This window comes from Pyxicephalus adspersus, chromosome 4, assembly GCF_032062135.1.
Source record: "Pyxicephalus adspersus chromosome 4, UCB_Pads_2.0, whole genome shotgun sequence".
In the NCBI taxonomy this organism is placed as follows: Eukaryota; Metazoa; Chordata; class Amphibia; order Anura; family Pyxicephalidae; genus Pyxicephalus; species Pyxicephalus adspersus.
This window is the reverse complement of record NC_092861.1, coordinates 44,845,167-44,917,255: the sequence shown is the minus strand read 5'-3', so window position 1 is coordinate 44,917,255 and position 72,089 is coordinate 44,845,167. Positions and strand designations below refer to the sequence as shown.

Below are 72,089 nucleotides of genomic sequence, written 5' to 3'. Positions count from 1 at the left end.
AGCATCTCATGATACCCCGGCAAGGTTGGTATCAATGTTAAGTTCAGTAACTTTGCAATTACCTTTCAAAGTTGGCAATGTAAATTCATGAAATGGCAAAAACTAGAAATGTTTGGTATATATTCTCAAAAATGGTAATTTTACAGTGAAATGTACTGCCTATCCCTAGAGGCGGTCAAAGATGAGATAGAGAAGTCTTAAATGATCCTTTAAACACATCCTTCCACTGCTCATAAAAAAATTACAGAAGCTTTAAATCCACCCTACATTGTGCAAATCCATCAAAACAAGCATTTTACAAAAATCCATCTAGGATGTTGTATATGAGCATTTTTATTTTTAACTTTCTTAGCCTGTGGAATAAGATATTACATATATTCCATGCTTTCTCATATAAGTATTAGTGTGAATAACTCTGAACAAGATATATCAGAGGCAATAAGCATAGTGTATGAATGCTGGGGATGCACACAATGGAAATGTGGCCACTGAAGCAGAATAATCTGTTTATTATTTCTCATCAATATAAAGATTTGTCATTGTAATGTCTCCATGTTCTTCAATATAAACATACTGGGAGCAATTATTTACCTGCAGGGGGGAGGCAAAATAGAGGTTTCTATTGAGTTCAGAGTGCAGTGCTCAGAAAAGGTAACTAATGTAACTAATATATTTTCCTGTACTGGGCATCACCTTTGTAGTATTATATCATTTTACTGTCACGTTAATCATACAAATGTCCAAATATTGCAAATAAGCTAACTGATACAAATATTTTTTTCCAGCTAGAGATGGCTTCTGTGATCTTTTATCTGGATTTCTTGAAGCAAAAAAACAGGTGGATATTTTAAAAAAATACAATTATTGGGTCAATCAGCACTTTATTGCCTTTGATAGTCAATGTTTTAAAGATGCATATGGGAGGACAGTAGAGTAATAGCTTAAAATATTAACCTAAACCCAAAGTGTAAGCTTTATATACAATTAGGAAATATAAGGTCACTAATCCTAGGTTGGGGTGTCTTCCTGTTTGTCAACCTGTATATAATGGGGTGTCTAGAATAAAAACATATCAGCAGAAAAACTACATTTTTAAAAACAATTCTAAAACAATTTTTTAGAAGTCACTGTATTTGAGGAAGTGATTCTCAGTCAAGTTCTTCGAAAAATTCTAAACCTAAACCCTGTCAAAGCTTCATATAGAACCTACCTGTTCCTTGTATTACCCTATTTGATCTAGCAAACCCAATATTTGTTTAAAAAATGTACAATTATTAACATTTAGAAAGTGAGGTATGGGATTTTGGGAGAAGCTTGGTACTTATTCTCCCACAGTATTACAGCAAAATAGGACCTCTTCTGTGATTGCAGAAAACCCCTCACCAATCATGGTAGGGCATCAGTTGATAAGTGGTAATGATCATCCTGTCGAAGCAGTCATACACCTCTAAGACAAGTGACTCCTTACTTTGAGTGCTGGAGATTAGTGTTGATGTTCGAATTCGGGTTGTCCCTATATTCGACCCGAATATGGCTGTTCGAATTTAGGTAGACCCGAACCGAATTTTGCTGCTTTCGACAGCAAAAATTCGGAAAAAAAAAAAATAAAAATCCGCTGATTGCTCTGCTCCCTGAGTTGCTCAAGAAAGGGAAATCCTGATCAGGCTTTCCCTTTCCTCAGGGAGCAGAGCAATCAGCGGAGCTTTATGCTGACAGCTCTGCTCCCCTGATCCTGGAGCCAATACGAGGGCAATAGAGGTTGAATGGAATTACTATGTCCATTCATACCTCTACTGCTCTGTGATTGGTCTATTTCTCAGCCAATCACAGAGCAGTAGAGGTATGAATAGACAAAGTATCTCCATTCATTGCCCTCCTATTGCCTGCGGTTACAGCTAAATGAAGGCACCTGCTTTCAATTAACTGTGACCGCACAGTTCCCACGGTCCAGAAATCCCACAATGACATTATGATTCATAATGTCATTGTGGGATAACCTGTAAAAAATAAAAAAAAAAACAAGTTTAAAATAAAAAACACATACGAAATAAATAATTTAAGAAAGAAGAAAAAAAAAAAAAGTTAAATTACACAAACACACATTAATAAAATAATTTTAAATTAAAGCCTTGTCCTATTTTTTACTTATATTTTAACCCTTTCAGGGAATGAGTAAGGGGATTTTTGTACCCCTGTACTCATTCCCCAGGGTGGGGCGGTGGAGATCTGGGAGTCTTCTTATTAAAGGGGGCTTCCAGATTCCAAAGTCCTGCTAAAAATGTTTATAAAAGCCCCCATTGTTTTCAATGAAAGCTTTCATAAAAGCTTAAAAACGCTTGAAAAAGCCTCCATTGAGTTCAATGGAAGCGTTTTCCCACGTTTTTCCAGCGTTTTAATTTTTTAAATGTTGCAAGCAACCTTTAGGATAACGCTCAAAAACGTGCCTGAAGGAAACGTCCTGGTGTAGATTAGCCCATGGGAATGCAGTCCGTGTAGACTAAAGCTGCATACACACGTCCAATAATTATCGTTAGAAACGACTGATGAACAACCGATTGGCCAAAAAATGGACACCGTCGAACGAGGATTGTCGTTGGAAATGAACGACCGCCACAGTGGATCTGATTGGCCGACGATCTTTCACTATCTATCGTGTACGGTCGTTCAGTGATCGTGCATGTTTCTGCGGTACACTTTCTCCTTTACATGTCCCTCCCTGCATCGTTCAAACGATTGTATCTAGTGTGTGGACACTGTTGGTGGATTATATATGAACAATCATATTGTTACAGCATGTACAGAGTTGTGCACAATATGATTGTTCAAGTATAATCGTGCATAATCCTTGATCGGTCGTAATCGTTCATTTTCTAACAATAATTATTGGAAGTGTGTACCTAGCTTTAGCCTAAAATTGATTTGACCGGTGCACTTTAATATTCATGTGAAGCACAGGGGTATGTAATAGTGTTATGTATCTTTTTATAATGTATCTTTTTATGTATCATTTTACAATGTATCTCTTTACAATGTATCTTTTCATGTATCCTTTTATAATGTATCTTTTTACATCTGTTTGGAGGCTGTAGAAGCTCCACACAGTGCTGAAACAAACCCGAATTTTTCTCCCATTGACTTTAATGGGATTCGAATTCGATGTTCGACCACCCGAATTTTTTTGCTATATTCGGCCGAATAGCTGTTGAATCGAATAGTGAGCTATTCGACCAACACTACTGTAGATGTCTATGCGTGCCATGTAAATGTCTGGCAGGATTCCCCTGTCCTGGAAGAACAAAAAATAGGGATTATGTTTCCTCAGGGAATGGAGGAAATTTTTCTCTGCTTTATATTCCCCCCAGGTCTCTTTTAGATTCTTATTGCTATGTCCCTAATGGAGCTACCTTACCCATCTACAGTGGGAAGGTCAACCAAAGACTCCATGAAAGTAAGCTTACCCTTGACACAAAAAGTACTTTTTAATCACCACTCATTTAGTGTATATGACGCCACATCCCGAAAAGGTGCAAAGTTGCTCTTAATCAGGCCGAATATCTTGATAAAGGTTGGACCCATTGGAAGTACCCCTTGCAACCAAACTAATGTGCAGGATCTAATTTCCTCAAACTTGGTACAGTTTGGTACAATCAAGATGCATACAATTTAGAAGTCCTTTTCTTACTTCAAATGCTTTTACGAAGCCAGAAATTAAATAGACAACAAAGCCTGATTGAAGAGACAAATGATGAGTGGAACAAATCAAACAACAATATATATGTGCTCTACATATCAAGGAAACCAAGTTTGTTTTTATAAGTTAGGCACGGCAGAGTGAAAAGTCACAAATGTGTTTTCCTTGTGAAAATGTACTTGCCAGTGGCTGGATAAACTATATAAATATAAATGACCCAATTCTAAATACTTGTTTCCCTGGCAGTGAGAATGCGGCAGACACTACCGCAGTAAATTCCCAGAGGTGAACATGATATATAATATAAATATATAATGGCTGCTTCGCTTGGGATGAATAAAGAGACATGTGGGGCGTTTGTTGCAGAGAACAAGACTAACACGTCCATTAAAGAAATATGGGAAGTCCAGATCTCTCATCAGGGGCTCATTAGATTGCAATTTTTCTAAGCCAGCTTCAGGAAAGATTCTGCACCACAGAGTTGAATGATATAACACAAATTCATGTCCTTGTATTTAAATAGTCAGCAAAAGAAGCTGAGCACAGACTGCAGTAACTAATATTTATTTTTGGTGGGACATATTTTACACTGCCGTGTCAAACAACTGTCATACAAGTAAATACGAATGGATTCATATTTTGTAGTTGAATAATATCAGCAGAGAATGTGTTCTATGCATACAAAATACATTTTGACACTACAGTCTGTGTTCATGCCTAGATCATCATGAACAATGTGCCTTTTCTAATGTGTAAAGTTTTAATTTTTTATCTAGTACATTATTTTAAAGGTGTCAGAAATAAATATCCAGTTAGATAGACATCTCCGTTTCATATGCTTACCTCTTCTTTCCTGTTGTATAGTTAAGTAGGTTATCTAAGTATGACTGTGCAGTCTTTGCAATAGGCAATAGACTTAGATCAAATGTTTTATTTTAATTAGTACTCAGTGACAAAACTATTCTTTCCTCTGCCTGGAAAGGCATACTGGTTAGGATACTTGTGATATGTGGTATGGCTATTTTATTGCTCTGCCAACACAGAGCACTGGAGTGCAAAACTTCTTCAATCAAAACCCCGCCACCTGATAATATACAAATGAGAAGGGCTAAACAGAAATAATATGGCATGAGACTTCAAATGGGCTATAAAACTTTACCAAACATTCCTCTGTTGTGTCTGCGCTTGTTAATCAGATAAACTGAACTGGTCAGGAGATACATATATACTTGTATAACCATCCTACTCACTGTTTGCTTGGGATATCTTATGTTTCTTGCCAGGTCCTGTCCCTCAGAAACTCAAAGAACTGAACAGACATCTACATCAAAGTATTTAGTTATTAATAACCAGTCATTTTCTTTTCTTTAACAAGTATAGTATATATAGAGGATGATCTAAAGCTCTTTGGATTCTGATCCAAAACAAAAAAAGCAATTAGTGCAGAATTAACGCAAAAGAAAAAGAATTTACATGCAAAGTAACGGCATACAACAGATTGAAAAAAAATGTAACAGAAAGTATGCTGCAAGCTGAGGTGAATCTTATTATTAAACACTAATCGTGAACATTGCACAAAGCTTTCAGCTTTTTCAACATAAAAAGAAGTATATACAGTATACAGGTAGTCCCTGGGTTAAGGACATCCTGAAAGGATCTGCTTCTACTTCTGGTTCCACAAATGAATGCACTCTGACTTCTCCTGCACCAGAGAGACAGACGTCTGGAGAGATATCCCAATAACACACACACACAGTATGGTTTTAGGAATATACTCTAATGTTTACTTAACGAAGTGGTCTTTTTATACAGATAATTATACAAAAGAAGGTTGGTCTTTAGTTACATATATAATGTTATTTGACACATTGTAAGTATTATATATAGCCAGTCCAGGCACTCCCAATATAGAGACCCCCAAACTTGTATATTCTGCACGGCTGAGAAGGGGTAGAGTAGAGTCACAGTTTTCTGATAAGGTCCTGGTAACTGATCTGTAACTTCTCCTGACAGGGGGTTGTCTAGGAAGGCCAAAGTCAGCCTGGATAATGCACAGGGACCTCCAATAACATTGGCAGGAATATAACTGTAAGTGATGTTACCACATGACAAAAACCATCCCTTAGGGAGCATTATATTATAAATAAAACTGGGAGTCACAATGGTCTCATTACAACTCATGGAATTATCTAGGGAGCTAACAATCCTACCATTCTTTTTACAGGTGTCTTTAATATAATCATATACACTATTCTTAGGTAATCCTCTTTTTATGTTTCTATCATTACAATATAAAGTCATATCCTGAGAAAAATTAAAACAGGTCTCTGCTGCAGTCACATTAATAGTAGTTTTTCTAATATTATCCCTGCTATATCCTAATTTCTGACATTTCCCACAGAAGTCATACAAGGGAATAAAAGATTGTGTATTTTTAGTCGTAGACCAGACTTCAAGGAGAGATTCATCGGGTGTAGGCACAGCAACAACACATGTTTTTATGTAAGTCCTCAAGGCACAATGAGCTGACATTTAAGGCATTTGCCATTCTGATTATACTATTCTGTTCAGAATATAAGAGATCGGGAGCAAAGGGATCTTGCTCCTGACTCCTGAGCTCTTTTAGATATTGACTGATTATTCAGTGTATCACATAAGGAACTCATCTCCTCTGGATGATAGATACAAGTACTAATCAGCCAGACTGGCAAGAAAATGCAAAGATTAATAATTATCAACAGACAAACAAATCTCCCAGAATATTGTGGGGTCATCATCTTCAGCCTGTGGCAAGGTACTTTTCAGGGATTTCACACCTGCTTCATCCTCTTTGTCTCTGTTCGGTGCTGGAGAAGAAACCTCAGGGACCTTTTTCACTCTACTAGCATGAATCCAGATTGGAGCCTCTTCTGTGAGGATAGTGGTCTTTTTATACAGATAATTATACAAAAGAAGGTTGGTCTTTAGTTACATATATAATGTTATTTGACACATTGTAAGGAAAACAGGACATACATCGTATCTCAAAGAAAGTACAATTCCTGACATTTGTTTACATTTAAACTGTGTAGACAGGAAAAGAAAATACACCTCCCTTAAGATATATGGCTCAAGCTAGATCCGCAATTTTTCCCTTCAATGACCCCAGCTAGATCAGCTATTTTAACCCTTCACATCCGACATATGGACGACAGTTTTGAATGGGGCTTCCCTGCTCCCTCGTGTGCAGGACAGAGGCTTGAAGGAGAGGCAGTTTGTATGACTTGCAGAAGAAATCTTTTGCTAAAGGTTGTGGGTGATCTTAAGAGCTGAGCTGATCTGTAGCATTTTGTAACTCTCTTATGACCAAGACCAGGATTGTAGTTGTAAAAAAACAGAAGAGGAGGCATGGTACTATCTTTGGCGAACGTGCATGCACATCATTGTTATGTAAACGACTCATTCCCAAAAAAAGCCCACACGTGCCCGCCCCACTACACCACTGACCAAGCTGGCTCCAGGAGTTAATGAATGTCTAGGCTCCATACATTTTTTTGAGTTGTTTGTGATTAACTCACAGTGAGGATATTATACAGTAACTGACACCACACTGTCTAATAATTAAGGAACAAACCTACAGGCCCCATCTGGTATGTAACCCGGGGACTACCTGTATTCACAAACAAAAGTAAAGATGGAGGTTCAACATGTTCAATAGCAGTCAGATGGACTCTCAGTCAAGACATTAATGCCACTAAAATTTTGGCTCTGCTCTCTAGCAAGGCCACAGGAACACATTTTGGGGAATACATTTGAGTGCCTACAGGCCAGGTCACACTCTGTAACGGGATGCATAGAGTTTGTTGTCATTTACTGTCATGGTATAGAAGATGATAAAGGCATAAAATCAAGACTGAAATAGACATCAATAATTAGCATCCCTAAAAAGTAAATATTACATTGTCTTTATAAACGTGTTTTATACATAAAGTTCCATGAGCAAAAATAAACATTGGTACCAAATGTAAAATAGAGAATTAGTAACAAAGTAAAAATAGTAAATTAATGTGTTTAACTCCTCTAAAAAATGACTGCTTAAAAATATATTTAAAAATTGTAAGCACACAGCCATAAACTTTATAATTACCAGATGAGACACTACATACTAAAATAATTCTGGTAGCATCTACTAATAGATATTAATGTTAACACTTCACACAATTTTGAGAGCCAACATTTATTACAAAAACTCTAATTTACCTTTATTAGATGTCAATATTAATGAAAAATTTAGCACCTGTCTCAACACATTTTAATTAAAGAAATCTTGAAATAAAAATGGAACCGGGTATAGCAAAACATTCCCTAGCTAATACTACAGACATTTATACATAATAACTTCTGTGTCCTTGTGGATCTCTGTTGGAAAATTAGGTGCAGGCTTTGTATAAGGCTTTAGTTTAAGTCACAATGCCTGTCCCTTCTAGCACTAAGTCTGTTCATTCAACTTTATCGTTTGACATTTAAATGATGGGACAGAGATTACCCTCATGACATGGTAAGTCTAAAGCTACGTACACACGGCAGATTTTTATCGCCCGATAATCGGCATCGGCCAATTATCGGGCGAAAATCTTCCGTGTGTACAGTCGGTGTCGTCCATCGTCCGGACGACCGACCTGCCGGATCCACGGACGATGGACGACAGCCGATCCTAATGAAAGGGAAGGGGAGAGCGCGCAGCAGGGTGCCGCTCCGTCGCTCTCCCCCTCCCCTCTCCATAGAGCATGAACGGTGCTGTATGTACAGCATCGTTCATGCATCTTGCAGCCCCTTGTCGTTGGAAAGGATCGTGAAAGATCCTTTCCAACGACAAAAATTGCAAGTGTGTACGCAGCTTAAGTGTCATCTAGTCTGGAGGTCAAGGCCTGAATCTGGGATTTATAGGGGCTTAACAAGGGTTTCAGAAGCTGATGTGAGTAGGTACTTTCAGACATAAAGAAAGTGCCCCAACTACAGCAATGTTGTTAGCTAGTTATTTTAGGCGATTCCAGTTTTTTTTTTTTTTTTTTTTTTTATAAGGTACTTGAAAAACATATCTAAAATAGTCTAAAAACTAAATATAGGGTTTTTCTGATTGAGATTGCCAACTGGTAATCCAATCATTTAATAACCTCTGTTTCCTCTTGTAAAAATAGTCGCTTATCAGTAGTATCAGGACCTGATCTAGCCATCCAGCAGGAACAATACAATTACCCTACAATTGTTATGGTCTTTACCAAATTTCAAAGCTCATACCAAGACTTAAGCTACGTACACACTTCCAATTATTATCGTTGGAAAACCAACGACGAACGATCCTGCACGATATATACGAACGATCGTATAGCACCGATCCTGCACATAGAGATAACGACACGATCGTTCGTAGATATTGTACACACAATAGATACGATCGTTTGAGCGATAGAGAAACTATGTGCACGACAGGAAAGTGAACGAACGTACGTTCATTACGCATGCTCAGCCCATGGACGATCAACGAACGACCGTACACACGAACGATGTTCAACGATCGTCGTCCAATCCGATCCGCCGGTCGTTCGTTTCCAGCTACTTTCCTCGTTCGTCGGCGTCGTTGGTTACTTTTTTACGAACGATTTTTTGCCCAATCGATCGTTCGTCGATCGTTTTGAACGATAAAAATTGGAAGTGTGTACGCACCTTAATGCTCTGTAAATTTATAGGAACTGCTGAAATAATCAGAGATAATCCTGTGTCCTTGTATTACCCCTCTAAAGCACGATTTGTACAGTGATAGCTCTGCCGATTTTCTCATTGTTATCAAAAATGTTTTTGTTTTAATTGTTTTTATTGAAGTTTACATTTTGGGAACATACAAATAACAAACATAGGAAAATATACATATATAAATAGTATAGCATTTCACATCATCAAAAATGTTTTTGACATTGTCCACATGTATTTAAGCTATGGCTTCCAAAATAATAGATATAAAATAGATGGTAAACCAATCAAATCACCAAACAATATGATTTGATTGTGTACCCAAATGAAGATACATGGCTATAAAGGATTGCATTATTCCAGCATATAAAATAGCACAAAGATAATGCAGAGGAATACAATAATAGAACTCTCTAAGTAACTCCTTTTTTGCAGTAATGTACTGGATGCTGCAAAGCAATGTTTCTTTCCGTACACAATGCAATGTTAGAGAACATAAAAAGGATTTTCCAAGGGCACAGACAGACTAGGTTGCCACCTGTCCATTTTTACTGCTGTCTGGTTATTTTTTTTACAGCATTGTTCTGGAGAAATATATCTGGGTTTTACCTATGTTTTACCTACTGTGTACTTGTCATGAAAAACTGGGGTATCATTTGAGTCAGGTAGGAGCTTATCTTTTGTGTACATTAAGGCTTTACGGAAATGTGTGCTGTAACATAGCCGGTGTACTAATAAAAACCATGATAAAACATCAATATTGATGGTGCCTGGTGTTTAAGCAGGCCCTCACCTAATTCATCTTTCCAGCTTTGCAGATAATGTTAAATGATTGGAGTAAAGAAAAGTAAGCATCATTGCAAAATCTGCTTCTTGACTTCCGAAAGTCTTCTGTATTTGCAAATCATCTTGGAATACAGCACTTATCTGCAATGCCAGCAAGTAAGCAAACCTTGAAGGCTAGTGCTGACTGTCTGTAGTGGAGTAGTGACATAAATATATCAGCTGACTATCAAAGCCCTCTAAAAGAAGAAATATACCTATAAATTTTGTTGTAACTTGTGTTATTTCCAAACTATTAGTCACCAGGAATCACAGTCACCACATAGGCTGCCTACTGCTGTCTTACACAAAAAAATAGATCACAGGTAATGCTGAGGCAGTGGTATCAAAATTAGCATATGTATATGATATTCATAAAAGCAACATCTATACTTTCCTTTACCTGCATTTGTTATAGATAGAGATCAACTCACTTCAGAATACATGAGAGTTAAAGTCATTGCAGATAAATTCTCAACAAGCTACAAAATATGATTTGAAATACCACTTCAACTTATCTTGGATCTACAGAGAACAGAGCTGTATACTACTCACATCTCTTTTCTGATAAATAGATTAAAATCAACAACATAAATGTATTAGAAATATATATATATATATATATATATATATATATATATATATATATATATACATACGAGGGGGTGCTGAGAAGTTCCTGGCTTTGCCCAGAAAGAAAAGAGCCAGAATTATGAAATAACACATTTATTCAACATATTCCCCCCTGAGACTGATGCACTGGGTACAGCATAGTTGCAGCTTTTCTAGACCGTTCAAAAAAAAGTCCTTTGGTTGGGCTTCAAACCAGCTCTCAGCAGCATCTTTGACGTCAGAAATGTCCTCAGAATGTTGCCCCTTCAGGTATTTCTTCAAATTCGGGAACAGATAATAATCCGAAAGTCAGGTGAGTAGGGGGGATGGTGAACCAATTGGAAACCCAAGGGTGTTCAATTTGGCAGGCACAACGTTGGACCTGTGTGTGCAGGTGTATTGTTTTGCAAAAAAAGGATCCCATTGGTAAACTTTCCACAGCATTTTGTCCTAATTTCCTCCTTCAGCTGGTCCAGGAGGTTAATCATAGTAAGTAAGTAGTCCACCAACAGAATACCTTCTTTGTCCCAGAAAACGGGCGCCATGACTTTTTTGGTAGATTTCTGGGTTCGGAACTTCTTCGGCCGCTGAGACCCGCTGTGGCGCCATTCCTTTGATTGTTCCTTGGTTTTAGGGTCATAGATGTGGAGCCAGATTTTATCCTCAGTCACTAACCTAGCCAAAAAGTCCTGTGCAGCTTCAAAATGGGCCAACACGGCTTTGGATGCTTTAATTCGTTCCTTCTTCTGATCACTGTTCAAACATTTCAGCACCCACTTCGCTGAAAGCTTGCGAATGTCTGGGATAGTGGTGATAACAAACCCAACACGCTCCTGTGAGATGTCAAGTATCTGGACTATCTTTTTTGCAGAGATTCACCGGTCCTCAATAATCAGCTCATGGACAGCATCTCAGGTTGCCAGATCATTGAGGTTGGAGGGCACCCACTGCGGGGCTCATATTCAATGGTGAAATGCGCGGTCTTGAAAAGAGATATCCAGGTTTTGACGGTACTGTAGGAAGGACACTTCTTCCCCAGTGTTTGTGACATCTTAGTGTGAATGTCCTTTGCTGACTTTCCCTGGAGGAACAAAAACTTCATGACGGCCCGTAACTCCAACGACAGGAAACTTGCTTGTGCCTCTGCCATCACAGCTTCTCACTAAAAGAAAAACCAGTTTTAGGAAACACAAAGACCTGATATTTGCAGTTACATACTAAGATATTAGGCTGTCATATTCCTCCACACTTATTTTTCTATTTCATCTGGAAGGGGGCAAAGCCAGGAACTTTCTCAGCACCCCCTCGTATATATAAAATGTGCTCTTATTTTTTGCGCTCATACTATAGTGTCTAAAAGTGAACCTATTTTATTATAGGGATAAGAAAAAGCCTAAAACATTAAGCTAAATGTATTCTTTGATGGTAAATACAGGATCCTAACATGACCTCCTAGATTGTAAGCTCTTCTGGCAGGGTCCTCTCCTCCTCCTGTTTCACTGTCTGTATCTGTCTGTCATTTGCCATTTCAAAAGGCACCTAGGCTACATATCCAATATAATTGAATAAAACCCGAACCAAAAATGAAAGGGTTCCCAGATTGTTAGTGTAATACTTTTGTCAGTGGGAAATGTTCTCTTCACCCTTAAATACTAACAGGGACATTTTTTCAACTAGGCACACAGAGGTATATACGTAGTAAAAATCAGACTTTTGCAAGTGACTAAAACTGTTTTATTTACCTGTAAAAATATTGAAAAATACTCCTCTTTCTTTGAGAAACAACCAATCATGTAGAGATTCTGCAGGTATATGTACATAGGTATTACTGCAAATTAAACATTTAAAATTTACCCAGAATATGTGAACAGCGTGGAGGGGATGGAGAGAATAAGAAGATATTACTGTTTTTTTTTGGATTGAATTTCCACTTTATGCTGAAGGTCTCAGTGTGAATATTAATCACAGAAGAGACATCCAATACCTTATGGCCTTCACCTGTTGCACCATTGGATTGTAGATAAGTGGACAACAATAAACAGACTGTTGCAGGCTTACACTTTATCAAAGTCCATTGTGGAAAGAATATGGGAAAATTACAGAGGGACTGAAAACAACTTTCTGAAAACCTCAGCAGAATCCAGCTGACCGAAACTTTACAGAAAATGGTTAAACCGTTGAGAAATGTTTTTGGAAATGCATTTGTTATTTATAAGGTTCAAGTTTTATTATGACCTGGTAGAGCAAAGGACCCAGGCAGAGATACTGCATTCAACTCAGGCAAGCTGTATTTTTTTATTATGTGGCATAATGGAGAAGCTATAATCAGTGTTTGGTGTTTGGCTTACAGAAATACCAATATAAAACTCTTTATGTTAATCATATTTTGACAACATCAGCCAAGGTAAAACATTTTTGTTGAACTTGGCATAGCACAGGCATATCACCAGCTGTCTGTAGCTGATATTGCACTAGATGCACAAACAATCATTTAATCAACTACCTGCTTAAACTTTGGTATCTGAATTGCTCCAGGATTGTTAGAAAAAATGATAGATTACAGTCTTTCAGTACTTCGAGGTGGAATTCCATTTTTCTGCTGAGGCTTTGATCACAGTTGACTCTATTGAAGCTGCAGGCTGTTGGCTATCCGAGGATTTTTATTTTTTCCTGTCCTTTACATTGGGACAGTACCACAGTCAGTGAGCTGCTGTACAGATATTTGTATAAAAATATAACATGGAAGTTCTTCAGTGTTTTTGGTTAATATGGCAGTAAGAAGTTCTCTGTTATCATTATATGAGAGTCCAGTAATTGGATTTACACATATTTTCTGCCTAACTGCCAATTGTGCCAAACACAGTTCAAAGGGGACAAGGATTAAGTAAAGGTGGATATCCATTTTAGAACTGAACACTGTATTATCAGGTAATTGTTCAGAAATACCCTTTAATTTTACAAGTGAAGTATATGTATAACCACAAGATGATGAGATCTATCTGAAGTCCTCTTTCGTGTGGTTATGCAGTTCACTGCTCCACAAGGGATTATGGGCCACTTCTAGGACACTAGAACAAACATACCCTCAAAGCAAATGGGTTCAACTGCAGTTCACTTCCCATACAAGTTAGCAAGCAGCTCTTCAAAGGTGGCTAGAGGCTACATGTCATGTCCAGGAACCACATCACAAACCACTGTAACCTCAATGTGAATGCAACCATGTGCACAAAAAGTTCCTAACCATTCCCATGTGGTTGAATGGGAGCAGTTGGGAGCATGGTTGAGTGTGCAATAAACCTTTACAGTTTACTGCAGGTCTGAAAGAGGCTTTATGTCCTTTATCTTTACATATTGGAGACACAACATATCTATTAGGATATTAGGAAACTGCTACAAAGCAGAGCCTTCGACTGAACATATGGCTCCATTGGAAGATTTTCCCTTACCTTTTGCACTCATGACAACTCTAAAATGTAGGATGTCCTCTTTCTGTCTCAATGACAACCCTCACCTGGGCAAACAAAGGGGTAAATATCCACAGTGTGAGATGAAGACATTTATCAGATGGCCCTACTCATTCCTTTCAAAAAATCTTTACCTTTACCGTCACTTTAAATAGGCAGTGTACTCCTAATATCCTTATATGATAGTGAAAATAATACCATATACTTTATAACAACAAAAATTGTTCACAGAAATAAATGTATTGTCATTTATATTTATACTCCCTGTCCTGTTACCTACACAATGTGAGAACATGTCTTTGTGGGGAAAAACAATGAAGCTCAAATGCCCTTTGCCTCATAGCTGTAACAGTGTGTGTGAATAGATTGACTTTCAGTTCTCATTTTAATCAAGTTCCTTTCAGTCTGAATGTTTACGCTGCAGGAAGATGTCACTTTGCTGAAGTCAGTTTTCTTGGAAACTGTTCATCTATAACAAAGAAAAAATAGATTTTTATATCTCCAAAAAACCCCAACACATTAATGTACCAGTGACAAAAGCAGAGCTTGGAGGGATAGCCTGAGAATTACAATCTAATAGCTTCATACTTGTCAGACTACATAGTAGTGAAAAACTGCTATTAATTAAAGGAGATTGTGCCCTTCAGTCTAGTATAAAGTATTGTTTATTTGTATAACACTAGATTTATACTACACGACTCCTCTCAGATTCTATAGGGTATTGGTAATCTAATTACTTTTTCCTTACACAAGATTACAAATTGTTTCAAAGTGCATTTTCTCCGCATTCACAAATCAAATATTACATAAATTGGTTTTAAATGTCATAAAATGCAGCATCTACTATAATGATGGCTGAAGATTTTGTTTGGTCTTTTAGGGTATTTAAAGTGTTGGTTTGCACTGCCCACACTCTTGAGTAGTTTTACTGGCTATTGCAACCTGGACAGATTGTGAGAAAAAGCCTTAAAATACCTACACTTGTTTGGGTCACTTGTGGCTAAGGAAGGATTTCCCATGATCGTCTCTTAATTATTATTTTTTTCTGGGACAAAAGGTAAAGGCAAGGCCCATTCCAAATTGAATGAGGGCAGAAGTAAAAACCTAAATAGGGTTGTAAGCATTCTCAATTCATCCAAAAATAAAATGAAATGTTTTGGCTATAGATACATTTTAATGTTCAAAAATATGCAAAGAAACAAAAAAAAGACAATTTCATACAGATACTTCTGGAGCCCATATTAAAATTGACATGGTATATTTATTCTCATAACCTAAATGAATGAACATTCAGATTTGTACACCCCTACATTTAGCACAACTTCAAATCTATAATATTAGAATTAGTACCAGGGTGCCCATAATAGGAACCTCCAACCTGTTGCCCAACAAGAAAGAAATAACATTTTTCTGTAGGAATGTTTTTTCTTTGCATAAATGTCTATGGAATATACTAAAATTAATAGGTGGAAACTCGTCAGCTAACGGCAGCCAGTTAAAACAAATGCATTTACATAGAAACTGGCCCAGTTCATAGTCCATTTCATTTTAATCTTCGGAGGATAGGGGTTCTGAAGCACAAGCAGGACACTGTATTTATACATTACACTTTTCAACCCCCCACTATGACCTTTTGGAACCCTAAATCTGACACATCCCTATTTAATGTACAGCGCTGCGTAATATGTTGGCGCTATATATATCCTGTTTATTAATAATAATAATAATAATCTGCTCATTTGTGTAATACATTAGCCAAATTCCCCTGAGCTACAAAAACTATATCCAAGTGACAGCTAGAAATGTCCCAAAGCACACAAGCACTAGAAATGCTACCATTTAAGATTTTTAAGCAAAAAATGATTAAAAGTAAATACTGTGAATGGCATTGATGAGGTGTAAGAGGGATCATTAATATGGTGGAAGGCTTCCTTATTACTCTTGGCTTTGACAAGAACTAGAATAATAAGGTATGACACAGACTGAAAATAAAGTATTGAATATAGTGATATAGTTCCCTAGCGGCACTGCTAATACATGCCCTACCAACCCCACCTACTTCAGTACCTACAGTGCAGACCCTTTCCCTGTGTTTTTACTCATTTTACTCATACTAAGTTGAGGACCTGTTAATGCAATATGTGTTTGTGCTTTGTAGAGTTCTAAATGAATGGGCAGCAGTGCACCTCAATGCATGAAAATAAGTGCAGGCTGCATTTTGTTGCAGTGTAGTGCTCCCCAATTTACACCATGCATGGTGCATAGGAACAAGGTGGAGTCACACTGAAGGTGCACAAGGTGGAAGTTGCCATTATTGCACATTAACACAACTTACATTTGTAAACTCTTTTGTAAAAATATCCTGACTGAGTAATTTGTACCTACTGGAGAGGATTTTTTTGAGCAGTTTATAATGCTCAAGTCTGGGGTTTAAAAATACGAATACGAATATGAAGAGGTCCTGATTTAATAAGGGTCTCCAAGACTGGAGATTATCTTGGGTGAATCAGGATGATTCAGCAAACCAGGAATAGATTTCCTAAAATAATTTTACTTAAATAATACTTTTATTTGGCAAATGTTTTCAATCCTTGAAAAAAACAATTTCAAGTTTCTTGGATCACTCAGGTTGAAAAAGCTGTTTTCACAGGGGGAACCTCGAAGTGCTGTACACATGTGCTCCCATAATGTATTTTTACATGATATGGACATTAAAACACAACATCTTCTACATGCTTGTGATACAGGAAAGGAAAGGCACAGAGAAACTTGGGAGGGCTGCAACGTCATATGATGGAACATAAAATGTGTCATGGATATTGTAGAGAAAAATACTACAGAAAGCAGCGGAAGTTCGTGAATATATCGCACGTTATTTGGGACCTGTTTGGTCAAACCTACAACTTGTATCAAATTTTTTTTTATTTGTGATTTATTACAGATGGAATAATAGAAAGGTAATCATTTACAAAGTAGACGTTTCTTTGCAAATGTATGGCTTGAAAACAATGGATAATGGACATAATCTAGTTTACTAATATATTATATTTTATATCTTTTAATATATATAAAATATATATATTGAATTTCCAGATGATGGACCTGATTCAGTCAAGCTCTCTGACTGTAGATGATAGACTAAATTGGGAGTCTGGGTGATCTAACAAACCTAGAATTGATTTCCTAAAACCGTTTGCAAAATGTCACCAGTGATTGGTCATTATATGTCCGAATCTTTGCCATATTACGGAGGTTGTGCAATACTTGTTATTATGTTTTTATTATGATGATTGTGTTTTTTTTGTGGTTTTTGATATTATGACTGTACATGTTTGACTGATTACTGAATAAAAAGTAAAGTCCAAAAAAAAAAAAAAGTTTGCTGTTGGTTGGGAAATGTTTTTAATTCTGGACCAGGTTTACTGGATCACCCAGGTTCTTCCATGATAATCTATCTTCTTCGAGGTTGGAGAACCTAGGTCCAATATGTCCATCTTTGTATATGCTGACAATTTTCTGGATAATAAATTTTAATTGATTTGAACATAGCCAGGCTTGGATGTATCAATTACTCCTTAGATTTTGCTCATAAAAACAAGTAATAAATCATCACTAAAGAGGCAGATAATTACTTTTTCAACACTAACATCTACAATTTGGTAGGAAATCAATGATTTTTTAATGATCAATTTCTTTTGAAATGTGCTAAAGAAATTAGGGAAACTGAAACATTGAGACAAATATTAACTGGAAAGTTTAAAAATAGGATAAAAGAGAAATGTGCACACACAATTATGATTTGGTTTATTTACAAGGAGACAATGAATATGCAAAAAGTGCATTAATGGAAGGTACAATATAAAAACAGGGCACAACAAATGCCAGGTAGCTTTGTTTAAATATTTTTATTGGTTGATAAGACTACTGCACTTTGCACTTTAAATAAAATTAGCCTAGAGTGAGTAAACCTTTAGTAAATCAATCATATTTGTGAAAAATATCATTGATTTATTAAAGGAAATATACAATATACAATGTCACTTTTTCAGATGTATTTAGGTGCAGTGTTTTAAATGATATTTATTGTATTATTTTCCATCTATCTCTGTTTTACCCCCAAGGAAAATTTTAATCATGACTGTTTGATCATTTGAGTGCTTGGGATTGATTAATTAAAGTTCTCCTATACTGGATCACCCGGATTCGCTGATGAAAGTGTATCTTCTCCAGTCTTGGAGAGCTTTAATAATTCAGGTCCTTTGTCTTTATCGGGTTTCTCATATATATTAAAAATTCAGGTGGGGAGTGAGATGCATGGAGAGCAATATAATTTAGTTAGTAATGACTAGCCTGGGATTAAAACCTTGTGTTAAAGGCAATATTCAATTAAACAATGAGTCAAAGCAAACTTTTGCTGGTTAAAAGGTCAGAGACCAGACCAGTATAGGCCTATGAATAAAAATACCCAAACTAGACAACAGATGGACCACTGAAGCCAAACACTCATAAAGTTTAACATTGACTAAACCTCTGCACAACATGATACAATTATTTAACTGTGCAAAACAAAGTGATATTTCTTATATTTTAAGTCTTTTTCACATATATCTCTGATGTTCTTTTCAAAAGCTTTCTATTCAGTCTCTTTTGAAATTCCTGAAATAAATGGTTAACAGCAAGCAACAGCTTCAAATAAATTAGTATTATTACCAACATATTACACAGCACTGTACTATTCAACATTTCTCAGAACTCATAGTCATGTCATTTGTCCTTCAGAGATGCCCACAATGTCCTCAACATAGTCATAGTCAAATGTTCCTTGCATAGTGCCGGCACAATATGTGAGGACGCCAACCAGCCTATAGACCCTGGTGCTGATGGGCAAGTATTACACTACTAATACTGATATACTAACTGCCTTCATTCCATAGACATATATATTAGCAGAAGTAAGCAAGTTTATGCAAAATGTATAAGCCAGATAGGATGTATGTACTTTTACTTATTTTATTGGGAAAATCTTTAAAAGGAAGACATCATTCCGGCAATAAAATAAAGCAGCCTCCTAGATTGTAAACTCGTCAGAGCAGGGTCCTCTCCTCCTCCTGTGTCACTGTATCTGTCTGTCATTTGTAACCCCTATTTAATGTACAGCGCTACATAATATGTTGCAAACACAATCCGCCCAATCTTCCATTGCATACTCAGACCTGTGATGGGAGAGTGGGCGCGTTCTGGGATCATGACGACACTCTGGGGGAAGTTTCTTTCCCTTTGAGTGACGCATGGCTCCCCATGCATGAGCAGTCCTGGGCCAGTAAAATTAGTGGTCCGTGACGTCCAAAAAATTGGAGGCCACATCTGATGTTGAGCCTCTATGATTGAACAAAAACAAAATCTAAAGGGTGGGCCTGGGACAGCTACAGCTTCTAATGCATACTATGAGAAGTTTATATTGTACAGTGAAATCAGAGAAAGCAATTGTAATACAGGAGAGGAGTCAGTACAACTGTGCAAGACTGAAGGTAAGGCTGAAATTCAGCTTTAATAATGAGCAATAAAAAGGTTAACATGGGTGTAAAATTAAAAGTAACAATCCTTTTTTTCTCTGTCACAACATTACACACCAGCTAAAAACCTCCCAGGCAAATGAAATCTTTCCACAATCTTGTTTTCTCCTCCTCAGTATATAAACTTATCTTCTCTTGTCATTCACACAATTTGTTTGGTTTTGTCCTGCACAGGCTATGTACAGCACAAAACAAATTAAAGCCATCACTTTTCCGGCTCCCGAGTCTTCTGTTGACATGATAGGTGATACATAATTGAAAACTAATCTCCTTCAGCATCCTTTCCCTTTAACACTTGTCACTTGTATTGGGGTATCTGATAAGGTTTAATATCTCTCCAGCAGTTTGATCTACAACCCTTTTTAAATTGATTTTCTTACAGACAACATGTCTTACATCCGGTTACATTCCTTATAGTCAACAATAATAATGAGATTATCACCTGTAAACCAGTCCTATTACCATGCTTCACAGGAGACGATGACTCAATTTTTCTCTAATATCTGTGTTTCAGTTCTGTGTACTGAACCACAGCAGTATTGAGCCAATTTTTATAGCACCCAGTTCAGAAAGTTTGCTTTTACATCAGAGTGTCTTTTTCAATAAAATGTTAATAAAGAATACAAGAGGGACAAGTACAATCACGAGAGGCTGACTCCTCTATAGTATAAACAGAATATAAACATACAATAGTTGTTACATTTAATACAGTGTACAGTAATGTATCAAATACCAATACAGATGTAAATAAAGCAGACTTCCACGCACAGTGTTCTATGTTAATAACTACAACCATTTCATTATGTTTGGGTCTGGAGGAGCCTATGGCCACATATTAATTCACTAATCAGTGGTTATAAAAGAAAGAACAAGAGAAAAGAGAGAAATATAGAAAGAGAGTTAAATAAAGGGAAGTAAAGGGAATAGGTTGGGGGTTGACACAGTTCAGCATCTCGACAAACCGCAAAGTGCACTCCATATAATACACAATTTAATACCTCACCAATGTTTAGAACTTTGTATATTTATTCGCTTGCTTATTTTATTTTTCATAGCATGAAAGCTGTAAAAATATCCCTAGAAGAAGCTGATAAGCGAAACATGTCGGGTTTAGAGACATTGTGTTTTCGTTTGCAGGGAATCCTGTGTATAGCAATACGATCTTTCATCCTAGACTTCGAAATGAGATGGGACCCATCTTTACAAACTATTATTTTGATTGTACTTGTTATTGTTGATGTATACCTATCTTATTGTGTATAACTTGCAACATTCAATATAAGCTAACTTGCCAAATGTAACATGCTTTTTTCTTTTGCTCTTTCCTTTATTTATTTCGACTTACACCAGTGTGAGTGGGGTTGGCATTATAATTTTTTTGAAATAGGGAGAAATTTGTCACCTTCCCCCGTCTTACACAAATGTGCAACCCTGGACGACTTGATGTAACTTGTTAAATGGTCGGCAATTAGTGATCAAAAATTTCTGGAAATGTAATATTCCAACCAGGGTTTGCATATCCTTTGGAATCCCCCAACAATTTGCAGGTAGATGCTTTAAAGGTTGTCCAGCCAAAGGGACGCTTCTCCATATCTGGTGGGAATGCCCCAAGTTTAGGAGATAATGGATAAGAGTAAATCAACTGTCATACACAGTAATGGGTTGCTCATTTCTCAACAAGCCCTACTTAATGTACACCTCTGCAGTTTAAACTTTTGATATACCTTTAACAGCCACCAAAATGGTGTTGGCGGTCCTCTACTCCTAGAGTAACACAAGTCAAACATTAAATGGCATGGTTCTTTTGCAACGAAAAAGGGGGCAATACTGATTGACACTATAGCTAAATTAAGTTTAGTTCAAAATTCATTTACTCCTATAGCTAAGCTAATCTTGACAAAAAGGTGAACTCTGGGCACAGACACTTTCATTGATTATATTCCTCAACGGCCACAAGGGTCATAAATACTTTTTGGAAAGTACTTACATCCCAAACTACATTTTTCGCCTCTGGATTTCATCATATTTTTGTTCGGTATATTTTTTTTTCCTTGCCAGGTTCTCTTTTCTCCGTTGCTTCGGTTTCCTTTGCTTATATAATTACCTTCACATTGCCCATCCAAAATCTCATATTGTATTCTATTGGTAATCAAGTCTATTCTGTTTAAAACACCTCTAGAGCGAATCCTAGTTATTTTATTGTCACATGACATTTTATCCTGTAGTCAATAGGAAAGTCAGAATTTCGTTGTTTTTAAGATAAACTGTCATTATAATTGCAAGGGATATCTGGGGGATCCGTGGAACAATGTCCCAAAACAAAACATTAAAAAGCATGCAATTTTATACAAAATTACACTAAAAAACGGCATTGCTGATTTTTAAAGGTAGGGTATTGCTGGCCATCCACATTTTATGTTCATTGCAATGCCACTGAACATGGTATTGTCACCAAAATTGTGGGGGAAGTCAGGGGGCATTTTTTAAACAAAAAAGATAAAATTTTAACTGTTCTAAATGTTCTTTATTAGTATCCTAATAGGTTTTTGTCTCATTTTGACACTTTCACACATTCTGCTGCTTGTTAACCTATCGTATTATATTGGGCTGGGTCACAGTTGTAGTATAAAATATTACAATGGTATGTAATGGTGACATTTATAACATGGTTGTAGGACTGGCCAGGTTTTGATGACCATTGTGTCTTTTGTTCCCCCCTCTTGTGTGTTTGACAGGAAGTCATAAAATTAATCTTTCAACTCACCACCATCCATCTCCAAAATGAACCCCTCTGACATTGGGCCTGGTTTATTAAAGCTTTTAAAGACTACAGAAGATAGACTATCATGGGAGAACCTGGGTTATCCAGCAAACCTGCAATGGATTTCATAAACATTTTTGCTATTACCGTGTTTCCCCGATTTTAAGACATCCCCAATAAATAAGCCACCCCCCATTTTTGAAAAAATAATTAAAATAAGACACTCACCCGTGAATAAGACATGCTCTGAGATCCGATCCTGTGTGTGTCCCCTTGATGCTGGCTGCAGCACATATTTTGGCATTTCAAAAAATATAAGACAGTGCCTTATAATCGGGGAAACAGGGTAGCAAAGATTTTCAGTCTTGCACCAGATCTATGCTGGTTTTCTGGATCACCTAGGGTCTCCTGTTGTATCTTTTCCAGTCTTGGAGCTTTAGTAAATCAGGCCCATTACATGTCTGCGCTTCCCTCCTCCACTGGCACTTCCATCTTCTTCTGCATTCTAAATCTTCAGCCATTTTGACTGGCCAGGTAAGGATGGTATAACTCCCAAAGACCTAACAGGCAGACAGAAACAATGTTGACAGCAGAGACATACACATTCTCTTCTGTTATAAAAAAAGCCTGACTGTCAGCACTTTATTAAACAGACTTTAGCTCCCTGGTAAATCTAGAATGAAGGATTAATGTTGGGAGTTGGGAGTTTTTTTGTTTTACCATGTGTCTTTGCCTGAAAACATAATTAAAGTGACAAATGATGCAAAGAGAACACAACCATCCCTACTAGTGTTGTCACCAATAAGGGCAGAAAACAAAGCTCTGCTCTGTACATCACTAAAATAAAATACATTGTAAAAAATTATACAAGTGTGTCACACATCGGAATAAAGTCCAAGCGTATTATTTATTTCATTTTTGGATAACATGGGAATGGGTTAGAGTCTATGGTTTGGTTGATGTCTGTGTTCCTTTTTGGTAGATCTTCACTCATTTCTTGTTCTGCTTATTACTAGGTTAGGAAATAAAGGAAAATTTCTCCAAAAACGAGGTCATAATAAAAACCATACAAAGGCTTTAAACTTTCCAATCATTACGTACTGCAGACTGAAATTACAGTGTGATTTTTAACATTATTCTACAAAATATCATGGGTTACATCAAGGTTTTCCTTTTAGCCAATGAAAGCTAGAAAAACACATTATGCATTATGTTTTATGCTTCTGAAAAATATATATTAGGGAAACTGATTTATATTGCATTTCGATAACACCAGAAGAAAAATAATGAAAAAGTTTATATACCACATCAAATAAAAGGACTAAAAATAAAATATGAACTAAAGTAGAGAAGATGTTTTAATCTATTAACTGTTAAATTGGATTTTTTTTCTATTCTAAAAGCACATCTGATCTTGTAAAGACAGCTTTTGTTGTTTGTTATTTTTACATGGATACAAATAAAGAATATATATACATATAAAAAATATGAAGTATAAAATAAACCCAATAGGTTTGGAATAATGTATGGTGCACAGGAAGTAGCAATCCTGAAATCCTCAGTGATCTTCGTGTTTTAGCTTATACAGCATGGCCCCATATAAAGCTCAACAATAAACATCCAAAGTAGGCCAGTTAAACCTGATTTTTATAGAACACATAAACCAGCTTTCACATTAGCATGACTTCATTTTATTAGCCACTGGCTGCTTTAAGGTCTTTAGAGTAATATCAAATAAACCAAAAGGCTGCACTTCATGGCTAATGTATGCTAGAAAAATATTTATAGGCTGAACCATGTTTATGCATCATCATATGCAGTGGTGGAAAATAAAAATTATTTAAGCAAAGGAAAATTTTACTGCTGCACCGAGGAAACCTTAAGTTACAATGGCAGACATCTCAGCATTATTCAAACGACAAAGCAAAGGAATGAATCACATATATGAGATATAGGAATAACAGTGATGTTGCATACAGTGAAATTATTATTATTGTTATCAATATCATTACATGTCCTCTAATCAAAGTTATATAATTGCACTTTGGTAATCAGTTTGCCCGGGTTGCCTGTCTGTCTTTATGTTCATGTCAGCTTTTTTTTTTGTTCTTCCTGTAGTTTTCACATAACCCTCTCCTTATTTTCTAACAGGCTTCTTTATAGGCACATGTATGTTGAATGAATAAAGGGACAATGATAGTACTATGGGTGAAATGACTATGTCAGATGTTACCACTATTAGGACTTGCCTGGACATGGAAGAAGGAGGACATGAGAAATCTTGTCTTGTCTTGTGTCTATACTCGTTCCCTCTACAACTATTGCTGGGGAACCACATCAGGGTTTATATTGGGGCATTCTGACTTTTGTAACAACAGCTTTCAGGGGCACATGTTAGTGTTTGCCTGGTTTCATGGTGTCTGCTTGTATTCATATGATAAAATACAGAAAAGATTTTTTTCTCCCATTTGTACACACAGTGCATATGATTCAAAATATATAACACCTTACTTTGTATATATATGGCCATCATTTATGGGTATTTCCTAAGACTAAACTTCTCTCATTTCCTGTGGTGACCACAAAACCTTGGAATCTCACATTATGTCATATTTAAGAGCCCTTAAACATATTGAAAGTGCCCTGGCACAGACGGCTTTTCCCTTTCCTACTATAAAACTATCCAATATATTCTTCTCCACTGTAGAAATAAGTCAGTTTATTCATTAGTATGTGGTCAGAATCTCTTATGGAACATATGAATCTCCAATAAAAGTGAAAGAACATTTGGCCTGTTTCAGTTACAGACCAATCTTAATATTAAACATTGACACAACATTTTGGCTAACAGGGTGCAGTCTCTTCTCTCTAACTCTCATTAAATGATCAGGTAGGAGTTAGAAGGGAGGCCAGAGAAAATGATTATATGATTTATGCATGTTTCTTAACTTCATGCTTCACGGACTTTACTTATGCCTACAGATCCTGAAAAGGCCTTGGACAGAACAGACTTTGCTGACTGCATTACAACATTTGGCACTTGCCATGAAATGCTCTTATGGACTTGTTGACCATACTTCAAGCAAATAAAACCCAACCTATGATGTGATGTCCCAATCCTGAATTAATCTAACTCCCTTTTCTTCCCTCTCTATACCAGGTATTTAAGCGGGGTCTGACACCCATACATCTTTCTGGAGCCTCTGTACCTTTGTATCAGTTGCTTTATTTGTTGGTTACCGTTGTTAAAAAAGAAAGCTGTTAAATTTCCAACCTTCACCTTCTATATTCATCATCTGTCAATAATATTATTTGCCTTCCTTGTGAGTCTTTTTTATTTATTGAGTTTTGTTATCTTATCATCTTGTTAATGTTTGAAAAATTCAAGTACCGTATTACCGAGTAAGATTTGGCTTACGAAGAGTCCCAGAAGGGATAGGATCTTATATGAGCGTTGGGTTCAGGAGCTATCATAGCAAAAAATGAGAAACTTGTAATGAACATCTGGTCTTCCCCAGGGCCCATAAAGCTATGGAATAAATTTGCTGCAAAGTGATTTCCTGTACAGTCCATGAGTTTGTTCTACTAATACAAACACTGTGTTGTGGTTGCACATGTCATGAGTAAGCCAGGGTCCAATGGTTAATAGCAGTAAAGCAATCAATGAAACTTGATAGCAGCCTATTGAAAAATGCAAGAGAAGGGATCAGAATCTCAAGCCAGACAAGCTCAAGAGAAATATGGACATAGTAAGACCATCAACATGATCCATGGCCTGCAAAACAATAAATTTATAATAATAAATGAAAAGGGGGGTTAAATGAAAATGAGTTTGGGCCACATCTAAAGATCATGGCGTTCTACAACTTTTTAGTGTTTTTGGTCTCAAGTACAATAAACTGTTGAATTGCAGTAATTAGAGGTGAACATTCCAGGAAATTATCATTGCTCTGCTGGGTTACCCTTCATAACTGACCTGTCATGTTCATTGTGGCATTTGAAACATTAAAGAAATCAGTGCTAAATGCTTGTACATCTACATGAACACTTGCAGCATTACTGTTTTCTCTAATAGAAACAAGATGAGCAGAATGATGAACTGCAAATATATAAGGTTTTAGAGAAAGTAATGGGGAAGCACTCTACAAATCCATAATTGTCCACTGAAAATACATCATAGTGCTTGCTGAATATGGATGAGCAATTAATCATAATGGAGGATTACTGCCCATCGTCTGCAGCGGCATTTCTACCAGATTAGGTATGATTCATTTACCATCCCCTACACAATCCCGTCAATCTGTTCCCATGATCCTTCTTGTCTCTTCTGGAACATATTAATGTCAGTCTGTGTTTCCAGTCTATAGCTAAAAACTAATTATTAAGGGCACATTATATGATTTAAGTAATAATGTATTTACCTATGCTTAAATAATATGTTTTTTTTCTGTCATTGCGGTTTTTTAAGTGTTTTAGTCTCTGGTGCTTAATATTAGCAGACAGAAACCTTTACAAATAGCTTTATTATATTTAGATACTTTATAAAGAGGCAATAAACATAGAATATAATTTAGCTTGAATAATAGTGGTAACATTTATAAATACACTGCAAGTAGTGGAGAAATTCAGGAAGGATTAAGGAACCAGCAAGAATGTTAGAGTGGAACTATAAGGCAAAAATAACAAATATGTTGCCATCTGTTAGCAGAATTAAGAGTTTTTCTCCTCCCTGTCTCAGTTTTATGAGCTGTTGATCCTGTCAGTAGACCTGTTATGATTTTATTTCTTCGATAAAATGACAATGCTGGCAGTAATAGCATTGCAGAATTTTTGGACTTAGATTGACATGTAGTTCCAGATAGAATTAAAAAACAAATGAAATTCTGACTAATGAACTTTAAGTAGTTACATCAGTTGGAATAAAAGTTTAAGCCAAATGAATCAAAGTTGACCCCCTATATAATCATTTGGCTTGTTCCAATCACTGCAATCATCATCAGCTTGGCCTAACAGAAGAAACAAAGTGGTAAAATACCAAACCACTGACAGATAAAAAAGTAATTGTACTGGGGAGACAAAACATAAACATATATTATTACTACTAATGTAAGACTGCATCATATATACACGTTTTTTCATAGGTTTACTTTAAGCATTTATTTTCACTAAAAACAGTAGAAACTACTCCATAAAATTGATTTTTGTTGTATGTTTGCAGGTGAGTTCTCCTGTTAAGTATTCCCATAAATAAAATTTAGAATGGGTCTATTATTTTTGAAATGATAACATAAAGGGCTCTATTTAAAAACAGGGAATCAGACATTCCCTCATGGGAATCTTACAGGTCCATGTGCTTCAATAGCAGGTATTGATTCCCACCAGGGAATATTTGAGGGAATGTCAGTCCCTGTTTTATAAATAGAGCCCAATGCATGTTGCACCTATTTAGGGCTGGTCCTGCTGTATCCCTTACCAAAAAATATCACAACAGAGCTGCTTGCTTTGGGACATAATCCCTCTGATAGAAAACTTGGGCTGAAACTTTTTATGAAAACCACAGTATAATCATTCTTGTTTATTGTAAATAATGCTGCTAGATGTTATTTGGAACTGAACCCATGTCCATTACATTGAATTTATGTTTGCTGGTATTATGTTTTGAAGGAAGGAGTAATCAGGGTCCTAATTTCTGTGCTGAGCCTATGGTTTGGGTAGTGTATAGGATAACAGATACAGCATTCCAAGTAGCTCAAAATATTTTGTTTTGTTTGTAAGTGGACTGGTACAAAAAAGTGAATGTTTTATTAAAATGTGATAAATGCACATACTGTAGATATATTTATATATGTAGAAATACACTCCATCTACAGCTATAAAAAAACAGATAATCCTATTTATATACAATCAGCATAGAACAGAAGCAGTGTTATCTGTACTACAAAGCACACCTTGTGGTCACCTCTTCTGGACAGCTCTCCTGGAACACATATATCACAGCGGCTTTATGGCAGCTTTATTGCTGGCTCAGCACAATTCCTTCTTCTGCACAAGGTATGAACACACAGGTTAACAGTAATGTCACAAATCTGTCCTATTAAGCCAACATTTATTTTATGTCAGGTAGAATAAAGCAATAAATCTAAGTAAGGGAAAACAGAAAATATATCTACTTGGATGAATTGTTTATTTTATTGACGTATTTTTCCCAACTCAATCTTACTGCAGCAGACAAATGAAAAGTTGGAAGAGATTCATTTAAAGAAAAATTGCCATAAAATATTTAGACGCTGGTTAGCACTGCTGTTTTTAAATATTTTGTTTGTAGTTGCATTTGATTAAGCCTGCCAAATAATATATTCATCAAAATATAAGATAACTATACAACCATAATAATATATTAAATCCCATGTCATAGCACCAGGACAAAAATTCAACGTATTTGATTTATTCTTCTTTTCTGCTTTAAACTTGCCGCTAATAAGTAGAATGTGGTGGAAAAGCTGAGCAAAGTCACAGAATTACAGAATGTATTATTGCATATTAGCAGAATTGCAAGCAACAGTTAATATTTCTGCAAAACTCAATATATACTCATTATTATATATTCTCATTTTTTGTTGGTGTTATTTAAACCTGAACTCCAGACACAGGTAAACAGAAATAGGTAATGAAAGAAGGTTGTATAAATGTGTGCATTATAGTCTTTATTTGGGTACCTGTGCCTTATGGTATTCAAATATAATTGTCTTAATGTCTTTATCAAAATCCTAGGTCTATTTAAAATCACTGGTTGCCATCCTATGAGGAGGTGCCTTGTTGAGTTACTGGTCCCTGTAGTTCTTTCCAGCACTGCTGGCATAATTGCTTGTAGAAGGAAAACCTACCAATGAGCTAATTGCTTCTTATTCCCCAGCACTGTGCACCTAGCCACACATAAATCCAATGACCCCTACCATTACATTCCCTGCTAATAAGCCAATTATGTCACTATTGCTGCCCATCTAGATACACTTAAAGTAGAACTAAAGCTTAAAATTAAAAAAAATGCAACCAGGCAAGTCTTTGTTGCAGAAAGGACAAGTGATTTCCATTTTGCAAAAACCTTACTTGCCGGATCACATTTTCCAAATATATTTACCAGTCACTAGTGCATTGGGGGAGCTGCCATTTTCCTCCTCTTCTCTTCCATGTGTCCCAAAGAGTTCTTCTGGGTTACCCTGACACATCCCTGGCAGCATATGCTGAGCTGTGCATATACAGCTCATTGTTTTTGCAGTTAAGTATGTTTTATTGAAGAGCAGCCATAACCTTAAGAGCTATAGTTCTGCCTTAAAGGGTAGAGCAGCATCCGCCCCTAAAAATGACAAGCAAGGAGTAATTTTTTTTGCAGCCACCTATCATTCATTGTGCTGTATTTCCCACTCCCCAAACTATTTATTGTATTGTGCCGATTGGTGCCCTGCCATAGCAACAGCATTGTACCATGCAATTGCAAGTTGTATGCAAAGTGAATGCGCTACAACTGACTTAGCTTAGTAAATGTGGTAACATTGCTAGCAGATAAAAAATAGACTATCTGGGTGTTTCTGCTTAATCTATTTATTGAAGGTCCTTCCACCAATCTAAAGCCGCGTACACACTTGCAATTTTTGTCGTTAGAAAAGATCTTTCACAATCCTTGTGAAAAAGACCAGCACTCCACGATGCATGAAAGATGCTATACATACAGCACCGTTCTGCTCTATTCAGAGGGGAGGGGGGAGAGTGATGGAGCGGCACCCTGCTGCGTGCTCTCCTCCTTCCCTTGCATTATGATCGTTCGTAGTTCATCGTCCGCGGATCCGCCAGGACAGTGGTTCAGGCGATGAACGACGCGCGCTGTACACTTCAATAATACTTCGGATTCTTGTCCGATATCAATCCTGACCTGATTATCGGGCGAGAACCATTGGAAGTGTGTACGTAGCTTTAGAAAAGCACCAACTTTAGCAACATAATTGGTGCTTGCTAGAAAGGTTGCTTGGAAACCATATTTTCGTAGCTTATAAACCATTGAGTAACACTCTGCAATGAAGTGGGTTGACTGCACCCCTAGGACATCTACATTATATATAGCGGCACTCTATAAAATATGAGCAAACATTTATTGTCTTATAAACACTGTGTACAGAAGAGGTTTACAGAGTAAAACAGTGATATTTATGGTGATAATAGAAAAGTATCACTCATTCAAAAAATTCACATTCACAATTCAGTGTGAAATGAAGACACACAAAAAATACTTTTCCAACTGTATTCAGAAATAAATAAAAACCAGAATCACTGACATGGATAGAGGATTGCTCATCTCCTAAAAAATACTTGTAAACTCAATCAGGCGTAATTAATCAACTTCTCCATTGATCACCAAGCCACGCAGTGCCTAGTGGTGCGACTGACAGCAATTATTCAACTAGGGGTGGTAAAGCATGATCACGATTAGTGAGATTCAATTAAAAAAAGGGTGGTTAAACATGTTTAAAAGATCTAAGGATATTATGGATAGGAGCAAGTCAGGGGATGAAGACCACAGCATTTTAAAAAGTCTATATCAATCCCTAGGAGCAAAAATAAAAAAGTGGAAAGTGATCATGCTGTCTTCCAAACTGGATAGAAAAATGAGGAGAAAACCGGTGAGAAAGCCACCAGGAAGCCCACTGCAGCTTTGAAGTCGTTTTGGCAATTTACATCAAACAGTGATAAGTGCATGGATGAGATAACAATATTGCCAAGTTTACCAGATCATATGGGATAAGAATAAAACAACATAGCCTACAGGCTAGGAGCTGAAATTCAACCTCACAATGTAAATACATAACTATGCGGTTATTTAAACAAACAATATGTGCTAAATCTCAGTGTAGTAACCATCCTATTGTGTATCTTTGTAAATTAATGTTAAATCATATTTTACAAGGTAATGAAACTACCTTTTTCTAAAATTATACAATCGGGAGCCAATTACTATTCATTTGATTAATTTACATAAAAGGCAATGTTAATTACTTAGCAAATTAGCACATATTACTACAGCAGAGATGCAGATCTTACATTCTAAGCTCTGGTTTTATGTTGTCTAAATTAATTTAATAGTGATTACTACACAGAGGGTGAGATCTGTCAATTTATAAGAAATCTTCCATTGCTGAACCTGTACATGCCCAATGCAACACCTCTCTGCCAGGACCACCTTTGTAATGCAGAACCTTTTCTTGTTGTATTGGTCCAAACCTAACTTAGAATAATGTGACCATGGGGGATGACTTACTAAAGGGTTTTAGGTTGTTCACTTAACAAAATAAATTATCACTTTGCAAAGGAATTTTTCCTGAGAATATAGAATGTAGAGAAAATTTAGTTTGCAAATAATACATAAACATGTGCATTAAACCATAAAATAGATAATTGCTTGTACATAACTAATTGAAGAATGCAAAGTGTCATCTTACTCAGTAAATTCGTTTTGTAAAGATTCAGACTATTAGTAACAAAAAAAAAAACAGCAGCATTTACCACTCACAGGTGCCCCACAGTTGTAATAGATGACACACACTAGGAATTTGAAAATGTATGTGAAGGTGTCAAACACTTGTTAGCATACCAGAAGGTTTGAATTGTGTTCCATTTGTCAACAGATCATTGTTTTAGTGCAAACAGAAGTGTTCAGATGGTCATTAATAAATGTAAGTTAAGTTTTCCTAAATCAGGGGTGTCAAACTCAAATACACAGAGGGCCTAAAAACTTTGACATTTATTGAAGTTTTTCCCTCTTATTAGATATAAACCCTTTTCATATGGAAACAAAAAGGTTTTGCTTCACCTTCAATCTGGAACAAGCCTATAATAGGTAAAGAGGCATAATATTTTTTTTTTTTATTTTACTTAAGAAAAAATCTTATACCTCTTTCTCTATCTGTAGCCTTCTGAGTTAAATTTCATTGGTAACCTTTTTGCACAGACTAACAATAATAATAACAATATTCTTCTATGAAAATCCAACCATTCAAGTCCATGCCTTGGAGTAGCAAGAAAAAGTTCAGCTGAGGGGGGAGTGCTGGAAATGCTAGAATTAGTGCCGCTACTAAAATTCTCGGCATCACTTGCGGGGTTAAAACAGTTCCATGCGGGGCCACGCATAGGCAGCGAACTCGTTGGTCTATAGAGGCAAGTGATGCTGGTAAATGTAGTAGCAGCAATATTTCAATGCAGTGGCGGGCCAGCTGCAGTTTATATCTAGGATTCCTTTGGGGGCCAAAAAAAAAGGATGACGAGGGCCAAATTTGGCCGCTGGGCCAGAGTTTGACACGCCTGTCCTAAATCAAACACAGAACACTTTGCAGTACAAAAAGTGGCTGGAAAACCATTGTTGACTTCTCAACTTTCTATCATGTTTGCAGATTATAGGTCATTTCTTTGTGTAGACCAGGGGTCAGCAACCTGCAGCTCTTCAGCCTCCCTGTTCTTGCTCCCTTCGGCAGCCAACAGGAGATCCCTGATGTGGGATCCCCTTCCTTCTGTAAACCCTACGAAGGAGGAGGAATCTTCTTCTGGTGTTTTAATGAAAAAATGTACCAGGGGGCGTTTCAAATGGGCGCGTGCAATGACGTCAGTCAGGATTGACTGGTGTGTTCGTGTATGAATGCAGCATGTCATGTAATGCAGCCTTACATCTCTCCCAGTACAAACCCCCATATCTATGGACCTGTCACAAAACTCAAAATGTCATACTACACTACCCTGTCCCCTACTCTACTTTGAACCCCAGTTTCTCCGGAACGGGAAGATGTACGAAACCAAAAATGAAGGTGCAATTGGGGGACACCTGTGACTAGCATCCCCTAACTTTCATCGTTAGGCCACCGTCAGAACATAAAAAACTCTGCTCATCAATAAAATCTACCCTGTTACACATTGCTGGAGGCTTCTAGCACCTGAACCAACCCCGATTTCTGTTGAACAGGTGAACAAAATTAGAGGTGCAAAATGGGGAAAACCTGTGACACCAACCAAAAAGTTTATCACTAAGGAATCGTCAGAACAGTAAAAATTCCGCTCATCAAAAAAAATCTACCGTTACATTAGAAGCCTTCAGCTTCTAACATAAAATGATGATGCGTTAGAAGCTGGAGGCTTCTAGGGCGTAGTTCAGTGTTTAATTTATTTCAAAGTAGGCCTACACATGCACACTGTTCCTCTGTTTGTTGTATCCTGTTGTTGTAACTGGTAAAATAAAAAAAAATTAAAACTTTTAAAAGTTTTGTGGCTCCAGACTATTTTTCTTTAGTTGAAGAGGGGGTAAAATTGCTCTTTTGATAGTAAAGGTTGCCGACCCCTGGTGTAGACCATTGTGGAATGCCTACTTCTAAAGAAGATAGCAATAGTTCTATATGCCATTCACCTGTAAACTGACCCTGTCATTTCAAGTTCTGTGAGGTTAAACAGTTCTACTTCTTAGTTCCAGGGTCCAGATCAAACGTACTGGATCACTGAGAATATATAGAGCTTCATATACCCTTGCAAGCAATACCCTGGATTATAGAACACAAGTATCTATCAAAGATATTTCAATTTGAAATGAACCTGCAAAAATGTACATTTTACCAGTTGACTATACTATGAGGTTGAAATTATACATACACCAGCATGTTTACACACATACATAAAAAAGCAATTTGTATAATAAATCGTAATTATATTTAGTAATTCACAACATATTGAATCACAGTAAACACACCATAGAATAATTATGTTGTAGGAATCCTTAACAAAAAGCAAACTTTTTTATTTAGGTAGTGTACATTTTTTAACTAATAATAAAAAGTTTTTAGTTGACAACCATTTTTTGAATAAAATAAATAAGTTTGGAAGAATAGAATGCTCACTTTTATAGGTCATACAAGCAAAGTGTGTGAAAAGATGTTAACATTGTTCATATCTACTGTTATTTTACCAGACCCTTCATTATTTTGGTCATGGTGGGCTTCCCATTAGCCCATTATTTCCAAATAATTTCCCATGTTTTAATTTCATTAGCATCCACATTCTCCTCATAATAGGCTTATGATGAGCCCAATGCTTGGCAATATTTCTGTATTGCTGAGTAATGTAAGTGGAAGCTCCGGGGACCTGGGTGGCAGTATCTGTTTTGCTCCTGATAATCACAACATTGATGTCATTTTGTGGCAGAATGATAATTTTAAGACAAATTGGACTAAATATAATGTAATTTTCCCTGGGAATAAGAAGAATGTGAAATGTAAACACAGCTTTGTTCAAGGTGAGCTAATTATTCCTGAGATCACACAGACAATAATACCAAAGCACAAAAGTATAGTGCTGCAGTGTTATTAGTAGTTGTTTCTTATGTAAAGCAGTTCCTTGGAACAATACAATGCACTTCACATTAATCTTTACCAATTTTCCACTGTGTGTTTTTATCATTTAATTCAGGCCCACTTGAAACAAGCAGCAACCACTCATTATACGTGATTAATTAACATCCAGCTGTGCCTGGTATTGTGCGATGTATTGTACAGAAGTAGGGATATCTATAACCAGAATAAGACTAGATAGTCTTGGGGCTTGATTTGTCAAGCTATGATATGGAAGGTTTAATGAGACATTAGGTATTATCATCAGATGGGATTATAAAAAGACATTTCAGGCTGAAATGTTTTTTTTTAGTAATTCAAAACAAGATTCACTGGACCAAATGGGCTGTTTTTAGGTGCAAACATCTAGTGTAGTACAACTATACGGCTCCCCCAAAAAATCCCACCTGTCCCCTTACTAGCTCCCTAACAATCTAGATTTTCCGCCAGCTACTTGCAAAAGGGTACATAACAGCAATCCAAAGTTAACTAAAAATATGATTTAAAAAAAAATAATTTATGGAACATCCCACATCATCACTCCAAGGTACAGAGAAGTTTTCGCAGTACATGGTTTTACTGGATACAATTTCAGGATTCGTCTGATTATGAAAGCAATCTTATACCGGATGTGGAACACATCAGACCTAATACAAAAGAAAAACTTGTGGTTGTATTTTTCTTGATTTTCTTCCATGCAGAAATAGAGACTTTTTCTATGTAAGAACTTTGTAACATAAAAGCCATCCCAGCCACCTATAGCCATGGTGAGGAGGGATTTCTCCTCCACAATGACAACAGAACAAGGCATTGTAAGTCAATATTGGGTGCAAGAGTCCGATTCTCTAAGCAGATCCTATTTTGGGCCAAAAAGCAACAGGGTTTGCTTTAGTGGTACACATTAATGGACACTTTGGTTATTTGTTTTACATGACAACTTTCCTGCTGCTCAATTTTTAATATAGTGTTTATTATTCATAATATAGGACAAATACTTTTATTCAATATCTATTTTTTGTCTAATAAACCAACCATCAAAAAGTGTTTTCTTTGTTGTCAAAGTGTAAATTTAGATCTGTCCTGTACATGCCTCATGTGTTATTTCATGGAGCCCGTTTGGACCTCTATGTTATTAAGACTGCAGATCACTCGTCCTTTATGTTGTGTAGCATAAACTAGAAGGTGGATCCAAGTAGATTAGCAAAAGACAACTGGGGACACTGTTAGGTGACAACAGAATGTGGAGCTCAGTGCATTTGCTAAATAAACATTTTTTCTTTACAGTCTATCTAGAAGTTTAAAACTTGGGAAAATATGCATGTATTTGAGATTAACAGCATTTATTGCCCAAAAATAGACTTTAAGTGTTAAAATATATAAAATACAAAAAGCAATATTTAAGAAAATTTATTTATTTTCACAAAATACAATTCTTGATACAGTTACAAACAATTAGTATTTTTTGTACTGGAAAACAAAACAAATCACACTTAACATAGAAAAATAATGATCAATGTAAACATTTCAAAGGTAACACATTATACAACAATACAATCAAAAACCAGAGTGGTCTCAGGCACAAAATGTCTAAGACCTGGCTATCTATATAGCAGCACACCCTTAGCTGGATAATCTTTATTGCAGGCTTTAAATAAGCTATTAGATGCCAGCTAAATTCTCATATTGCATTGGTACATGTTCTTGCATTGCAAATGCTACTGTACTTACAGGCAGGTAAATTATGAAATAGGACTTCCACATTTTTCACAAACAGCAGCTGAAGAGATCTCCAACTTTCCCCAAAACTTTACTTATTTGATACTTTGCAACAGGACAGAGTTTTAAGCCTTAACATTATGTCTGCAAAGGCTTTTAAGGCATTCTTTGCACCTAATAAAAATATGCTGAGACAGATTTTTTTTCTCTCGCACACATTGTGTTTGCAACAGTCTTCAGTTTGTGTTGCTTGGCATTAGCACAGACGTGTCAACTATACCCTGCAAACAAGCAGCATTATCGACTTGGCAAAAAAAAAAAAAAAAGGCCACTTGCAGGCACATATGAAACCATAATGAAATAATGAAAAATGATTAATTCTACATACAAAATAAACTCACTGTTGTGCATTACAATATTCACAAATATTTACATAAATTTAGGTAAACATGTTTTAAACCCAGTATGCCTGCTCTTTGTGGCCACAGGCACTGTGGAGCAATTCATCAACAAAGATTACAGCAGAGGGACGCAGAGCTGCTGAGAATGACTTGGAAGTTCTCCTTGTTGAAATAGGAGGATGATTTGATCCAAAGTGACTGCAGAGACAGGAACCAGGGAAAGCTTGTTTAAAATTAATTTATTTAGGAATATATATAATGTCCATAGCCTGACTGGTAACCTTTTTCTGTTTAAGACTAGAAAACCCTTTTTATGAGCCATTAATATCAGCTACTATTGGAGAAATCCCATCACTACATCCCTTCAGTCTCAACTTTCTTCACATCCACAGAAACCCAACAATTTGGCATCAATACCTCGTTACTTAAATGGCACTGCATTTCTCATGATATAAAGAAAGCTTTACACAAAAAAAACAGAAAAACAACAATGCATAGTATGATACAAGAAAAATACTAAACAGTCAGAGGTCAGGAGCCAGGAATTGTCAGAACTGAAGGGCAGGAATCCTTCACCACCAAATGGTTGCTGAAAAAACCCATTAAAATGTAAGTAAAATCAAACTTTTTTTTTGTTATGTAAATTGAAAGAACAAGGAATTGTTTAATTCCTCAATGCTTGTCATAAAGACACAACAGAAATCTCTCCAAAGCAAGGAAATTCTGGAAATCCCCCTCACGTTCTGTAACAGAAACAATGATCACTAAGAGTAACCAACTTTCTAGGGTTATCACAGGCAAAAAAAAAATCAGAGGGTGCTAAGGACTCCACATTACAATAAAAATGGCTTCACATAATTTTAAACACTTTAAAGGAGCAATTCTGAGTTGTAAAGCATGAAAAAATGTTCTTGCAATAGTAGTGTCAAACAATTTTTGGTTATTTATATTAGTTTATATTCTTAAAAGAGTTGGAGCAGCAAAATATGCATGGTCATTGCAATCTCCAAGTTTTGGAGCACCAAAATGAATGCAAATTATTTATAACAACAAAAAACAAGATTGGTTTAACAAGTAAAATAGTAACACAAACAATGCCTTATTAGTGAAAAAAAAATTAAAATATTGTGGCGTGCCACCTGACAAAATGTATGAGATTGCATATACTCAATTTTGAAGATATACTAATGCTTTTTAAATGTCCCACCAGCCTCTTGGAAAGAATCATTCCCTAATAATCCTGGTCACTTATGAGGTTTTTGTAGAGAGCAGACTGGAATTTAAACGTGAGATCTGAACCCTTTGAAACAAATGATTACATAGGTAGTAAAAACAAGCCAACGCACCAATTTATCCACCTTTACCCTCCACACAATTATACTTACTAATAGTCCAACAGACGGATGTTATGTGCAGCAGAAGATGCACCTTTGAACCTGCCCCAAAATATCCGTGATGCTGTCTTTGCTTGCCTCAGGACATGGCCTCACTGAAATGAGGCTGTATAGCAAAGACACATTTACTGTGGCACTGGAATGTAAACACAGGTAAGAACCACAGGCCAGTATAACTTGGTAAAATAGATCGGTGGAGGGGATGGGGGGGTTATGTTAGCAGAAGGGGACACACATGACACATCATGTGTTAAATGAATCACAGTAGACTGGACCAATATGAGAGAGCCCAATGAATACTGGTGGCAGTAGGTGGGTAGAATGCCTGCTGTTTGCAGGTTTTATAAAGCCTGGAATGAGACTGAAAGCAGAAAGAATTTTATTTTTTTATCTTATAATCTTTGGCAGTTAGCTTCTTCAGCAGGACATTACTTGAAACTAAATGTAATACCACTTTGTTCTTGCTACATAGTAAGCTCCTAGAACATTGTTTGTTTTGCAGTCAATGCATTACAGAAGCTGCCAATATCAAGATTTGATAACAAAAGTCTCTGCAGATAAATCTGTGTAGGGAAAAGTATGATTTTTTTTTTTGTTTAACCAAACAGCATTATTAGTTAGCCTTTTACCAGTTGTCAGTTTACCACATGATTTGGCTACACTTAACGTAAAACAAAACAAAAAACAAACAAACTTAATATTACCTTATGAATTGGTATCATGAATATCTGGGTTTATATTACCTGTTTGCTAGATTCATTTTTGGTATCCTAAATAAGGCATCTCATATACAAGGATTGTGTTTCTTTCCAGAAACATATACAATTGCATTAAAAGCTGCTTTCATACAAGGAGTATTACTATGTCCCCTAAAACAAAACTAATCGCAGGTAATGCCACAAACCAATATTTTTAAGATAAAACACTGATTAACTGTAGGAATATGTGCTCTTATTTTAGGACACTTCTGTGGCCCAAAGATGACAAGTGGCTGCTGTAATGATCCGGCAGCTGTGAAAAAGAAATACAAAATAGATTAGAAATACAAAATAAAAATAAATAAAAAAAATCTATATAGGGCAAATACTCAAAATGATAAATTATGTAATTAACACATTACAAAAATGTATATACTTACAAGGAGAACATAGAAAAGGAATAAACTAAAAATAATGGACAAGTATACGCACAGTAAAGAACAATTATCCTTACACTCCACCTGTACTGAAATGTAAATGACAATCACTATTTGGGATGTGTCCCAACTCCTATGTGGACATACAGATTAGGAGCCAGGTCTTTTTAACTGGTACATGTGCAGTAGTATGGCACTCTGGTTTTTACATTGAGGGATGGGAACAGGGCAGACAGGGGAAGCCATTTACATTTCCTTGGTACATAGGCCATCATTCAAAAATGTATTATCTTATCAAAAGACAACATTTTATCAAGTGGAGAAGGATTAGAGCATATGTGAAGTGCTACTGTGGTGTCAAGGTTTCCCTGTCATGTACTATATGTCCCTAGGACATTTATCAATGGGTACATTTCAATTTAAACACTTATAAAATGATGAAAACCTATGATGAGCAGTTTACAAACATGAAGAGGTTAATTTAAGTTTTACATCCAACATTCACATTTTCTAAATGGATTATTTTGGAAAATGGCCCCAAAGTGAATTTAAATAGACAGAACCAATAGACTGTACCAACACATATACCTTTGGTGGGCTTCTAAAATGCCATAGATCAGTCATACATACCCGGGCTCCAAGTCTGGACAGATATCTAACCCTCACAGCAAATGCACTCAGTGGACGAAGCCTACTTTCTGAATTCTGACGCCTCAGACGAGCTTTCTCAGCCCTACAAGTAACACATATTACATGAATATCAAACAACACAGCCAGGCAAGGAACAAAGCATTTACCTGGAGATAGTACCAGGAAAAAATGACAATACAATTTTAATTTTGTAAACATTTTATTTAATCAAAAACAGACAAACGTGAGGTTTCAGTTAAGTGTAACATCAAATCATTAATTTAGACATACAAACTATTCATCATACAAAAATAGGTTAAAAATATTTGAAATGCTAGGTATTTAAAGCAATTAGACACTTAGAGGATCATTGCAAACTAAAACCTCCCCGAGTACAATGTGCATTGGTTATAAAATATATTGTAATCAAGAAGTTCAGCACAACACAAGTGTTTAGGGAAAAGCTCAAAACACAGACACTGGAAAATTCCCTTTTAATATGAATATATGAATTAACATTTTGCAGATATTAAAAAATGAACCATAGTGACAGAATTTGCAATAATAAAGTTAGCAGTTACTTTTACTTAATTTCTTGTTTGTTGAAATGCATTAATACCCAACCCCTATTGTTTCTTTGTCCCAAAGAAATGTCATCTGTTTAATAACCACAATTCCCCCCTATTTTAGAAAACAGTAATGGTGGTAGCAGCCATTATGATTATTTAAGTCAAATCCAGTATAGAAGTGATGTACATGGAAGAAAAAAGGCATTTTGTTCAGGACATCTGTCAGACAGTGTCTTCATGGTTTGTTTGCTCAGCAATTAGATGCTTATCCACTGCTCTAAGTATATTAAAGCAATCATCTCCTCATGGAGGAGAGCTAAGTGTGGTACACAATCTCTACGCAAGCTCCAAGGAGGTAAAGGCATTATAAGTCAGTTTAAACATTCTTGGTTCTCATTTGTAAAAATGATTCTATTCTTAAAAGTAAAAATTATGCAGCTGATGTACTGGAGCAGAGGGGAGGTTTTCAGGGGAATCCTCATTAACATAAAAAAACAAGGCACATTTATCACAAGGCATGAATACGTACCTGTAAAAAAAAAATACCTGGATACAATATCTAATTGAAACTACACATATTTCAAGTTCCAAATAGCCCTTTGTTCAAAGTAAAACTGCTGGCAATACCATTTTAAAAAAAAAACTGCCTGTAGCACCTACAAATGGTTGCCTATGCATAAATCTAAAAAAAAATATTGTGGGCCCTTTAAAACATGTGATTCCTAATGTGAATTCAGAGTTTAATCACAAACAATGTTATCTTTGCTCCATTCCCTCCCACATCTTACTAATAGTAAAGCAGCCGGTCCCAGTGGCCAACAAGTGAGGAATAAAAGGAAGACATTGGCTTGGCTTTGCAAGCACAAGGTCAGAGTTTGCATTAACAAGAGCTTTATAGGGACAAAAGTGCTTCCCCCTTTCCCATACAGTTCTCCTAGTTCAGCAGATACATGCAGTTTACTAAGCCTAATTACTTTACTATTGTAATGAAGATACAATCTGTACAGAAACATTTTTGATCTATGCAGGAAAAAATTCAAGGCCCTAACTAGTGGTATGTATGTGGTATATAGTTGCAGATATGTTTAAGTAAATTCAGAGGGGTAGGTGTTTAGGTCTTCTGTAGGCGTATTCATACAATATATGCTCGAAGAGAACATGAAATATATAATATCTTGCTGCATAAAAAGTTCATGTCAGGGAATCAGCAAATGGCGAGACTATATAGTAAGTGATAGTCATGATCCTGGAAATTGCTAGGTCTTAAAAGTGTAGGTATATGCATGTGTATGGTTTATACATACGCATTATCTCCAACATTAAGCAACACCTATAGGATACATCGCATGTCAGTAGCTGTCCCTCAGAAGAGCTCACAATCTAATGTCTCTACCATAGCTCATGAACTTTTGGGGGAAGCCAAACACAAGCAGACAACATACGAAACTCCATCCAGTTAGCGTAATGCCAGCCACAGAGATATCTGTCATTTGATTAACTGAGCTATAAAAATATACTCCAAAAAGGCTGCATAATATTTTTCTATTTTAAACACACACACTTTTCGCCTGAAGTCTACTTAAAACACTTATATTTTCTAAAAGCAACCACCCTATAAAATAAAACTACGGGAAGAAAGGGAACATCATTAGCAGTAAAAGGCTTAGAGCCAATTATGCTTTTCTAAAAATCACACTTTAAGCAGGATTGCTGACCCCAAATGCGTATGCAGCTCAGGTGTTCAGCTAATGGGCGCACAACTTGTCTATACCTAAAACTACTAAAGCTCAGCAATTAGCTTAACGTCCAAGCAATTAGCATTCTTTAAAATAAAGTTCAGCAATGTCAGCTTTCCTCACCAGTCAGTATAGATCCACCATATCTTACAAAACACTTGTCAGGCACCAAATCCATACTTTGTGGCTCACAGGGGAAGCACAGCCCCAGCTCCTATTGCTCACATTCAGTTCCCAAGTTTTTCTGTGCAATTGTAGAAGAACCCATTCTTTCCAATGAAAAGGTCCCTGAAAGTTCTGACAAAAACTGAATGGCCTCTTCATAGGAAAAATGTTTTGTTCCCCATTAGCCTCCATCAATCTTGTGTGTGGTAATACACAAAATACTACAGTATATGTGAACAAACTTTCCATGTCCAGAGAATATTGTAAAAGTCTCTCCTTATTAGGCCCCAAGTGGGTCCAACAAACAGAAGGGGGTATGTCAGCATATGGTTTGAATACCTTGTATACCCAAACCTCTCTAACCCTGGAGAGATATAGGAGACAAAAAAAGCCTTTTACAAGGAGATGTGCGGATTGCGCAGAAAGTCAGTTCCACCAACATCTCAAATAGCTAAATTCCACTGCAACAACACAGAACAGCTTAAAGGGTAATACAATTTTACACAAAAGGTCACAGCCATCACATTTCACTGTGACCAGGAAATTGTTTTTGAGAGAAATTGTCTTTCAAAGCAAACTGCACCTAAAAAATATTTAAACTTAAGTCATCATTTCTCCCTCAGTCAGCAGAAAACCCAACAAAGCTTTGTAAGCAGCAATGTGCTGTGAAAGTTACAAATTATATTCTCATGTGTGCAATCTTTCTGGCGTATAACTTGTGCATTTAAGCAGCCCTTGTACCCTATTTAGCTCTTAAAACAGACTTTAGGAACAAACATTTCATACTTCACACTATATAGCAAACTTTTATTAAAACTAATAATGTATAAACCATACACTTCTGCATTATAACTCTTAACATCAAATCTTTAGAAAATCTGTAATAATTAAGTCCTTAGGAGTGGCCTGTCATTCTGACATTATGTGGATGATTTGGGGTGGCTGTAATGTCACAGAAATTCTTGTATGGATTTACCCTGTAAGTGTTTTACATTTTTTAAGGGATTCCACACACAGATCTGCTGGAGAGAGGAGAGAACAACAGAGTGGCACCCTGCTGTGCTCTCTCGTCTTCACTTCCATTACCATCGTTCGTCGTCCATCGTCCGTGGATCCGGCAGGATGGTTGTTTGGTCGATGGACGATGAGCGGTGTACACACGCCAGATTCTCGTACGATATTGGCCCTGGGTCGATTATCGAACAAGAACCATTGCACCTGTGTACATAGCCTACTAAAATGTACACAATACTGGAATTGTGATAATAGAATACATTACATTGAAAAAGTAATTTGAAATTATAATTCAACTCATCAGACCGTCCTGCCTATGATCTAGGCATTTATACAATGTAGACAACTTGTCTTTATATTAAAGAAAAGAGTAAATTCATATTTAGATGTATATAAAGCTGGATAGCAACAGACTGAAGTGGTACCATAAAGTATTAAACAACAAAACTTAACTAGAAAATTTAAACATGAGTTTGCCATTACCCTGAATCACAGTAAGGCCTTGTTCACACTATATGTTACACTGCACATCACAATGCAATAAGGACATCAAACTTTGCATGGAAAGTATTGTCTGACATTCTCACCATTTGTAATGTGGTGTTGTGTGGTATTAGAACACACTGCTCTGTGACATTTGGTTTTGTACATTGCCCTATTTAGTATTATGAATAGGTACAGCATCACAACTGACAGCAATGCAAGTGGTTGTAAGTTTCCAAGCATTGCAGTATAATGCACATTATTTTAGTGTGAATGAAGCCTAACTGAACAGAACTTTGTCACAACAAGTTGCAATACAAGACAGAGGCCTTGGAAATTCAAACTTGTAATAAATATAATTTTACCGCCCTGATTTACCACAAAGCATTCTAACCCTTGGACTATTCAGAATACTTGACCCTCCCTAAAATATGTATGATAAAATAAAGATAACTTGATCTCTTGCACTATAACCAGTTTCCACTTTGTATAGATCTTCAAGCCTACTTTTATATGCAATACCTCAGTTACTTTAAATTAGCCATCAGTATGTCTGCAATAGAAAAACCTAACAAAAAAAAAGTGCATTATGATCAGTTAAATTTCAAGTGCTTTTGTAAGTTTCTATCACTGCACCACATAAAATATGTCAGGATATCAAAATTAAGTACCATTTAAGCTATAGAACATTAAAATAAATGAAATCCTATAAAAATAGTTTAATGCACAATAGAATTTAGGTCCCTATGGATGCTTGGAGAAATAGCATCATAAAATCCTAAGTCAATTAAATGCTTTGTAATTCCGAAATTATCATCAAGAATTGTCTCACGAACAAAAATAAGAGCTCTTAAGAAAATAAAGTGACTTTTAAAGTATATAATTACTACCCAAAAGACCGCCATTGGGTATTTAAAGACATTAAAGATTGAAGTTAGTAAAACAAAATACATTGACCAAAATAACGAGTCCCAGCCTCAGTGCCAAAGACTTATTGTTTGTTGTCTCTGGCAAAGGTAATGTGCAAATATTCCCTAAGATGAGCAATATGGCGTTTGCCAACATTCTTCAGTCATTACAGTCTTGCTGTAAGTTACTTAGCTAAGGAAACAGACATAACACCAATATGACTATTATGTAGCAAGCCCTGAAGACAATAAATTCTTCGAGTGGACAGCTTGCTGAGCGTTTTCTGCATACAGGAAGATGAGATTTTGTTATTCAGTTTCTTTTCTGCAAAAGATTATTATAAAACCATGAGTTAAAAAAATGGGCAGTTATTTGTCTGGATTCTACTAAACAGCTAAAGGAGCTAGAGGTCAAATAGCAAAATCTATGGGGTAAATGTATAAACCATTCACATAGCAAGGTGCTCAAAGAAAAAAATGTGTGAGCGGAGATGGATAAAGTACTTCAATGTACTAAAAAACTGACATGGGTGAAAAGTACAGAACATTGATAGCTGGTGCTGGGTTTGTTTTTATTAAGGCCAAGTCTACACAGACTGTTTTCAGAAATGTTTATAAAAGGTGTTTGTGTGCATTTATATAAGCCTTTGAAAGCAAGCCTAAAAAACACCTCTAAATACATTTATAGGCGTTTGTAAGCATTTTCGGCGTTGAAAAGTCAAATATCAAAATTACAGGTTCCTTTAATAGAAGCATTTATAAACTTTTCCATACTGAAGGATTTCAATTGAAATAGAATGTTAACAAGAGTTTTTGTTAACATTCAAAATCATTCCATGAATGCCCTTCTAATGGCCCACTGGAATAAATGAGAATTTCAAACAAATTGGGGAAACAGTTCGTGTAGACTTATTCTACCAATGAGTACAAGTGAACTGTTAAAAAAATTAGAAACTATCTATTTTTGTCTAATTTAGATTAACACACTGAAGCCAATGAATACAAACATATAATGATATGAATGAAAGCCAACACAGCATCACCTAGTGGGCACATTAGGAATAACACCCAATACTAAAATATATCTGTACCTTCACTGGTTATCTACTTACTAACATTTTCGTACTTTAAAATACATTGGACCTTCTAAATTAACAGAGAGCAATATAACACGCATCTTCAATGAACAAACCACTATGTGAATCGTTTACATATGAATACCTATGATTTGTACAATATTACAGCCCCAGAAGGGACAGTAACTATTGTGTTGTATGTTGCCCTGATTTCTCCACCATGGGGGGGGGCTCACTGAATTATTATGGGATAAATATCTATAAAAAAAAGCAAATTAAACTGCAATGTGAAGCCAATTCGATTATTTTTCTGCTGCATTTATCAGAAATCTGATTAGCAATGGGCTGCTGCATATTGCAGTGCCTTACGTTAGAGAACATTAAAAGGCCCATATATTTATTTTTTCCTCCAAATCCATCTATGGCAGGATTTCTGCTATACAATAGGAATAAAAGTAATCTTTAACTCAACAGAAGGATTTGTTAAATTGTCAAAACTTCTGTCAGGTGTTCTGTCTGTACCCAGACTTGGGAATTTTACCCTTCATACTGCTTGTGGCACTTTGTGAGCAAAACAAGCAGTCATAATACAAATAATTTATTAGTGTGGGGAAGGTTTTAAGGCCACACGTATCCCTCCTGGAAGGTCACACCTTTCAGTGTCATTAGAACAGGATGTGAGGGGAAATATCCCCCTTGCCCAGCAGGGTAACAGGGCAAAATAAACCTTACAGAAGTTGTATCCTTCCTCCCTTCCTCTATTTAAAAAAAATAGTTTTAATGACTATTAGTGGACAGAAGAATGCTGGGGTTTTGGGTCATTGTAATAATTAATATTCAGATATATTTAGTTGGCTGGGCACTCAATGTAACTATGTTCTAACAATTTAGAAAACCTCTGCTACTTTGCTATAGAACATGCTATTAAAACAATTACATGAACGTTATCTAAACATTCAGCTTATATAACACAGCCGCAATGCACTACAAATGGTTACCTTTGCAAACACTAGATTTGCAAATATGCCAAAGCACAGACATGAAAGCGCTTTTCCAGGGTAAATCTACACAGATGTCCTTTCTTTGTTACTACAGAGCTACGTAACCCAATGAATGCAATTTATTAGGATGAGGACTAGATAAACACAGATAAAGTGCAATCAGGGTGAAATGCACCAACCTGGGAGAAGTTGTACAAACTTAGTGGTTACCTCCATTGTAAACTTGCACCAAAACACAGCTCTCCCCAGGCACAGTATGGGGCTACAAGGATGTTCCTCCAGGTATATGATTGGGAACAATACCTTGCAGATGTATGTCTGCATATAGCTGCTGTATATGGGAAAACGATTTTCATTAATAATTAAAATTTAATAATGATAAGAAAAGAAACACCAGGTGAGATATATAGTGAAAATTCCCCTAAACTGGGGATCAGTGAATTACCTCACCCTTAAAACGGCAGTCAGTGAAAAAGGGGCTTTAGATTGGTGGGGTCAATAAAGGAAGAGATCCCTAAAACTGCTAGTTGGTGAACGAGGGCCCCATAACACTGGTGGTCAATGGGAGTAATGCCATTAGGGTTCACAAAAATGTATTTTATTACCAGATATTTTAAAACAAGGTGACACATTCTAGTTTATCCTGGAAATGCAACCTAAAGGAGCAAAGCACAAAAAAGCAGCAAGACAATGAAAAAATTAGATGATTGGTAAAAGCACAAAACAATGATGATTTCCAAAACACTGAAAGTTGTAAGGTAATAAAAATTTCAAGAGGCCATACAAATAAAGAGAATTAAACCTTTAAAAGCACTGCATCCTCTTTATATTTGGACTACAGATCGTCCCCCTTAAATCAAGAATCTGCAAAGATATGAGATCCACAAACTGACCCAAAAAGCCAAAATGTTACAGGGCTGCAGTGTTCTACTACTACGCTATGCTAAACCCGATAAGCCAGGCCTCCTATAGCCAGGGCATACATTCCATGGCACGTTGTATTCCAACCTTTTTTATTAACATTGCTGGCTTTAGAAAGTACAAACAAGAAACAATACAACTTGATTTTAAGGATCGGAGTATTTGACCCATGATTTTACAGGGTCCATTGGTTGAAAGGCAAACAGCCTGCTAAAAAGAGTGCAAATCCCAACACAAATATTTTCCAGTTTTCCTTCAGCAAACTATGAAAGTGGTGATCAGCTGTAAAGACTGCAACTTTCAGTATTAAAAGACGGCAATTATTCTATTAGTTAGGTAGAGATCAGAGTAATTGAACCTCAATTTTCTGATGTAACATCTGCAGTGACCACAATAGACAGAGGCCATACATTTCCATGCAGCACCAGTGACCCCTAGTGGCATCTAACCACATTACAATTCTGAGATCAGTACTCCATTTATGTGAATTAAGTTACTGATAGTTTAGGTCACAATTACAGTATAGAAATTATTTATTACCACTATAAAAGAAAAAAATCCACCCTTTATCAAATGCTGCATTATGAATGTCGATCTATTGACTAGTCCTTGAAAACCAGGCACATAAAGTCAAACTTGCACTTTTAATGGATTTCAGGAAGATTTCTTTTTGGGCTCTAAGAATAAAGAACGGCTTTGATAGAGAGGTGTGCTGACAACACATGATGTTAACGTTCTTATATTGCTATTTGATTTGTAATTTAACCATTTTTCTATCACAGCATTTTCTACATGCTTAAAATGCAAAAAAATATTTTCCTAACAAAGAACACAAATATTTTTATTAAACTTAAGGCTTCAGTAAAAATGGATTCAAATGAATTTTAGGGCAGACAAAACAATAAAAGTTTCCCATTTTTGGCAAAATATAAAAGATGAGATTGTGTCGAGTAAATAGACACCATGTATGTCAAAAGCCTACACAGGCCAACAAAATGGCAAAATACCCCAGTAGCCAAAATGGTCTACACACCAGGTATGAAACACTATAATACTTTAGATATAACTCAGTAATGGATCTCAAATTATTGCTGTCTCCAGCATTATTTAATATTTGTAGAGAAATGATCAGATTTCTACATGTGCATCCCCTAACTCCAAAAAATCAAAACTAAAAGTGCCAATTGTTGCATTGAAAAAAATATTGACCTGCAAACTGATCAGATTCCGGTGGCATTGTAGATGATAATAAAGTGTAGATGTTAATAGACTGTTACCACAATATATTTTATTGTAATGTCCGTCAGACTTCTACACTGCCCATACAATGACTATTTCAGCTAGATAACTTTCCCACCCAAAAAAAAAAAATGTGCTTTGTCTGGAGTTGTGCTTTAGGTTACAATTAATGAACCATAGGCAGAAATCGTTAGCAAGATGCAGCGTTGTGCACACAAACAAAAGCTATGCAGAAGCAGCAGCAAACATCAGCACAGACATTGAAACTGAATGACAAGGTTACAAAAAAAAAGTACTTACTCAATGGCAGCTTGTTTCTGTAGTTTTTCCCTTTCCCATGTTGACAAATTAAGATCTCCACCTACAGTTAAACACATGGTTTTGAAGCAATATGAAAAAAAATATTTTAGTACAACTCTAGAAAATATGCCCATTTCCCTGTTTTCCTCCTGAAAACATGCTGCAAGTATAGGAAAATAACTGCTGATGTGGCAAAAATATAGCAAACTCTTAACTTGACATGACAATACAGGATAAAGAAAGCTCTGAATTCTAAGGAACTGGTGTCAGCCCAGTCTATGATGTATTAGAAAGTGCGTACGCGGGGGGGGCGTGGCCTGATGGCGGCGGAGTAGGACGCTGGTCTCCTAGCTCCGTATCCCGCCCGGGGGTTTCCCGCATGTGTAAGCGCTCCAGCGCCTTCCTTATTAATATAATGGGGCCAAAAGTGAAGGGGACACAGAAGGGACGCCCCGGAGGGGGAGATCCCTCCACCGGAGGCATCCCAGGCTTCTTCCCCGCGGGAGGCCGCGGGGACCGCGACAAGGCCGCAAAGCCGGGGGCTAAATTTTTGGTGGCACCCGAGAAGCAGGCACCGTAGGCGCGGTGCTCCTCCCAAACGCCCGGATTGCAGCAAGATGTCCCTGAACCTGGTCCAGAGGCCTCCTCTACCCTTTTTTTTTTTTTTTTTTTTTTATGTTATGTCTACTTGTTACTTTTTCTTTATCTGAAAACTCAATAAAACTGATTGAAACAGAAAGTGCGTACGCGTACACACAGGTAATATTTTTTTTTTTTTTTTTAAAAAGCACTATTGCCAACTTACCTCTAAGCAGGTTCACAAAGTACAGCATAACAACCGCTATAATAGCCACTATTCAAAGAAAGAAAAAAAAAATCAGTTAAGAATGAAGGAAAGAACTAAAATTGCTGACAATTTTTTAGTACATATTTAAGCTGGTGGTGGTGGGGGGCTTCATCTGTGTTCCAAATATAATGCTATTTTACCATCTCACAATGTATTGACAAATATTCACATCTTCAGTCATGTAAACACAAACCTCTTACTGACTTCCAGGTAAGGTAATATGTAATTAGAACAGAACAGTTGCACAACTTACGCTTATCTTGGACAATCAATTTGCTGTGGCACAGTAAGAGAATTGGTTACCCATGTAGCTATAAATATTAGAGGGGGGGGGGGGGGGCAGACACTTAGGAAATTATTTAAATAAGCAGTGCAGCAACACACAACAAAAGAAGCCCACTGAACACCTTTAAGGACATTGTAACATTTTAGAACGCCACTTTCCCTTTTACAAATAAAATTTAACTTCTTTGAGAAATCTTGTATTTTGATATAATTCTAAAGTTAGTCATTTGGAAAAAGACAAGACTTGGAAAGAAATGAATATGAATGATGTAGACATGTTGGTAACAACCAAGACTTACTGCAAAGACAAGCACTGAAAAAGACTTCCAGGAAAAGGTAGCCACGGGAATCCAGAATAATGCCAGCAACTATGGCAATAATAGCAAGACCCAGGTTTTGGATGGATTGCATGCTGCAACAAACAATTCACATAGGTGACAGGCAACATTGGACATAAGTATATACATTTGTACTAGACGATGTAATACAAGAAAGGTTTACAAATGTATGTACAAACATAAAAAGGAACATTTTTATATTGGATTAACTTTTTAGATTATCAGTACCTCCTATTACAAATACTGATACTTGTAACTAATTTAAAGGGCCTAGAGGTGTGTCTGCTTTTTAACGTAAATTTCTAATAAATATTAAAAATTTGGCAGAGGCAAGAGTAATTGCTCTACTATTATTTAAATTGTCTACTGATTTAAATTGTCTACTATTGATCTACTATTATTTAAATTGTCCAAGAACATAAATACAAAAGCAACAAAAAGGGAATGGAGGCCGACTGCCTTCAGTCAAATTTAAAGCCTGAAGGCTCAAATTTTAGGAGCTGCAAACTACCACGACTACTATGCAAAGATATTTTTACAAAACGTAAAAAGGAAATTCATACTTACAATCCATAAGCAGTACCCAGTTGATGCTCAGGAACCACAAATGCCACCATAGGCCACAAAGCACAGGCCAAAAGAGAATAGGAAACACCCAGCAAGCTCTGTGTGAAAATATATTTGAGAAAGTCAGTGGATGCTTAAAGCGGATCTTTCCATTACTGATAAGTCATATTACAAGTATATAGTTCTATCTGTTCAAAAATATAAAAACTATTGTAACTCAAATTTACATGTATGTGTACGGAAAGACCAAAGTCTAGGCTATGATTGACACACACATGCTAAGTTGCATGGGGTGATCATCTAGGTAATGTAAAAGAAGCAAGAATTTTGTTTTACAAAACACTGTATTCTTTCCAGCAAGATTTACTAATCTATTTTAATGCAGTCCAATGCCACCAGATCAGTACTGAAGGCAAGAAAGGCATTAGGGACTCCTTTAATCTACACAACTGTCTGCGGAATCAGATGCAATGGGGAGATTGCTCTGACTTAGCTAAAGTTATGCATAAACTGTCTGTTTATAGCCGTTACAACTTTATAGCAAGGAGTAACAAAGCTTTAGTCTCACTTACCATAGCTATCCAGGGATTCCAGAATGTAAAAGCCAACATAAGGTGAGCAGCAAGGGTGGACACGACAGCACACATGACCCAGATAACGTTCTTCCCAATCCGGTCAACCATAAAGCCGAAAACAGGAGATAGCGGTGCCGAGATTATGTAGACCACACTGTTAACATGACAGAAATGTGGTTATGTATATTGCCAGAAAAAACTTTACTGATAATTGATAATATTTTTATTTCAATCACCATTACTATACCTGTTTATTGCACCTGCTTGTAAAGGTGAGAACTGAAATTTCTCAATAAAGAAAACTCTGTAAAAGAAAACAAACCGATTAAAAAAAAAAAAAAAAACACTAAAAGATTATGTAAACTGCAATTGCAGCGATTGTCAGCACATGCTTGCAATGTACAGCACTCAGTTTGTCAAGGAGTTACAATACCAGTACTATTCTTACTGCTAATACCACCTTTGTGTTCACTAACAAACAGAGCACCATGCGTGATAAATACAGCGATAGATGCAATGCCGTAGGCAGATGGTTGTTAGGACCAGGAATACTCTCCACTGTTCAGAAAGTAATAAAACCAGAGGATCAGAACATTAACCAGGCAAACTGTACATTTTAGAACTGGGTTTAGAAATAAAAGCTTTCATTATCTCTGTGAAAAGTCTGTGTTAACTACTGACCACCAAATGCCAGGGGCAAGTAGAGCAATCTCAGGAGCCGAGACACCATGGAAGGTCAGAACATTGATTTGACTGCAACTATCAATCATCAGGAGAACTGTGGGCTCAAATAATACTGTTAAAGTGTCAGGTCAATTGAAAGTACATCTGAATATCTTTATATGTACATATTAACCTCCCAACCGTTAAGCCAGTACTTTTCTGTGCAAAAAAAAGTTGCAATTATCGATAACCCCGTACTTTTCTCACCATATTACAATCTCACTTACCTGGTCCCGCTGTGCTCATCCAGCGTCAGGTCCGTGTTCCAGTGTCGTCCTCCAGCGTCGGGTGCCGTCTCCTATATCAGCGGGACCGGTAAGATGCCGGCCGGCATCTTGTGTTCTGCCGGATTCTTACCTGGTCCCCCTGATCGTCCCGCGTCGTTCTCCTTCCAGCGCCGGGTGCTCTCTGAAACAAGAAGCCGGCCGGCGGAGGAAAAAAAAAGCCGACCGGCTTCTTGTGTGTGCGTGCGCGCTGACGTTGGCGCGTGTGCGGTAAATTCAAATTGAAACTCATTCATTCATTTTGTATTGGATACAGGAGTTTGTATTCAATCCAATACATAATGAGAGTTTGAATTTTGTTCTCATTTTGTATTGGATTGAATACAAAGTCCTATATCCAATCCAATACAAAATAATAGAAAATATATTTATGTGGTTTTGTCTATAGGTATGTGACCGACACTAGGGAGGTGTTTTAGAAAAATATATTACTATACAGTATACCGAATTATCGCATTTTCAGTATTTTTCATTTATGTATTCTTGTTTAAGCTGAATTTTGTGTTTTTCCTTCAATTTTATTAAAAGTATTTTTTTTTTTTTTACATGATTGTGTGTTTCAAACATTTTTTATATTCATTATATCTACTAGACCCCTATTCGGACATATTTCTGTAATTACAGGTCTACAATTTAAAAAAAATTTCATGAAAACCTGTAACGCTTTTGGTACAGAAATCTAGACATCAGTGTAACGCCCAGGTGGTTAATGAATATTCATATTTTTGCATAAATGCAAAAACAGGTTTTATTGAAAGGACATCTGTCTTTACAGTGGCAACTTGGTTTAAAAAAGATGCAAGCTTTTTTGCATGTTATGCTTGTCTTTGGCTGCATATGTTTCAGGTCAGTGACCTAGTAAGTCTCAAAAGAAGGATGAAAGGCTTGGAGCTTTTACTACATTAGAAACATTTGTCATATTACACACCAGGAGGTTTCTTTCGAAAAGCTGCGAAAGAAATTCTAACCTATTAATCAAAATAAGCCAAATCATCACCAAACAGGGACATAAATCATGTGTACTATGAGAAGTGCAGAATCTATAATTCACTACAATAACTTACTTGCCAAGACCAATGAAAGGAAACACAGCAACGTAGTAGCAAACACAGATCAAAAATATCAGCCAAAGACTGAGGGAAAAGTCCTTGACATCAGTCAGTTTAATGACTTCACCTAGAATAAAAGACAGAAAAGCAAATGATTATGAGAGAACCACTTAGCAGAATTACTGTCATATCGACATATGACCTCAGACAAAAATCACCTTAAATAATTACTTTTTTTTTTTTTTTAAGCATGTATGTAAATTATGAAATTTATAAATACAAAACAGAATTCCAGAAAAAATCACGCACCAGTTTTTCCTTGTTCTTTATCCAGTATTTTTTCAGCTCTCTTATCCAGATATCCAAGTACGAGGGCACAGATCAATGAGAACACACAGGTTATTCCACCTGAAAGACAAGAGACAGAACTGAAAACACAACAAGACAAAATGCTTCTTAAAATGAAACCTACAGCACACTTACAATGCAAAACAATCAACTTGTTTGGCTGTCTGCATTGTTTAATCCATCTGCAGACTTACTAAAACACACTAGGGGTCTTCACTGAAGGACATTTCTATGAGACATTGTGTTATCCCCTGACATTTCAATGCCAGGATAAGGCTTGTCAGCTTTACAGCCAAAGTCCCAACATGTGAGAAGTAACGCAAGAGGATGCTTCAGTTTTTACTGTAACAGCTTGTTACAGTGTCACAGAATCAAACTATATATTGATCATAAAATACAGTCTTCTGTAAGGAAAAAAAAAAAATTTAAAATGTTTACACTTCAGCACACATATATAATGTAGTTATTGCACCACTTTAACCACGGTATTTTGTGTTAGATTTACTGCTTTAGAGATATACTCTTTACTGTTTTTTTTTTTGTGCAGCTTGAGCTGGTAAAATTTTTTGTAAGCATATTAGCTTTAAATAAATAATACCCAAAAGGCATTCACTTTTTTGTGATGCAGCACATTTTAGTTTGGGCCCCAACTGATGTTATTGAAAATAGCTTTTATATCATAAAAAAATGTAATTTGCATCAACAATACTAGTTTTGTAAATTTACCACTATAGTTCTTTTATCAGTTTGGGTCAAGGTTTATTACTAATAATTACCTATCATAAGTGTTACACCAAGCGTCGTGTAACCTGCAGAGCCCATTGCATCCTTTATTCGGCCATACACCAGCCCCATGACGTTCATGTTTACTGTGCTGCCCTAAAGTAGAACAACCATGTAAATCACAAAAAATATGCTTATTTTTCACAATGTAAAATACCATTACAACACCTAAACAAGTAAATTACCACTGTATATTATCAATCTCTTACACTTGTAACTGCTTATTACTAAACAATGTCGTTGTTAAAAGGATATAGTGAAGTTGCTGACTTAATTTTCATGCTCAGACTGATTAAAAATTAATAAAGGCAGCGTGTCCTGCTTCCCCAAAACAGTAATATCAAACCAAGTTTTGGACTTCAGTTCTCCAGCCTAGACAATCCAGAACTTACACTAAGTTTTGCAGAGGGGCTCCAACAGAGTGCATGAAATAAAGGCATACCTTATTACCTCCCAGCCCCAATCAAGAACAAATCTGTTACGTTGCTCTGAATCTGATAAAGATTGCATAAACCACAATGAGGGAGTTCAAACACAAAATATGTTTTGCATTAAGGACACAGAAAATCAATAGTCTACGAAGCACACCCCTAAATGTTCCCAAACGCATACATGTTTATTGACGGATATACATATGCATTGATGCAGACTCTGTCACAATCTTACTCACCACTCTAGCCATACTAAGTTGCAATCCAAACACCAGGTTAAGTTCTTTCCCTTTGAACCAGCTGACAGCATATGTATTTTGAGCAACTGCAAGAGATTCTCCACCAATTCTGAAAAGTACAAAAAATATATGCTTAGTTTAGCAAAAGATCAAGAGCGAACTCACAGTGCATAGACTCTTAAGAATACAGATATGCCATAGTTCCCATTTCAACTGTGATTAAAATACAATTAGAGGAGTAACAGACAACCAACATCAACTGCTTAATACTAATAGTATTTAGGAAGATTTACCATTTCTGCAAAAAGTAAATTAAGAAGTCCTACAACCAATGCAACAATGCAATAGTTAGTGCCTGAAAAGCTCATCAGCAAGCTTATTGTCATTTAGGAAGCAAAGTGTATTCATCTATATAAAAAAAAATGGAGTACATGTTCCAAAGGAACTTGCTTACGGTTTGTTTCAACTCACCCAAATACCAGCCGGCCAGCTTCCATTAACCAAAAAGCATTGAATAAGGCTCCTGTTGCAAAAATAACCTAAACACAATACAAAATACCAATTAATATATAAGACAGCAAGACAGTTTTCTTTTTAAAAAGATTCTCTTTTTCATAGTCAGAACTGCTGCATGATGATTGTGCTTTACTGTTCCCCTTCCTCATTGCAGGTCTATCAACATGCCGGTTGAACAAAGAAAGTAGTCTAAAAAATAAGTCAGTAAGTGACTTTACCTTAGCAATGTTCAGCCAGGATGTTGACAGATATACAGAAATGCAAAAGGGACTGCACAACTTTGATTATGACAAATCATGAGAACATTTCTAAATAATAATAAGCAGTTGTTATATCAATTATCACTTTTCAAGTAAACACCAAAAGAATACATTAAAAAAAAACCTCTTAATTTCCTTTTACCACATTCCAGGCAAGTTTCTAACTTATAGAACAATGATTTCTTTAAGGTTCTGATAATGCTTACAAAGCATTGCAGACAGCTTTGCTTACCAAGAGAGTTTTTTCATTAGGCAGAAATACATCAGCGTTTTTATGTACAAAGTTAGAAAATAAATTTTAGTTATTACACAATCTACAAAAATTAAGCCATAGAACATAACCACCACTATTAGGCTAAAAGCTAAGGTGTCCTTCATCCACTAGAAACTGGTAGCCAAGTACTTCCTCCAGCAGAAACTGAAACTCCTCTTATTAGGACTAACCACAACAAAACCAGGGATAAGGTTGCACAAGTTTAATGAGAATTCTGTAAGCTGTACTGGCAGTAGAAGTACAACATGGAAAACACTCACCTGTCCAGCACACACAAAAAGACTAAATATAATTGTTCCCAATCTATAAGGAAGGAAAATAAGAAGTTTAAGCAACAGTGCATTTATTAACAAAGCATATATTATCAATCAACATTTGATAAAACTTAAATGTTAGTGAGTATTTTATTTTTAAAAAGAAACTACACTTTGGATAAAAGATCATCTAGCAACAGAGAGCCGATGCTAAAAAAAAAAAAGCACATGGGGCTAACTTATTTGTTACTACACCCAACACCAGGATCACTTTTTACAATAAACCTACACAACTATTTGTAATGCTGCAGGAGGTTCCTTACAACACCAACTTTTTTTGTGCCCAGAGTTTGGCAGCTTCATTCCTATAGTATGGAGACTAGTAAATCCTCCAAACAGAAACATTATGGAAGGGCTATGTAGTCCTTTATTTGAAAACAGTGCACATACCTAGCCTCTCTGCAGTCATGGGCTCTGAACTCATGAAAATGAGAAAAAACAATATGCATATTTACCATCTGGACTAGAAAACTAAAAACTGAATCCTTCAATAACATTGGATTCAAGGGAAAGGTAATTTAAAAAGAATCCTACCTGATTCCGAATACACGATCAATCAAAAACCCTCCAAAGAAACAAAGAACAACATTGGGCCAGGAATAAAAAGCATACAACTGCATGAAGTCTGCCGTGTTCACCTTCATGTCCTGTAAGAAGGGGGGAAAAAAGTTATAGCCTAATATAACAGCAGGAGTAATAAAACCACAAAACAACTTAAATATTTACTTCTCTTGAGAGCTCAATCAGGCACAAAGTTTTAAATGTCATATTTTAGCATTATTCCTATTTTCCAGATTTTGCAAAAAGAATCCTGAAAATGTAGAACAATAAATTATAACTTAAAAAGGTCACTGTTAAAGGATGCAATGTTCCACTATCTGAATTCTCATTAACTTTAGGACGTAGTCATGTAAACAACTTATTTTTTTGACTATTGGTAAATTGCTAGTTATATGCACATTTTTTTAAACTTCATAAATAAAAGATCAATAAAATGTATGTATGTTTAAATTATTTCTTATTATTAAATTGCCCCTGTGAATATATTCTGAATATCACATTCACTGCTTTCTGGAAAAAAAAAAGGTAATTGATGGCCTATCTTACTGTCCAGACAGACAAAATGAAGGAACAACAACGTCTTTAAACCAGGTACATTCATAGAAGCAATTGTTAATAGGAGAAATCTGTAGAAAGACTTACCAATTGGACTTGTGTTTGCAGAGCTGCAGGGTTGTCATAGCAAAAATAGCTACCTATGAGGAAAAAGTAAAGGAAGAGTTATAGAAAACTTACAACGGTGGTCCCCAAACATCAATCCTCTGTTTGCCTTTAATTGGCCAATGACATGTTTTTCCTACAAATAATACATTAAGGCACACATCTTCCCACTGATCTAAAATCTGTAATTGGTGGTAAGAAAAAAAAGCCCCATGGTTTTACTTGTTCATCAGACTGGGGCCATTGTTAAATCTTGTTGGAATATATTTTCCAATCATTCAAAAAGGCCCAACATTCAGCACACATTTGTGCAATATCGAACACATATTAGAAAAGTTTAACTTAAAAACATGCTTGTAAAAACCAATTGAAAGATTGATAAGCCTGAAACCAAGCTTTACTAGCTGAAGGCAGAATTTCCGCAGAACCTCGCTATCTTTCTGCACTCCCCCCCAAGACATATTAGAAGTACTGGCTCGTAAATTTATTTTATTCCAATTAATGTATCAGTTTTCAGTTAAGTGTTTTCAAAAATTGACTTTTTGGGGGGAGAATTAAGAAGACTGAATTGACAATTACCCTGACCATGACATTGTGTTATTTCAATGCGGTATGTATTTATTGTATTAGACTGCACATTTTGTGTTTTTGTTATGGTATGGCCTCACTGTTCTTAGTACTTCACAATATTGTGGAATAGTAATCAAAATGTCTGTGTACAGCAATCCCAACCAGCAGCAAGGATCTAATCTAAACATACTTTTCTAAGATATGAGCAGGGAAGGGACCAAGATTACAAAACAAGTCAGTAAAACATCACAAGAAGGGTGTAACTGCAGGAAAAATAACCCTCCCAAGTTTCTATTATCTGGCCTGATAAGCTGCCACACTGATATTAGTTTTACCAGGAGTGCTAGGTTAGCAACATTCCTCCTTCAGAGACTGTATTGGCAGAAAGGACAGATCTGAATATGGTTTGTCTTCTTCAGCACAAAAATCAGAATTGTAACAACTAAAGATTAAAGATTAGCAGTGCTTTACCATGAGATATATCTGAACACAAGTATTTAATTCCAGCTGTAAGCAAGTGCTCACAGAAGTTCTGTCACCTATAGTTTCTATATTTGTTCCATATATTCCCATAATCATGGTGTTTGTGCCGAATTCCATAGCATGAAACTGTGTCAATCTAGAAACACAATCTAGCATTAGGCTTCAATGACTACAAAGATAAAGAGAGTGTTGATGATCTCACTGTAGATTACTGGTAACAGAATTATTTTAAAAGAATCGATACACAAGCTGCTTTTAATAATATTTTAGTTTTATAACGTTTATTCATCTGACCTATAATTCCTCAGGCACATTAATAAATAAACAACAACAGAGCACAAGGCTAATCCATTAGCTGCATTACAGACTCCCAGCTGCCTTGTAATCCTCTGTTTACCTACTTAGTACCGCAGATCTCACACACCTCGCAGATCTCACACACCTCAGTGATCATTTGTGACAGTCAGGGGGAAGTTTCTAGGAAAATCCTAACAGGTCAAGGTGCAAGAGCTCTGCCACAAAAACAAGGACATGGTAACGTGTAGGAGACTTACGGGAACCCATTAGGCTTAAATCATACAAACACTGAATGCTGAGAGTATAGGACTGTGTATAATGTAATCACTAAGTGAAGGAATGGTAACACGGCAATGGTTTATAAAACAGACTGATCAGAGGTATTTATAAAGCTGCCCATCTATGAACAATTCTCAGAGACGTCTCACACGTGTCTGAGAAAATATTAGTAGGACAGGGAGAGAGATGAAACCCATGAAACACACCAGACATGGCCACTAAACCTTCCAGACTTCCCCATATAATGTTTGCTGAACACACATATAAATAGTTAGAGTTCCTCCAGAGGTTCCTAGTGCAATAGGCAATCTGTGATTCTTAGGCTAGGTACACCCGTGCAATGGTTCCCATACAATAATCGTCTCAGGGCCGATATAGTACGAGAATCTGGTGTGTGTACAGCGCTCGTCGTCTTAACGACCGTCCTGGCGGATCCATGGACAATTTTAATAGAAGTGAAGGGGAGAGAGCACAGCGGGGTGTTGCTGCATCGTTCTCCCCACTTCATATTACAGAGCAGTGCTGTATGTACAGAGCTTATTCATGCATTGTTCAGTCTTTTGTTGTTTGGAAGGATCGTAAAACATCCTTTCCATTGACAAATATTACACGTGTGTACCCAGCCTTAGGCGAGTTTTACTGGCAACAATGATCTCTTAGGTATGTGTAAGGCTGACATTCTCCCCACTAGTCAGCAATACAAGAGGTCTTCTTCCTACTGATCACCTAATGTACTGTGAGCTGTGTAATTATAATAAATATTGAATGGGTTACCTGAAACATTTCAGGGGGGTCCCCATGTAAAAGGCTGAGGTCCGGCTTAAAGCCAAACAAAATGGAAAAAATAGAAAATTCCAACCTTTACTACAGAAAGGAAAGGAAGATCCTAACTACCCAGCAACATGGGGACAGGCGGTGTCATGGACGGACAGGGAGATCCAGGTCTATGTATCACACAGAAATCCACTCATGGGGAAGGAATGGAATAAGTTATAGACACTGGACACACTATGGTAACTTGTCAAATATCTTCTTAGCTAGGAATATGTGCCTTGCCATTCATTCCTATGAGCGTCCATTTACCAGCTTGTACTTGTTAGAGTTAGGGCCATTTCAGACATGACTGCGGAGTTCTGCCATAGCCTGACCCATGAACCCATTCATCTGAATAGGAGTGGTTGTTTGCTTTCCCCCCTCTGGAGGAAAAGTCGCACTGTGACCACAAACATCTTTCCACCACAAATCCCCCTTATACCATGCTAGGTAATTGTACCGAAAACAATGGGAACTGCGCTGTCCATCAATGCTTGATATGGCCCCATCCTACCATCCTAAGCCAAACTCACACTACAATATTCTGGCTTTACATAGGATTAGAAACATTTTCCAATCTCATTGCAGTCCTGGCAGTGATTTCCCTTCACTTGGAAAAGGAAGTCAGGAAAACCTCTCACCACTTCCTGTGAATTTTACAAATGTGGAAACCGGAAGTGAGGACAAATCCCCCCCCCCCCCCCATAGCAGAACAAAACAAAAATCATGACATTGGTATTATGTCCCCCTCAGTAATATTTCCCCTGCTTTCCTGGTCAGGTGAGAACAGGAAGTTGCAGAATTCGGTCCCATTTGATGGGGACAGCCAGCATTTCCCTGAGAGAACATCAAACATTCCCACACCTGTGTGCCCCACTATACCCCAATGTCCGGGCACCCATCATACAAACACACCGATCCCTCACCCAACAAGGCCTCCTGGCACCGAGGTCGCCATGACACCCCACCAGACTCCATTACAAGTAATCCCACCGAACTGCCGCCCATACTCCGCCACAACTTACCGAAACCCAGAAAACACATCAGAATTAGCACCACGATACGATGGGCGAACCGGCTGGGGTCACATATGGCGGACATCTGCCCCCGTTGTGTGGCGGCGGGGTCACCGCTCGATCCACCGGGAAGCAGCGCTTCCTCCTCCTCGTACCCCGCCATGGTAACTTTACTGTAGTCACGTGATAATGCGATCACATGCTTAGCTCTCACGTGACAATAGTGTGGGGCGGGGTCTAGGGAGAGGCGTGTTAGTGGAGTCTGTGTGCTGCCTATAACAATCACAGCTGTATAGTGAATGGAGCAGAATTATTATCTTTCCTGTTAGGGAAACATTTCTTTATTTTTAGTCCTGGGAAGTCAACATAAAAATAAACACTTCTTAATTGTCACTGAGACAAGGGATCCCCATTGAAAGTATTGCCCTGGGTTACAGCCCCTGTTCATGGTTCACCTGCACCCCCTGACCCCCTGACCATATGTCACTTACCTGCACCCCCTGACCATATGTCACTTACCTGCACCCCCTGACCATATGTCACTTACCTGCAACCCCTGACTATAGGTCACTCATCTGCACCCCCTGACCATATGTCACTCACCTGCACCCCCTTACCATAGGTCAATCACCTGCACCCCCTGACCATATGTCACTTACTTGCACCCCCTGACCATATGTCACTTACCTGCAACCCCTGACCATGGGTCACTCACCTGCACCCCCTGACCATAGGTCACTCATCTGCACCCCCTGACCATTTGTCACTTACCTGCAACCCCTGACTATAGGTCACTCATCTGCACCCCTTGATTATATGTCACTTACCTGCACCCCCTGACCATGGGTCACTTTCCTGTACCCCCTGACCATAGGTCACTCACCTGCACCCCCTGACCATAGGTCACTTTCCTGAACCCCCTGACCATATGTCACTCACCTGCACCCCCTGACCATTTGTCACTTACCTGCACCCCCTGACTATAGGTCACTCATCTGCACCCCTTGAATATATGTCACTTACCTGCACCCCCTGACCATAGGTCACTTTCCTGTACCCCCTGACCATAGGTAACTCACCTACACCCCCTGACCATAGGTCACTTTCCTGAACCCCCTGACCATATGTCACTCACCTGCACCCCCTGACCATATGTCACTTACCTGCACCCCCTGACCATAGGTCACTCACTTGCACCTTCTCTCCACAACTTACCTGCACCCCCTGAGCACAGCTCCCCTGTAACCACTACTTCACAACTTACCTGCAACCCTTTGTCCACAGCTCACTCGGGTGCACCTCCTATCCAGTAACCCTTGTTCATAACCCACCTGCAACCATTGTTCACAGCTCACCTGCACCTCTTGTCTACAGCACACTTGCTCATTATGGCAGCAACTTACCTGTTTACAGGTGCCCAGCAGCTATGATAGATCCAGGATCCTGTCACTGCCACTTCCCAGGAAGCCACTATTTTTGCCACTGATTCCACAGCATACATTGGGGTCCATGGCAATTGGATGGCACACATAGTCCCTGTTGGCTGGCCCTGTATCTGACGGTACCAGGGCTTTTTTATTTATTAATTTATTGTATTTTATTTCCTTATTTTTTTAGCAAGAAACTCTACCACCTGCTGGCACAAATGTAAAAAAATAGCTATAGGAAAGTTCAAAACTCACTTTAGAAATGAATGTTTATCGTGTAGTGTATGCTTGACACACACTTTCTGGAGCGATAGAGAGTCAGCGGTGAATTTAAATGCTTGTTACAAACACAGATATAAAAAAAGTTAAAATGAATAAAAAAAAGGGGAAAACCGAACTCAAGCAACCATTTGTTTTTCTGTCACTTTTCAGTTTCCCTATGAAATGCAGTACACATAGAATACCATTAGAGGGCGCCAACATCATTTATCCCACGTGGGAATATTTCCAGGGGATCATTGTTAATTTTGGCCTCCATATTTATATTTTCTAATTTGTGTTTATTCGTAATGGTCAGCTAGATTTTAAAATAAAAATGTATAACAAAGACAAATGAACCACACAACTTGCATGGTTGGCTCAGTGGCTAGCACTCTTGCCATTGCAGAGCTAGGTTCCAGGTTTAAATCTCGGTCAGGACACTATCTGCGAGGGGTTTGTATGTTCTCGTGTTTGCGTAGATTTCCTCCCACTCGCCAAATACATGCTGTTAGGTTATTGGGCTTCCCTTCAAAGGACTGTGGTAATGACATATGACTATGGCAGGGCTCATTTCAGGGACAGCTAGCGACATGACTATGGACTTGTAATATGTTGGCGCTGTATAAATACTTGTTAATAATAATAAAAGGCAAGATGCCGCAACAGTTCCATAGTCATCATTTGACATCTACCATTCACAGAACTTAGGTACATACTAGTGATATGCTGTGTATAGTTTCATTTACTTGCACGTTTCATTGAAACAAGCATTAGAACACAGAGAACAACAAATACCTGTCAGTAAACCAAAAAATGACATTTTTTCTATAGCGATCTATGTTTTTGCACTTTTGGGGTTCATTCACCTGATTTAAATATTCATAAAGCACACATATCAACATTTTAAGGTAAGTCCCTCCCGTTCTGTTATTACTGCTGCAGCGGTAAAGACTGAATGGGAACATATGGTAACATATCCCAAGAGGCTGCACACTGCTCCTTCTGCGCATGCCTGAGGTGCCCTGAGATCAGCACTTTACAAAAAAATTCTGGAAGTGCGTCACCCAATCTCACACCTGGGCAGAGCGAGAATGGGTGATGTAGGAAGAAGACTGAAGAAGATGATGGTGCCTGGTGTCCATGCTGGGATGAAGATAAAGAAGCACGGGACCACCTTGGCAGGGATCGCAGAAGGATCGACAGCTTTCCACATGTAAAGTTAATTAATTAATTGTCTTAATTTTAGTAAAAGCACTCCAAGAAGTATTTTTGAAAAGAAGAACAGTAGGTAAATGTACATTGTTAATAAAATATGAGTTAATTACGCTTACCTTTACTATGTATTATTGTGTAGCAAAAAAAGCACCACTGGTTACTTTTAGTCCCTACAGTTAATTAAACCAAAGACCTCTACTGTTCCAATTACTCTGTTTTTAAATTCATGTAAAGTACATATTTTTTGGGCTATGCATATACTTTTTGTTTACTTTTTTTACTTACAGAAAGTGAGAACAAAATTCCCTAAGGTGAGTGGAAATACCACCTAAGATAGATGTCCCCAGAACTTTTGCCTCAATTTCATGATTAACCTTTGACTGTTGGTCTAAGGAAAATTTCAGATTTTGCCAAACTCTGCCTTGGTGACTGTTAGGATAAGGTCTTGTAATAAATGCATAATATTAATAAGTGTATAATAAGTTTGTATAATAAATAGATCACTTTGATTTCTCGAGGACATTTCGGACTTAGCAATACCCCCCCCCCATTTTGTTGAAACAGTTTCTGCCAGACGTAGTAAATTCTGATAATTTTTTTCTTTTTTAATGGATACTAGTAATGGTAATCTATCCATGTTCAATATTTACTGATTGATGCCCAAATTTTCTAAGCTACTCATACCTGTGCAATGTTTTCTCAAAGACTTAAATCAGGCTGCACTGCTGGCAATTATGGCCTTACTTGATTATGTAAAGAGGTTGTAAACAGGTGAAGGCAAATAGGCACCAGGGGGAAAGGTTCTAGTTTAGATTATGTTAGTGCTAACTGGTTTGCAGATTAACTGCAGTGATATACAGTATAATATAGTATATAAAAAGTTTCGTAAGGTGCAATAACAGCTACTTGTGTCTTATGGTGTCTGCTGGCTATCCAAATAAAGGTTACCCAAATCTTTCTGCATCTGGGACATTTTATAGAAAGAAAGATGGTAGTGTCAACTGCAGACACATAATCAAGGTATTTTGCTGATCAACCAGTCAAAAGCTACAGCGATGGATGAATGTTTTTGTGAGTCAATGGGCTGCTGTATACAGCCTGCCTATTCACCACCACATGGGCCTTGATCACTGCAGTATACAAACATCCTCGGGTGCCAAATAAGTTATTTTGTTCACTTGTGGCCTGACACAATTGAACTGATTTTTTAAAGCTCATCAAGGCTGGAGAGGATACACTTTCATCAGTTAAGCTGGGTGATTCAGCAAACCTGGAATGGATCTGGTACAGGATTTAAAACATTTTCTAGCAAATAGCCAATGACATTGAAACAATCAATTCCAGGTTTGCTGGATCTCTCATCTTCACTGATGAAAGTGTTTCTGAAGAAAAAGCTTTAATAAATTAGGCCCAATATGCACAGTACAGAACATTTTCATAAGGATTTATAAAATACATTTTTAGAATTTTTTTATTGTAAAAAGAAACATTTAAAGCTAGAAAACAAATTAATAAATTGTTTTTCCCCTCTTTTTTATAACCAATAAGAAGTAGAAAGAACATACATAAGGGTTTAAATCTCAATACAAGGGGATAAAGAAAGGGTAGCTTGCAAAGGAGTGCCCTTCAATCATACATTTTCAAACATTTGCACAGTCCATTTATTTCAGCAATTTAACCCAATTTGAACAACAGAATTGCCACTTAGACCAGGTAGAAATAAATCAACGCTTGGTCTCGTGTGTGACGTAGCTACTAAAGTTTCGGCCCACAATACAATGCCATGTAGGGTTGTATTTCTTGTCAAATTCTTTCTTGATGTGAGCAGCCATGTCCTTGTCAATGTTTTATTTCTCCAGGGCTTGGGTGGTGCAATCCACCACATTCTGCTGCATCTTCTCAGACTTTTCTCTCTGGGTTGTTGGTGTTCTCTCTCAATAATCACCATATTGCCTCTCACACGCTGCGCTGTTAAAGGATTTTTTAAAGCTGACTAGTCAGCTGAAACCTTAATTAATATTCTTGCTTGCATTACTCCCACGCATGCTCCATGACTGTTGCCCAAGACAAGCGATCATGATTGTCTCCAGCGAAAATCTAGCATGTGTACAGCTGTGGCCGGACATCATTCACCAACCCATCCTGGCAGATCAATGAACGACCAAGCCTTGACAACTGCTGTACGCTCCTCCTCGGTCTGTAAAACAGAACAGCGCTGTTTGTATAGCACTCATTTATTTAGCTGTCACCAGAAATTATCATGAAAGATTGTTCTCTAAACTCTAAAGTGTGTACATAGCCTTAGACATGGCGTCATTACTTTTCAGACTACATTATCCAAACTTTAGATATCTCTGCTGTTTGAAATAAAACCTGATAAACAATTTATTTAGATAGGTATAAACTTTTTTCTGTTCTAGATAGGCAAAACCACATCTTAACCATCATTATCTTCCATTCCACTAAATAAACATATGTATACATATGTTCCTGGTATTGGCAGCGGCATTAGCCTATCTTTGCCCACTGGCACTTTTACCAGCTCCACCAAGATGTAGTCCAGAAACTTTATGTGTGATGCATTATTTCCATTTTATTTGAAGTAGATAAAGTTAATCATTTTTGTACTAAAAGATAGATAACATTAATTATTTTGTACCTAGTCATCTAATAGGTGGCAATGTTTTTGTTATATTATCAGCACTGGTGATACTGCAAATCACCTTAGATTTCCCAGTAGTTTGAGATTTCTATTCTACTTGCATGGTCTGATTATCCACATGGAAAAAATGAAAACATTAAAAAGAGAGGTATTGTTCAGTACCTTATCAAACCCTCCATATGTTTCCTGTGTAGAGGTTATCAGTTCATCGTGAGCCACAGCATTCACACATTCCATGTTTTCCAGACTTTATTTTGTAATGTATCTTTGATAAATACACACAATTAATATAACTATTTTTTACCAATGTGCTTCTTAGCAGTGTCTATCTCTACCTAGGTAAGTGCACTCTTATGAAATACATAAATAGAAGTTGTTTTACCTGTAAAAACATTTAAAATATATTAAGCCAGACTTTTGATTCACACACCTCTGCCGCATTGTATTGCCAGGATAATACTTGATTACTCTATTTTCTTTACAGCTTCCTGCCTGTGTTTCGTGCCTGCTCACCAAATAAACATGATGATGTTTATCTATTGTCAAGTGGGCAGGCAGGTATTTTTATGATATTCAAAACTGAAAAATGAAATGAATTGCCTAGCTACAGGGGATTTTCAGTCAAAGTGCTGGCTCAGCAGTTTTTATATTTACAGGTATTTTAAATGATGTCCTGGGGTGGCAATATTCAATACTACAGAGAAGGATGCTATGTTGTGACATCAGTGCAGTAGTGATATCAAGTTTAGAAGCATGTCAGTTACAGCATAGGCTACCAGAAAATTCAACCTGGAAGAGGACTGAAGCTTGATTGCAAATTGGTAAGTCTGTGGAGAACTGATATTCTAATCAAAGGCAGTAAAATTATAAGTTGTAAATATTAATCATAATCTAATTTTATTATGCATGTTAGAAATTCCATCTTTCAGGTCCTAAGCGATCTTGATTGGCTATGCATCTGGGAGCTTATTCATTCATGTTGGGATACCCAGCATCATACATTGAGCTTTTGTGTAAAAAAAAAAAAAAAAAAAAAGATTGTGAACAGGCGGGTAAGTATTTATTACAGAAGGGACTTCCCTTCCAAAAAAAATCATGCCTAAATCACAGATTTTATTGTAGACTAAAGTTTCACTTTAAATCTATAAATTGGGAAATATCATTATTTGCAAAATGTAATATTGCTCCACTTATTTACAGAAAAATAAATTGTCATATATTTAGTACATGATCTGAAAACCAAGTCACTAAATATGCAAATATTGGCAGACAATCAATCAAATTAGCAAGACAGTTGTCAACCTGACTCTTATTTAGCAAAATCCTTAGTGACAGTTTCATTGTGTATTGTATTTACTGTGCGACTCCAACAATGGAATCCAGAGCAAACAATTGCCACAGATATTGCACAGTTCACAGATTTAGGATAAGATAAACCAAGACTTTACTTGAAACCAGAATCTATTAACCTTTTTACCCCCAGGAACCCCTAAATTACTTTTAAGGTCCCAGGGAACCCTTGTTGATACCAATTTAAGAGGCTTTTTTCACACAATAAAATGGTTATAAGTGGAAAGAAGCTTTTAGTGGTGGATAGAATACCACCTTTATAGACAACTAAAAACATAATTACAGTCATGCAGCTGGCTCTACCCAGTGGTGTTGCCCCAGAACTATGAAGGCATCAATAACTTGTAGATCGATCAACTACTGTTCGAGGAACCTCTGGCAACCTCCATAGAAACCCCAGGGTTCAATAGGACTCTGGTTGAGAATGAGAACAAGAACTTCATTACACCTCTACACCTGGTCAGATAGAGAGCACTATCATTTCTCTCACAAGGGGCCCTGATTTATTAAAGTTCCCTAAGGTTGGAGAAGATACTGTTTCATCAGTGAAGCTAGGTGATCCAGCAAACCTGGAATGGATCTGGTCCAGAATTGAAAACATTTGCTAACAAATAGCTAATGACTTTTAGGAAATCCATTCCAGGTTTTCTGTATCACCCAGCTTCACTGATGAAAGTGTATTCTCTCCAGCCTTTAATAAATCAGGGCCAGGGCCTCAATAGCCAATACTTGATTTACATCTTTTGGTTAAGTCCCAACTTGGGGTTATTTTGGAAAGAGGCTTGCAAATATATACACCAACTTACTGGTCTTCACTATCATTGGTTTAGTGACATACTCTTCCATTTGAAAACTCGCTTACAAAAAGTATAAAAATGTTCTTATTCATGTGGTCATTGCTGCCAAAACCTGCATTGCCCCTACTAGCCCAATCTCACCTACAATATATAACTGGTTCCACAGAATTACCAACATTATGCACATGGAAGATCTTACAGCCTCCATCAAATCTCCATCAGTCTGGCTGAATGCAGAAGGATTCAGGTAGCCTTGGTTATATTGGCAAGATTTTCCTTTTTGCGCTAAATAAAAGTCTCCCATGACCCCAGATCAAACACCCAATTTTTGATGAACCTAACTGTTTGTATGTTCCACAGATGGCTTGCCTGACCCTGACTCCCCCCCCCCCCCCCCCCACACTATCTTCCTTCCTGTCTTAAGTGCCATTTTTCCTTATTTTTACTTAATTAAAAAAAAAATAAAAACAGTTTTGCTATGACTCTAATTTGGCCAAATACTATTCTGATCTGGTATATTGGTATTTGTTTTTAAAGATTCCAAAAACACTGTTTGTCAATAGAAGGGACAATTTCTTGGTTTTTATGTTGTTATGCTGTTGATATCTGTTTGTTACTAAACGCTATTGTATTTCTCAAACTGGTTCAATGTAAATAAAAAATTTATTTAAAAAAAAAAAAGAAGTGGTCAGGGTCAGGTTGTATTTGGTTTCAGTGTTTCTTTATAGCAGATGAGTAAGGAATCAAGCTATAGCCTTATAGTAAATCTTCCTCACTATTACTGTTTAGCATTGCTTCAACGTTCAACCAAATTATTAAATACCACCCACCCCCAATGGACTAAGTTGGAATTCTAAAGCAGCAATGCCGGCATCTTTGTATGTTAGGGTGGCTTAGTGCAATGCATTGAGAGACGCAGATGGAGTTAAATCTGCCCTATATGCTGAATAATTCAGGTTATGAAGGCAGCATGGTTCAATTTCTGATCAGGACACTGTCTGCATGGAGTTTTTATGTTCTATTTGTGTGTATTTCTCTGGTACTCCAGCTTCCTTCTCATCCAAAAAAAAAAAAAAAAACATACTTGTAGGTAAATTGACCATAGTCTATGATAGGCAAATTAGATTGTGAGTTCTTTTGAGGGACAGTTAGTAACCTAAATTATTCAATGTATCTAGTAAAGTGCTACTATGTTAATATAACATATAGAGGTTCCCAGAATGGTCAGGAGGCTAAACAAAGGCATTTGCTTCTTGGTCTTTGTTTTTTTTTACTCTTGTGTGACTTGGAAACCTTTATAAAACCACCACTTTCTCCAGGTGGACCTGTAGCTCAAACATTAGACTTTAATTGGTATGTGTGTCTGTCTCAGCTTAGGAAGCGAGAGCGAATAGTAAAATTTGGCAGATGCTTGACAATAGTCCTGGGAACAGGTATCTCCATTGGGAAGTTTCCTCTCATCCTGCGTTATGACTACGTATATCACATTATAGATGTATTATTTCTTTAATGTGCCAGAAGTCACTGCCATAGGATGTATGGTTGATACAAAGCACAATACCAGTCTATCACTTCCCCACTTTATGCAAACTGAAAAATCGTCCTGTTAAAGTTTTATTTATTTTTAATTAACAGAATTAACAAGAAATGTTACAGTCATGATAGTCTTTTGCAGTAGAAATGCCAGAAGTTTTTTACTCTCATTTGTTTTTGGTATTTTTTTGGAATACCTAAAATTATTACCAAGAATAGATTTCCTAGAATAGAATTCTATAGATTTAAATAAAAGTCAGTTTTCAGAGTTTTAAATCTGATAATTAGTCATTCAAATAAGTGCATTGTGCTGTGGTTTTTGGCTGACATCTGTTTAAATTTAAATCCATATTTTAATATTTTCCTCACGTGCTAAAAGCAGCTGAAAGGAAAGCGTGTTTGTTGTCAAAGTAAAGAAAACCTTTATTTTTTTCATTTGCAAAAAAATAAACGACAGCTGTAATCTGACTTGTTGCTATGGACAGCGCAGGCTCTTTTGAGACATTTTGATAAATGATGCCAATTGTCTATAGAACTGACTTACTCACCCCATAAAAGACTGGTGGTGGTCCCCTCCATGGCAT

At 36.9% G+C, this 72,089-nt stretch overlaps 1 protein-coding gene and 1 long non-coding RNA gene across 4 annotated transcripts; one reads left to right on the top strand and one right to left on the bottom strand.

The window, feature by feature from the left end:
- Positions 1-12,830: 12,830 nt before the first annotated feature.
- LOC140328441 (uncharacterized) lies at positions 12,831-25,970 on the top strand. Its single transcript, XR_011920288.1, has 2 exons — positions 12,831-13,132; positions 25,633-25,970. It is a non-coding gene; the product is annotated as an uncharacterized lncRNA (long non-coding RNA).
- Positions 25,971-36,452: 10,482 nt separating this feature from the next.
- Positions 36,453-62,429, bottom strand: MFSD1 (major facilitator superfamily domain containing 1). 3 transcript variants are annotated; one of them, XM_072408035.1, is made up of 17 exons: positions 62,270-62,429; positions 58,785-58,837; positions 58,116-58,228; positions 57,528-57,570; positions 56,689-56,756; positions 56,218-56,326; positions 55,541-55,643; positions 54,726-54,824; positions 54,432-54,543; positions 52,608-52,664; positions 52,358-52,514; positions 51,786-51,883; positions 51,180-51,292; positions 50,554-50,601; positions 49,749-49,809; positions 40,337-40,439; positions 36,453-39,582 (listed from the first exon to the last, which is right to left on the bottom strand). In XM_072408035.1, exons 1-17 carry the CDS (start codon positions 62,421-62,423, stop codon positions 39,523-39,525), a joined length of 1,551 nt encoding a protein of 516 aa, XP_072264136.1. In that variant the 5' UTR covers positions 62,424-62,429; the 3' UTR covers positions 36,453-39,522. The 3 variants fall into 3 exon arrangements, with proteins under 3 accessions (XP_072264136.1, XP_072264135.1, XP_072264137.1); XM_072408034.1 differs by having other exon boundaries at positions 36,453-40,439; XM_072408036.1 differs by lacking the exons at positions 36,453-39,582; positions 40,337-40,439 and adding an exon at positions 40,538-45,536.
- Positions 62,430-72,089: the final 9,660 nt, after the last annotated feature.

Excerpts from the sequence above, each read along its gene's own strand:
- MFSD1 (XM_072408034.1), bottom strand. The coding sequence starts at position 62,423 with ATGGCGGGGTACGAGGAGGAGGAAGCGCTGCTTCCCGGTGGATCGAGC. Across the intron at positions 51,293-51,785 it reads CTGGGTACTGCTTATGGATT|CATGCAATCCATCCAAAACC; the intron begins GTAAGTATGAAT and ends TGTTTGTTGCAG. Across the intron at positions 40,440-49,748 it reads CAGAAACAAGCTGCCATTGA|GGCTGAGAAAGCTCGTCTGA; the intron begins GTAAGTACTTTT and ends TGTTACTTGTAG.